Source organism: Schistocerca nitens, chromosome 4 (assembly GCF_023898315.1).
Source record: "Schistocerca nitens isolate TAMUIC-IGC-003100 chromosome 4, iqSchNite1.1, whole genome shotgun sequence".
NCBI lineage: Eukaryota > Metazoa > Arthropoda > Insecta > Orthoptera > Acrididae > Schistocerca > Schistocerca nitens.
Genome location: NC_064617.1, coordinates 343,684,772 through 343,756,860, shown reverse-complemented (window position 1 = coordinate 343,756,860; position 72,089 = coordinate 343,684,772). Strand labels below are relative to the sequence as shown.

At 43.8% G+C, this 72,089-nt stretch overlaps 1 pseudogene; it reads right to left on the bottom strand.

Annotated features, from left to right (window-relative positions):
* Positions 1-20,267: 20,267 nt before the first annotated feature.
* LOC126252301 (uncharacterized) lies at positions 20,268-65,097 on the bottom strand (annotated as a pseudogene).
* Between the last annotated feature and the right edge of the window lie 6,992 nt (positions 65,098-72,089).

The window sequence follows — 72,089 nt, the reverse complement described above, 5'->3', positions numbered from 1 at the left end:
ATTTATTTGCCTCTGACGTTTTTAATATTCAACGACGAATGGAGAAACTTAATAGAAGAATTTTGAAAGGGGGCCACAAAATGTTTTATAAGAAGACTAATATAACGTTTACCGAACACGTTAAAAATCAGATACACTTACGCACAAAAAAGCAAGTTGATATTGATACCATGAATTCTCTTCATATCCATTAGTTTACCATTCTGCTTAAAAGGCTCCAATTTCCGGTAAGGTTGGCATATACGAGTGTAAGATTATTTTAAAAAAAGGCAAAAATTCTAAGGCTGCGGAATAAACTTAAAGAATCGTTTTTCTCGCACTGTCTACCGTACGTAAGCAGTTCCGCTACTGGACAACCACAAAACTTATTCGTCTTTACACCCGAAAGCAAGATGCCAAAAGTAGTTCATAACAATCTACATGAAAACACTGTCGGAAGTCAATGTAATTTCGTACACGAACACACAATCGGTGGGTATTTAAATCATCACAGCTGTAATTCTTTGTGACAGGTAGGACGGCCACCAGAGTGCATTACTTTTGTTCGTGTTTCATGTTGTTACCAGGCCTGGCAGGGTACATACGAGTAAGTGGCGTGAACAGCGTCAGATGTTGGGTAATCCCTGTGAACGATTCGGAGTTGCCGCATGCACATGTGAGGCAGGATTATTAGCACTGGCGAGTTTGAAAGGTCCTCATTGTTGGCCTCAGTGTTGGTCTGTATGGGAAAGTGAGGGCAGGCTTACTCGTTGAGGTTACGATCGACCGCGTCTGACCACCACAAGGGAGGATCGCCGTATTGCGCACGAAGCACATCATGACCACTTCACATCTGCATCTGCCATCCGAGAACTGGTAATGGGCTCCCTGTATTCGGTTTCATTCAGCACCATTGATCGGAAACTAGCAGCAGCAGGACTAGCGAGTTACTGTCCCGTGTGTAGGCTTCCGTCAACACAGTGACACAAACGGTTGCGTCTGCAGTGTGTCGTGAGTGGGAAGCATAGACTGCTGATGACTGGTGTCGCATTGGGATCAAAGCTGAATCGAGATTCCGCACTTCCCCGGATGACCACCGTCGGCATGGCGGCGAGCTGGGGAAAGGTCCTATTCTTTCATTTTTTTTGGACAGGCAGACTGGTGTTTCTCATCGCGTCACGGTGTGGGAAGAAATTGGATAGGGATTCAAGCCGCGGCTGGTAGTGAGTAATGGAATTCTGACGGCGGAATGGTACGTCGCGGACGTTCTGTGTCCTAATACCTTACCTGTCAGGCGGCAGTACTGTGATGCCATTTTTAACAGGACATTGCTCGCCTACACATGGCACGTGACTCTACGAGCTGATGAAAATTAGCAGACGAGCAGATCAGTTCGCGATAGGACAAATGAGAGACCAGTCGGGCGTAAATTCCATTCAGACCGAGAGAGGTGGAGCAGTGATTAGCACACTGGACCCGCATTCGGGAGTTCGACGGTTCACACCCGCGTCCGGCCATCCTAAATTAGGTTTTCCATGATCTCCCTAAATCGCTTATGACAAATGTCGGGATATTTCCTTTGAAAGGGCACGGCCGATTTCTTTCCCCATCCTTCCCTAACCCGAGCTTGTGCTCCATCTCTTGTTGTTGTTGTTGTGGTCTTCAGTCCTGAGACTGGTTCGATGCAGCTCTCCATGCTACTCTATCCTGTGCAAGCTTCTTCATCTCCCAGTACCTACTGCAACCTACATCCTTCTGAATCTGCTTAGTGTATTCATATCTTAGTCTCCCTCTACGATTTTTACCCTCCACGCTGCCCTCCAATACTAAATTTGTGATCCCTTGATGCCTCAGAACATGACCTACCAACCGGTCCCTTCTTCTCGTCAAGATGTGCCACAAACTCCTCTTCTCCCCAATTCTGTTCAATACCTCCTCATTAGTTATGTGATCTACCCACCTAATCTTCAGCATTCTTCTTTAGCACCACATTTCGAAAGATTCTATTCTCCTCCTGTCCGAACTATTTATCGTCCATGTTTCACTTCCATACATGGCTACACTCCATACAAATACTTTCAGAAACGACTTCCTGACACTTAAATCTATACTCGATGTTAACAAATTTCTCTTCTTCAGAAACGATTTCCTTGCCATTGTCAGTCTACATTTTATATCCTCTCTACTTCGACCATCATCAGTTATTTTACCCCCTAAATAGCAAAACTCCTTTACTACTTTAAGTGTCTCATTTCCTAATCTAATTCCCTCAGCATCACCCGATTTAATTTGACTACATTCCATTATCCTCGTTTTGCTTTTGTTGATGTTCATCTTATATCCTCCTTTCAAGACACAGTCCATTCCGTTCAACTGCTCTTCCAAGTCCTTTGCTGTCTCTGACAGAATTACAAAAAATGGTTCAAATGGCTCTGAGCACTATAGGACTTAACTGCTGAGGTCATTAGTCCCCTAGAACTTAGAACTAGTTAAACCTAACTAACCTAAGGACATCACAAACATCCATGCCCGAGGCAGGATTCGAACCTGCGACCGTAGCGGTCGCGCGGTTCCAGACTGCAGCGCCTTTAACCGCACGGCCACTTCGGCCGGCGACAGAATTACAATGTCATCGGCGAACCTCAAAGTTTTTACTTCTTCTCCATGAATTTTAATACCTACTCCGAATTTTTCTTTTGTTTCCTTTACTGCTTGCTCAATATACAGATTGAATAACATTGGGGGGAGGCTACAACCCTGTCTCACTCCTTTCCCAACCACTGCTTCCCTTTCATGCCCCTCGACTCTTATAACTGCCATCTGGTTCCTGTACAAATTGTAAATAGCCTTTTGCTCCCTGTATTTTACCCCTGCCACCTTCAGAATTTGAAAGAGAGTATTCCAGTTAACATTGTCAAAAGCTTTCTCTAAGTCTACAAATGCTAGAAACGTAGGTTTGCCCTTCCTCTAAGATAAGTCGTAAGGTTAGTATTGCCTCACGTGTTCCAACATTTCTACGGAATCCAAACTGATCTTCGCCGAGGTCGGCTTCTACCAGTTTTTTCCATTCGTCTGTAAAGAATTCGCGTTAGTATTTTGCAGCTGTGACTTATTAAACTGATAGTTCGGTAATTTTCACATCTGTCAACACCTGCTTTCTTTGGGATTGGAATTATTATATTCTTCTTGAAGTCTGAGGGTATTTCGCCTGTCTCATACATCTTGCTCACCAGATGGTAGAGTTTTGTCAGGACTGGTTCTCCCAAGGCCGTCAGTAGTTCTAATGGAATGTTGTCTACTCCCGGGGCCTTGTTTCGACTCAGGTCTTTCAGTGCTCTGTCAAACTCTTCACGCAGTATCGTATCTCCCATTTCATCTTCATCTACATCCTCTTCCATTTCCATAATATTGTCCTCAAGTACATCGCCCTTGTATAAACCCTCTATATACTCCTTCCACCTTTCTGCCTTCCCTTCTTTGCTTAGAACTGGGTTGCCATCTGAGCTCTTGATATTCATACAAGTGGTTCTCTTATCTCCAAAGGTCTCTTTAATTTTCCTGTAGGCAGTATCTATCTTACCCCTAGTGAGATAAGCCTCTACATCCTTACATCTGTCCTCTAGCCATCCCTGCTTAGCCATTTTGCACTTCCTGTCGATCTCATTATTGAGACGTTTGTATTCCTTTTTGCCTGTTTCATTTACTGCATTTTTATATTTTCTCCTTTCATCAATTAAATTCAATATTTCTTCTGTTACCCAAGGGTTTCTACTAGCCCTCGTCTTTTTACCTACTTGATCGTCTGCTGCTTTCACTACTTCATCCCTCAGAGCTACCCATTCTTCTTCTACTGTATTTCTTTCGCCCATTCCTGTCAATTGTTGCCTTATGCTCTCCCTGAAACTCTCTACAACCTCTGGTTCTTTCAGTTTATCCAGGTCCCATCTCCTTAAATTCCCACCTTTTTGCAGTTTCTTCAGTTTCAATCTGCAATCTGCAGTCCATCTGTTATGACTTCGTTATTCACGAGACGATAAACGATAACATCCTCCTCGCTCCAACTCCATCTGTTGCCAGTATCCAGTACGTATCAAGGACCAGTTACAACATTTCTGGGGTTGCTAGCCGCAGGAGAGAATACACTGAGGTGACAAAAGTCATTGGATATCTCCTAATATCGAGTCAGACCTCCTCTTGTCTTGCTTACTGCATGCAGCAACACGAAACGGCGTGCAGTAAACAAGTCGTTGGAACTCCCCTGCAGAAATAATGAACCTTGTTGCCTCTCTAATCGTCTATAATTGCGAAACTGCATCGGACGATAACTCCAGCGCCATCCACAAACAGTATTAACCGTCCCTGTATTGACCGACTAAGCGCAACAGACATGGAGCTCCATCCCACAAACTGACATCAGGCACCTGCACAACACAGCGCATGCACGTTTGCGTGCTTGTATTCAACATTCTGGCAGTTATATACGTTATTAATGTACCAGCGTTTCACATTCGCAATGGATTATCTCACGCTTATATTAAACTTTGTTGTTTTAAAGGCTCACTTAAATACACTACTGGCCATTAAAATTGCTACACCAAGAAGAAATGCAGATGATAAACGGATATTCATTGGACAAATATATTATACTAGAACTGACATGTGATTACATTTTCAGGCAATTTGGGTGCATAGATCCTGAGAAATCAGTACCCAGAACAACCACCTCTCGCCGTAATAACGGCCTTGATACGCCTGGGCATCCAGTCAAACAGAGCTTGGATTGCGTATTCAGGTACAGCTGCCCATGCAGCTTCAACACGATACCACAGTTCATCAAGAGTAGTGACTGGCGTATTGTGACGAGCCAGTTGGTCAGCCACCATTGACCAGATGTTTTCAATTGGTGAGAGATTTGGAGAATGTGCTGGCCAGGGCAGCAGTCGAACATTTTCTGTATCCAGAAAGGCCCGTACAGGACCTGCAACATGGGGTCGTGCATTATCCTGCTGAAATGTAGGGTTTCGCAGAGAACGAATTAAGGGTAGAGCCATGGGTCGTAACACATCTGAAATGTAAGGTCCACTGTTCAAAGCGCCGTCAATGTGAACAAGAGGCGACCGAGACGTGTAACCAATGGCACCCCATACCATCACGCCGGGTGATACGCCAGTATGGCGACGGCGAATACACGCTTCCAATGTGCGCCCACCGCGAAGTCGCCAAACACCATCACGATGCTGTAAACAGAACCTAGATTCATCCGAAAAAATGACGTTTTGCCATCCGTGCACCCAGGTTCGTCGTTGAGCACACCATCGCAGACGCTCCTGTCTGTGATGTAGCATCAAGGGTAACCGCAGCCATGGTCCGAGCTGATACTCCGTCTTGCTGCAAACGTCGTTGAACTGTTCGTGCAGATGGTTGTTGTCTCGCAGACGTCCCCATCTGTTGACTCAGGGATCGAGACGTGGCTGCACGATCCGTTACAGCCATGCGGATAAGATGCCTGTCATCAGGACTGCTAGTGATACGAGGCCGTTGGGATCCAGCACGGCGTTCCGTATTACTCTCCTGAACCCACCGATTCCATTTTCTGCTAACAGTCATTGGATCTCGACCAACGCGAGCTGCAATGCCGCGATACGATGAACCGCAATCGTGATAAGCTACAATCCGACCTTTATCAAAGTCGCAAACGTGATGGTACGCATTTCTCCTCCTTACACGAGGCATCACAACAACGTTTCACCATGCAACGCCGGTCAACTGCTGTTTGTTTATGAGAAATCGGTTGCAAACTTTCCTCATGTCAGTACGTTGTAGGTGTCGCCACCGCCGCCAACTTTGTTTGATTGTTCTGAAAAGCTAATCATTTGCATATCACAGCATCTTCTTCCTGTCGGTTAAATTGCTCGTTTGTAGCACGTCATCTTCGTGGTGTAGCAATTTTTATGGCCTGTAGTGTAAGTTACCTAGACAACTGTGCCATGGTCAACTTGAGGAATGAACGTAGTAGTCTTCATTATAACGCGTTACGTCACGTTCTTCTACAGTATACTGCGGATAGCGCTGTGCAACGCACGTAGGGGCTACTCCCAATCAGGTCTGCGCTTCAGAGTCTTCCATTACCCTTACCAGCCTTGGCGCGGTATTTGCGTGGATTCGCACTATCAGTTAGGCGAACAGAGGTTGGTTAATCGTCATTAAGAAACACAATTCTCAAGCAGAACATTTACAGTCTAGCGTGGCACCGAGATGGAGTTCACGCTGCATTCCGCCTCATGCCATATGAATTACTGATTTCATGAGCTAATGTAACCTCGATTCAGTCAACTTCAAAAAAGACGACGTGGTAGGAAACTTTTATTTTATCTGCACATAATTCGTTTCCTGAGCTAATTCGTTTCCTGGGCTTAATATTGCCTCGAATTGTTTGCCAGAGGAGAGCGTAGACGCCAAAGCATTGAGAATCGACGTGACCAACTTAATGGCGTATTCTCCCAGTCATTGTGAAGCTTCTAGAGGCGCTGGCGGTGGAAGACTGCCGCCTGCTCCTCATTTCCTGTGAGAACACTCGTTTCTTGCAGGAATGACACCGTCCATATTTCCGGGCGGGGGAGGGTCGCAATGTAGATCGAAACTTGTTTAAATCCGACAAGTTCACCTTTTTAGAGTTGCAGGAGAGGACGTGAGGCAAGGTGCAGGATTTAACTTTATGTAGCTCCATAGGCACAGATAGAAAAAATGCTAGTAAAAATAATAGTTAGTCCTCACTGAATCGAGGTTATAAGTAGTGGCAGCTTCCGGTTATCGGAGAGAGGGCGTTGGGGCGGATCGCTCCACGGAAGTCTCTGTGAGTGCTCGATAAAACCATCAAAGTTGCTGAAAAAGATATTGCGAGTTTAAAGACGACAAGAGCTACAGAGGAGCTACCAGATTCTCATTCATGCTGTATTACTCCGAGAGCAGCTTTAGCCTGAGCGATTCAGCCCAGCAGCAGCTGTAATGCCACCCTTTGGTGTTAGCGATGGTAACATCGCTGGGCAGCTTGCCTCACGTAAGTCTCCGCCTTGCTTTGGTGTCTTCCTGCTAGTTAATTAAATCGCTGACGGCTGCTCTGCGACGATAAATAACGCTAGAGTTTGCTCTAACATTTGGAGAGATTTTGTGAGTCTTTAAGTAACATATAAGATTCGCTTGGTAGGATTATGATCTGGTTGTCTCTGCTTTGGTGTCAAGCACAGTTCTTGTTGAGAAGAGGGCTTTGTGCTCTTATTGTTTTAAAAAGCCACCGTGCTTCAGAGTAAGTGGTTCCCTCACGAAAGTTAATTGGCTCATCCGCCGGAATCTGTCCCTAACGAAGGCAAATACTTTCCCTTTCTTTCACTTTGTTATGGAGAGAGTACATCGCCTGACTGTACTTTTTGAGAACTGTAAGCGGGTAGTTGTTTCTGAATTCCATCCCTCCAGTCAGGAGGCTGATAGGCGGTGCCAACGCAAGAGCTTTTAAGTGCAGATTCATTAGCATGCTATCTGGGCGTAAGCAAAAAGGTGTGGTTAGGTAACTAAGTCACTCGGCCTACCGTAAGGACGATACACGCTATGGAGCAACAGTGTAAACGGCGTATCCGAAATGAAGAGGTACTCATTAGGTGTGAACCGTGCTGTAAGGGATGAGGCCAATCAGTCTGTAACGCTTTGTTGCACTACCTCATACATAATTCCAGGTGGCGAAAAACTCAGTCACCGGTTTTCGTCTGACAAGTGGCGGTGCCGTCTTGACGGGTATGTGAGTGCACATAATTCATGCATTTGGACTACGGGAAACGCACAGCAGCTACATGACTTTTCTCGTGGGTGTTCAAAGATTAAAACAACCTTATGACGAAATGAATAAGTCACAAAATCTGTTGAAAGTGGCGTCCATTATGCGATCACACAACTGAATTGGAACATTTGTACATGAATTGCAAAAAATCATCGTTCGATCCCTTTCTGCAGTTCGACAATATTGTGAGCAGGAGGTTTTAAGCAGCATTCTGAAGATATCCCCAGAAGAAAATGTCGTGGAGCTGAAGTGCTTTTCCCGCAGTCCAAATGCATGAATTATGTGCACTCACATATCCATCAAGGCTGCATCACACATCCATCAACGCAGCACCATTTCTTGTCAGAGAAAAACCAATAATCGCGTTTTCCGTCATCAGGAATTACGGACGACGCGAAACACTGATAGAAAGCTACACGAGTTTCATTACCTTCAAGCTACAACTTTTGAACAGCACCAATTCTGTACTGTTGCGTTTTCGAACACTTGTCACATACGCACTATCAGTGGAGAAATCAGGGTGGCTAGATAGGCGTCGCTCGGTTTTCTTGGAACTCAAACGACACGCATACTGCACGCTGAACAACTTCTCCGATGTTGCAACTTCGGTCTATTACAGTTGGCTGCATTTCCTGTCTTCTGGATCTTGCCTTCTAGCCGCCTTATGATGAACTTATTTGGGCCATCCTTACCATACTCTCTGTGGGGACAGTCTGAGCCCCGCTATAGCTGACACATCTAATGTACTGGATGAAAATGTATAATTGGTTTTGGAATGCGTAAAGAAGGAGTGAACGAGGATCATATCTTCAGTAATAAAGAAATATTCTTCCATAAGGTTGTATCTCTTCTTCTACAACGTGCATTATTCGCATTTATTCACACACTGCCGTTTTCATTTTTTTTTTCCTGTACCAGCAATCATAATTACCCTGTCACACAACACATTCGTCTTTACCTAGATAAAATATTGTTAAAAGTAATACGACTATGCGCTTTTACTACTGTCAGTACTGAAAAACATCAGGCAGAATGCTTTAGCCTTTAAGGACACAGCGTCTCGCATAATCTGTAACTTATGACACAAGAAATAAATGTTTGGTGAACAAATGTCTTACAGTTAGGCTAATGAGAGATGCGACCGGTACAAAAATACAGGAAATGATATCGGAGACGCAGCGAGGTTATAAACAATCGTAGTACTCAAATACAGATGGCTTTCGGGATGCATGTTGCTTTTTCTCGATTTTCGTCTGTTGTTCTTTCGTAGAAACACTAAGGGTGAACAGCAAGACGCTACTCTATTTCAGATTAGAAACGGGCGGCCAATTAAAGAAGAAAAACAGATTATACAGGCTACTTCACTCTCGTTAGTTGTATTTAGTTTTTGCATATAGAGGATATTATTTGAGGGGCGAAAATTAGACCTACAAGCAACTACAGGCATTATTTATCTGCGTCATATATGCTGTAAGTGGCTGTAGTGGGAGAGTGTGAGGCAGAGATTGCATCCTTGTTGCAAACTTTCTGGGGTCAAGACAACATTAAAAAAAAAAAAAGGTCCAAAACCAAGGTCACTGAGGTGACTAAATCTAAGGATGAGGTGTAAAGGTGCTGTCATGGCTACACACAAACTCAACCACCGTTCTTAATAGAGGAGGAACAAGATGAAGACGTCAACGTGTAAACTTTTTCTGTACAGAAACGAAACGGGGTGTATTGGATTAGAGGAGGCACATGCAATAATGAGTTACAGCAAGACAGGAGGACGAACAAGATTCTATCCGTTACATTGGACGTAGAAGCCTGATGACGATAAGGAGACTGTATAGATGATACTCATACTGGAAAACAGCAAAGAGTTTCAGAATTTTGGCCCACCAGTAAATGAATACCAAACAGAAGACCACATTATCTAATGTGAATATATTGTCACCACAGAAATTAGAAACGACCGTAGTAATGCAACCACAGGGATAACTAGGGATTAATAAAAGAAGAAAGTAAAACCACAGCAACACACATTAAAGAAGGAAACAATAAATTCAGAAGTAATTGTAATGAATCAAAATTTTAAAAAATCTAGAGAAAAATCCAAGCAGTAAATATTACTGTAACAAAAGCTTACAAAGACAACACTGTAGTGATGATGGACGTAAAAGGATACATAGAAAAAAACCAGAGGAATCCATCATCAAAAACAAAATAAAAATGTTAAAATCAGACTCAATAAACAGATTTCAAGCCCATGTTAAAAACACAGAGACATAGAGCATCCAGTTTTAGACAGGGAGAAACAAACGTACACAACAAAATAGCAAGGAAAAAGCATGAGATGACACCCAAAATTCCACAAGACAGTGATCCCCATTCAGTCAATAGTTAATTTCAAAGCGGCTCCCACATATCTACTAGATAAACACATGTGATCACAGCACTATAAACTTGAAAATGATATGACAATAAGAACTGCCACTCAGCTAACAGAAGTACAAAAGTCCAATGCACAGAAACACTGCTTTCCTCTGGTGCAGAACGCATGTATGCTTTTGTGAATGAGACCATTACGTTAAATGAAGAAAACCTGAAAATACACAACCAGCTATGTCCTGAACACGTAGATGAAACAACAGAATTATTATACGTAATAACACAACTAAACTATTTTGAAGTCAACCTAGAGTACTACAAGTTTACCCATAGGTTCATCTACTTCACGAACACTAGCCAACATCTTCACGAATGTAGAAAAACTAATATTTAATAACTGAGAAAAGCACATCATTTTCTTCAGGTACAGGCACATGGACGACTTCATATGCATCTCAGAACAAAATAAAACAATTACACAAGATACAAACACTCTAAACAAGAATATACAGTTTACAATAGGAAAAGAACAAGAAAACACACTCAACTTTCTAGATATCACCATAAGAAAAGACAAACAGAACCATACCTTTCGCACATACAGAAATATCACAACAGACAGAGCAATAAATGCAACCGCAAACCACCCACAGAAAACAAAGAAGTTGCAGTCAGACACATACTAGACGACTCAACAAGTGTCTCCCAAACACTTCTGATTACCAAAAATACCTAGCCACTATAAAACAGGTACTGTAAAAATAGATTCAAAGAAGCGCAAACAGATAACAGTAAAATAAAATCGTAAAAGAAGAAACAAACAAACTACACTAAAACATGCAAGTAGCACAGTCACAATAAACTGACCTACAATTACCTACCATCATAAACTCATGTATAAAATAGATACTATATAATAAAACAGGGGAAAAACATTACCTACAATTCAGTGAAGAAACACGTCCCAAAACTGAAGCCAAAACCAGACGGATACCAACAATCTGGTATCTTCGAGCTCATTTCCAGGGAAATGGGCAAAATCTACATCAGGTTAGTTGGCAGAAGGTTTGAAACAGGATGTAAAGAGCACGACAGGCAATGAAAATACAGTACTGACCACTCAGCCATTGTAGACCAGCTTAAATGAGAGTATCCTAGAATAATCAACATAGAAAATGATTAAAATCACGAAAAACAGACAGCTCCTCGCCTTCCGAGAAATCTTCCATATACAAAAAGCCCTAACACATAATAAACGTCCGCAGCTCGTGGTCGTGCGGTAGCGTTCTCGCTTCCCCCGCCCGGGTTCCCGGGTTCGATTCCCGGCGGGGTCAGGGATTTTCTCTGCCTCGTGATGACTGAGTGTTGTCTGATGTCCTTAGGTTGGTTAGGTTTAAGTAGTTCTAAGTTCTAGGGGACTGATGACTTTAGATGTTAAGTCCCATAGTGCTCAGAGCCATTTGAACATAATAAACGCCGCGCGGAGTGGCCGCGCGGTTTGAGGCGTCATGTCACGGACTGCGCGGCCACTTCCGCCGGAGGTTCGAGTCCTCCCTCGGGCATGGGTGTGTGTGTGTTGTTCTTAGCATCAGTCACTTTAAGTTACTTTAAGTAGGGTGTAAGTCTAGGGACCGATGACCTAAGCAGTTTGGTCCCTTAGGAATTCACACACATTTGAACACACATAATAAAAAGTTGCTTAATGACGAGATAAATATTGTAATCCACACACTGCGTAAAGCCACGGAATGAATCACATAAAAACTTCTCGTTTTCCACCTTTTCACTTTCTCTGCTCTACCTCTCTACTCTTCCCCTTAATTTCACCCATTCCTCCACACCCTTCTTCCCCCCATCTCATTACCATTGCTCTACTTTTCATTCACTAATCACTCACCTCTGTTCCTGCTCTGCCTCCTGCCCTTGTTCGACACCCCACCCCACCTACTTAACATTTAGATCTTCAAATCCATCACTCCTCTTTCATTTCACTTACACGTTGAATGAATACATAATAACATAATTAAACGACATAATTCAAATATGAGGAATCACAGAGGAAGAGGACATTTTAGATCAGAGGAAAGCCAAAACTCGCAATTAAGTTGGCATGCACCACCCACACAAAGACACACAGACACTTTTAGCCAGAAGGATGCAAACAACAGCGTAGTATTGCAGCATAGCATTATGTTTCGTGGAACGAAATGTGTAGCTGAAATACTGCAGTGCCAAACAAAGGAACGGTTCAAATGGCTCTGAGCACTATGGGACTCAACATCTGAGGTCATCAGTCCCCTCGAACTACTTAAACCTAAGTAACCTAAGGACATCACACACATTCATGCCCCAGGCAGTATTCGAACCTACGACCGTAGCGGTAGCGCGGTTCCAAACTGAAGCGACTAGAACCGCTCGGCCACCTCGGCCGGCAATCAAAGGAATTAGAAGCATTAGGAATAAGAGGGATAGCTAATGACTGGTTTCGATCATACCTGACAGAGTAGAGATAACACATACTTCAAATAGAATCAAACATATAGTAAAACACTTAGCAGAACCAAAATACATTAATGTAGGGGTTCCGCAAGGTAGCATGTTAGGACCAATACTGTTCCTGATATACATCAATGACTTTCCCAGTAGTGCTACTAATGGTGAAAAATCCTCTTCGCTGATGATAGCAATATTATAGTCACTGAGAAAACGAGAGAACTCCTTGCTGAGAAACCAAATGAAACTCTCAAGGAAGTTTATGATTGGTCAATAAGAAATAAAGTGACATTGAACATAAAGAAAACTAATGCCATGAATTTCAGTTTGAAGAGGAAAAATGACAATGTTAAATTAAATGTAGATGGCACCTCTATAGACTGTGTAACAAATGCAAAATTTCTAGGAATGAATATTGATTCTCAGTTGAAATGGTGTGAACACACAAAGGTACTTGCAAACAGAATGTCATCAGCATGTTATGCCCTTAGAATCCTATCACCAGTGTGTAACGTGCAGTGTCTTTTAGTTACATATTATTCATATGTACATTCAATTCTTAGCTGTAAAATTCTTTTTTGGGGACTAAATGCACAAAATATGAACACAGTTTTCGAACTCCAGAAAAGAGCCATAAGAATAATAAACAAAAATAATAGTCGAGATCATTATAAAGATCTGTTCAGAACATTGGGGATTTTAACTGCTCCATGTGAATACATTTACCAGTCAGTTGTACACATCAAAAATAACATTGGTAATTGCTGCACAAACAGCTCTGTTCATGACCATGCAACAAGAGACAGACTCAACTTACACTCACCAAGAAAAAATAAACATGAAACTCAAACAGCATTTTCTACCAAGGAATAAAACTGTACAATAAATTACCAAAAGAGATTATGGGAATTGCCAAAATACACTTATTTAAAAAGGCAGCTAAAAAGTACCTATGTAATACATTTTATACGCTGAAGGATTACTTAGCTACAACAGAGTAGGGGTTTGATAAAAAATGTTATACAAATAAATAATAATAATAATGATTATAAAATATCCAACATTCCACATAACACCTTCACTTTATGTCTTTTTCCTTTCTAGAAATACTTACCCCCAAGCTATGCATAGCACAATACTAACACCTCTTCCTCTTTCTGAGCGCAACATCTCACTCATTATGGAAGGATGCTGACTCAGTTTTTCAGGATAGCAAATGGGAAGTTGCGGTACAGAAAATGGCCCAGAGATCGCCAGTGTGTGTATGTGTGTGTGTGTGTGTGTGTGTGTGTGTGTGTGTAGTGAGTGAAGTGTTATGAAACAATGTGTGTACAGTGTGTGCATTGACTGATAGTGAGTACCGAGCGTGGTGGCGCAGTGGTTAGACACTGGACTCGCATTCGGGAGGACAACAGTTCAATCCCGCGTCCGGCCATCCTGGTTTAGGTTTTCCGTGATTTCCCTAAATCGCTCCAGGCAAATGCCGGGATGGTTCCTTTGAAAGGGTACGGCCGACTTCCTTTCCCGTCCTTCTCTAATCCGATGAGACCGATGACCTCGCTGTCTGGTCTCCTTCCCCCAAACAACCAAATGGTTCAAATGGCTCTGAGCACTATGGGACTCAACTGCTGAGGTCATTAGTCCCCTAGAACTTAGAACTAGTTAAACCGAACTAACCTAAGGACATCACAAACATCCATGCCCGAGGCAGGATTCGAACCTGCGACCGTAGCGGTCTCGCGGTTCCAGACTGCAGCGCCTTTAACCGCACGGCCACTTCGGCCGGCCCCAAGCAACCCAACCCCAACTGATAGTGAGATATGAGTGAACAATGTGGCATTACATTATTTAATAAGTTATTTGTAAAAGAAAGTATTCTATACCAGGAGTAAATCTAATGATTGTCTCTAACAAGAAGTCTGTAAATATATGTCTATACGAATTAGCTTATTTTAAATTGATCTAAATTTGTAAATACTTTGACATGTCCTATATCCTTGTAAAAAGAGATCTATGGATGAATAAAGCTACTACTACTACTAGGAATACGTTTAGAAAGTAACTGGTTTTAGATCTAGGAAGCAAACCAAATTGTAAATATGTTTCATTACAAACCACACGTGATACTTTATGTCAATGAAACTAAACGCGTTTGGTGACAAAAACACGCAGATTCTTGTAGCTGCAAAGATGGATTTAATGCATAACAATCAGGGGTATCATCAATAAAGGCGTCAGTGGTTTTTTGTTTGTGCGAGCTCCTCTTCAAAGTTTCGTTACTGCCTTTGTACGTAGTTCGGATTAGTTGGAGTGCCGAAAGTTAGACTTCATGATCTGAAATGATCCGTTACGGGACTGGTTTTCAAGGAGAGTTCCTCCTTCAGAGAGCTTTTCTCTCTGTATCTCTCCAGCTGCTGACTAATGGCAGCCAACAGCCATCAGGAAATCACGACTTACTCCGTGGGAAGAAATAATCAGCTGTCAGTTTACAGAGTTTAAAAGTGGAAGTTACCCAGTTATCATTTAGAGTTGGGAATGGAGTCTGACAGAAAGAATGTTCAGAAATTATAAACTCGATTTGTTTTGTCCTCCCGGCCTGAGTGGCTGTGCGGTTCTAGGCGCTACAGTCTGGAGCCGAGCGACCGCTACGGTCGAGGGTTCGAATCCTGCCTCGGGTATGGATGTGTGTGATGTCCTTAGGTTAGTTAGGTTTAATTAGTTCTAAGTTCTAGGCGACTGATGACCTCAGAAGTTAAGTCGCATAGTGCTCAGAGCCATTTGAACCATTTTTTTGTTTTGTCATGAATGTGGTCCTTTCTTGTTCTTGTATTGTGTTCACGGAATATAGAATATCCGATCAGCTGCTTCAAGAGTCAGATTCCAAAGCACTGTAGAAAAGGAGTCCCTTATCTTATCGTATTATTGATGTTAATGTTCCATCCACCCGCACTGCTCTCTTGAAACGAGCCGCGGGCGCTTGAATGAGTGAGATACACTTATTGCTATACCAAGTAATAACCTATCGTTAAGAATTTCCGCCCTCTTAAGACTGTCAAAGGTGTGCTTGAAGTCTGCGTAGAGGTTATGGAGCGTAATGTGGAGATAGCCTGTTATAAACAATACCAGACAAAATTTTATAGGCTACGTTCAACAGCGTAATTTCTAGTTGATTGGGACCGGTGCTTGATTTGTGGGGGTACCGCACCGGTATCTCTGACGAAAAAGAAGTCAAGCATCGGACTTCACCGTAAAGGACACATACATATACGTATACAATACATAGAACTTATAAGGTAGCTGTAACTGTAAGGTAACTGAGGATAGTGGTACATCTTGAGTAAAAAATTCACCCTTGAAATATCTCCCAGGCTGTGGTTAACCCCTGTCTCCACAATATCTGTTCTTGCAGGGACGCTAGTCCTGCAGGTTCCATAACAGAACTTGTGTGTAGTTTGGGAGGTAGGAGATGCGGTACTGTGGAAATAAAGCAGCGAGGAGAGGTCACGAGTTGTGCTTGGATAGCGCAGCCGGTAGATTACTTGGCGACAAAGGTCCTGACTTCGAGTCTCGGTCTGGTACACAGTTTTAATCCGCCCGGAAGTTTCAGTGGTACATTTTGTAGGTCGTAGCTTACACTGATATAGTTTCTTAAACTCCGCAGTTACTTATAAACTAATGGTAATCGGAATTTGAAGAATATATTAACGGAATGTTTAAACTACATCTACATGATTATTCTGCAATTCACAATGAACTGCCTGGCAGAGGGTTCATCGAACCATTCTCATGCTATTACTCTACCGAAAAATAAACACCTAAATCTTTCAGTGCGAGCTCTGACTCCTCCTATTTTATTAAAATAGGAGTACACAGTACTTTCGAATTTGGAGGAGAAAGTGGGTGACAGAAATTTCGTACAAATATCCTGCCGAAACGAAAACCGCCTTTCCTTTAATGATTGCCACTCCAACTCGCGTATCATATCCGTGACACGCCTTCCCTGTTTCGCGATAATACAAAACGAGCAGTCCTTCTTTGAACTTTTTCGACATCCTGTGTCAATTCTGTCTGATACGGATCCCATACCGCACAGGAATAGTCGAGAAGAGACAGCGTAGTGTAGGCAGTCTCTTTAGTGGACCCGTTGCATCTTCTGAGTGTTCTGCCAATAAAACACAGTCTTTGGTTTGTTTTCCGCACAACATTATCTATGTGATCGTTCTAATTTAAGTAATTCGTAATTGTAATCCCTAAGTACTGTATTTAGTTGAATTTACAGCCTTTAGAGTTGTATGATAATCGTGTAACCGAAATTTAGCGGATTCCATTTAGTCTTTCACATTTTTCATTATTTAGAGTCAACAGCCAGTTTTCGCACCGTACGGATACGATGGTTGGAACTTTAATAGTGGCAACTATATACACTCCTGGAAATGGAAAAAAGAACACATTGACACCGGTGTGTCAGACCCACCATACTTGCTCCGGACACTGCGAGAGGGCTGTACAAGCAATGATCACACGCACGGCACAGCGGACACACCAGGACCCGCGGTGTTGGCCGTCGATTGGCGCTAGCTGCGCAGCATTTGTGCACCGCCGCCGTCAGTGTCAGCCAGTTTGCCGTGGCATACGGAGCTCCATCGCAGTCTTTAACACTGGTAGCATGCCGCGACAGCGTGGACGTGAACCGTATGTGCAGTTGACGGACTTTGAGCGAGGGCGTATAGTGGGCATGCGGGAGGCCGGGTGGACGTACCGCCGAATTGCTCAACACGTGGGGCGTGAGGTCTCCACAGTACATCGATGTTGTCGCCAGTGGTCGGCGGAAGGTGCACGTGCCCGTCGACCTGGGACCGGACCGCAGCGACGCACGGATGCACGCCAAGACCGTAGGATCCTACGCAGTGCCGTAGGGGACCGCACCGCCACTTCCCAGCAAATTAGGGACACTGTTGCTCCTGGGGTATCGGCGAGGACCATTCGCAACCGTCTCCATGAAGCTGGGCTACGGTCCCGCACACCGTTAGGCCGTCTTCCGCTCACGCCCCAACATCGTGCAGCCCGCCTCCAGTGGTGTCGCGACAGGCGTGAATGGAGGGACGAATGGAGACGTGTCGTCTTCAGCGATGAGAGTCGCTTCTGCCTTGGTGCCAATGATGGTCGTATGCGTGTTTGGCGCCGTGCAGGTGAGCGCCACAATCAGGACTGCATACGACCGAGGCACACAGGGCCAACACCCGGCATCATGGTGTGGGGAGCGATCTCCTACACTGGCCGTACACCACTGGTGATCGTCGAGGGGACACTGAATAGTGCACGGTACATCCAAACCGTCATCGAACCCATCGTTCTACCATTCCTAGACCGGCAAGGGAACTTGCTGTTCCAACAGGACAATGCACGTCCGCATGTATCCCGTGCCACCCAACGTGCTCTAGAAGGTGTACGTCAACTACCCTGGCCAGCAAGATCTCCGGATCTGTCCCCCATTGAGCATGTTTGGGACTGGATGAAGCGTCGTCTCACGCGGTCTGCACGTCCAGCACGAACGCTGGTCCAACTGAGGCGCCAGGTGGAAATGGCATGGCAAGCCGTTCCACAGGACTACATCCAGCATCTCTACGATCGTCTCCATGGGAGAATAGCAGCCTGCATTGCTGCGAAAGGTGGATATACACTGTACTAGTGCCGACATTGTGCATGCTCTGTTGCCTGTGTCTATGTGCCTGTGGTTCTGTCAGTGTGATCATGTGATGTATCTGACCCCAGGAATGTGTCAATAAAGTTTCCCCTTCCTGGGACAATGAATTCACGGTGTTCTTATTTCAATTTCCAGGAGTGTATTTACAGCTCGTACAAAATAGATACGTGTTTCAAAGTTTTAGTGACCTTCAAAGTAATCACCAGTATTGTGTATAACCTGTGTATAACAGTTCGAGCGGCGCGGTCTATTGCCCGACTAATTTGGAGCAGTTCTGAAGCGAATGCCGTGAAGTGTTTCCTTCAGTTTAGAAGTCGAGTTGAACTCACGAGGGCTTAAGTCAGGGGCGTGCAGTAGGTGGTATAGCACTTAGGAGCCCCATCAGTCAAAAAAATCAGTAACAGGTTGCACTGTACATGCTTGAACATTGTCCTGCAAAATAATGGTCAGGCCCTGCAGAAAGTGTCATCACTTCTGTTTCTAAGCTGGTCGTAGGCTGTGTTCCAAAAATGAACAGCATAGAGACAGAAGTGATGCAGGACCTGACCATCATTTTGCAGGACAATGTTCAAGCACTTACAGTGTAAGCTATTACTCATTTGTTTGACTGATGGGACTGCTAAGTGCTATACCACCTACTGCCCTCCCCTGACCTAAGCCCTCGTGAGTTCCACTGGATTTCTAAACTGAAGGAAACACTTCACGGCATTCGCTTCAGAACTGCTACAAATTCGTCGGGCAATAGGTCGCGTCGCAATAGATCGCGTCGCTCGAACTGTCAACACAACTGGCACTGCTAAGAGTATCCTACGACTTCCACATCGCTGGCAACGGACTATACACAACGCTGGTGACTACTTTGAAGATCAGTAAAACTTTAAAACACGTATCTATTTTTTACGAGCTGTAAATAAATAGTTGCCACTATTAAAGTTCCGACCCTCGTATCTAAATCATATTGCAGTTGGTTTTGATCTTCTGATTACGTACGAGACGGTAAACGACAGCATCATCTGCAAATCGATTAAAACAGAAAGAAATTACAGTGGTGTAATACTAGCCTAACTGTCGCCAACCATACGGCCCTACAATGAGTGCTGAATATTGATGCTATTTCTTTTCATAGCAGGACTGCTTTGGTTGTCATCCAAGGCACCCTTGCAACACAGCAGTACGTAGACCATATTTTACGCCCCATTGTATTTCCCTTCATAGCAAACCGTCCTGGACTTACGTTTCAGCTAGATGAAGCCCGCCCACATACGGCAAGAGTTCCTACTGCGTGCCTTCGTGCTTGCCAAACCATTCCTTGGCCAGCAAGGTCCCCGGATCTTTTTTCAATTGATAGCATTTGGAGCGTTATCGGAAGGGCCCTCCAACCATCTCGGGATTTTGACGATCTAGCGCGCCAGTTGGACGATATCTCTCAGGAGGACATCCAACAATTCTGTCAACCGAGAGCCAGAGGGCCAGAGGTGGACCAATGCGTTACTGACTTTCTTGGATTGTGAAGCTCTTTCTCTGATCGTTCAATTTTCTGAAATTGTAACCATTTGTTCGCCTGTACATGTGTGTCACATCCACCGATTTCCCTCCCATTTAGATAATCCTTCTTGGTGCGTCGTTTTTTCGTATTAAAGTGTATCTGGGGTGGAAACTGTGTTCCAGCTGCGCTCCTCTCCAAGTTACGTGCAGTTTACTGACGACCTGTCTGTTCCTCAGGTAGGTGGATGTGCACTCTTGTGTCTTGGTGGGATTTGGTTTGCACTGGTTCTTACAGTACTGTTCATCTATCTCTTCCAAAGTAGCGTTAAGATATAGTTCCACCTGTTCAAAAGTCTCACTCTGGGAGAGAGGGTGAGATCATCAGCACAGATGAAACTCTGAGCGTCATTAGGTAGAGACGCGGCAGAGAGCCTCGTTAGCAACATAAGTGGCTGGGGAAGGCTGCCCTGCGGCCATCAGCGCCGATAAGAGGGTCGCGGTGCGCGGCCACGCTGGCGTGCATGGCGGCCGCGTGATGGAGTTGCAGACCTGGCTGGCGGAGCCGACCTGCGGCCTGCAGCCCGTGCTCTGCTCCGTCTCGCGGGTCACGGCCAGCGCTCTTATCGCTGGACGAGGCGACAGCCGCTATGGTGCAAGGCAGGCAGGCGGCGGCGACAAGCACCGTCTCGACGTTTCTGCAGACATCTCGGAGAACTCTCTACTTTACCTCAAACACTTCCAGTTACCTACCTACCGAGGCACAGCTCTCCTAATCTAAAGACCCTTCCTCCCCACTACCGTGATAGATTATTGATCGGTCATTCGAGAATAGACCACTGAGAGGCTCTAGAATTCAACAAGTTGTTTGTGTCCTTGAGAAGTACTTGGAAGGAGAGACAGCATTGGTAGTATATTTTTGTTTATTATCGCAAAATCGATTTTCGGTCACTTAGTGACCATCTTCAGTGCTGTAATATATAATTTAAATTAGTAAGCACTGGTGTCAATAAGCTTACGGCGATCACATAGACTCAATCACATAGACTCATAGAGTCTATGTGATCGCCGTAAGCTTATTGACACCAGTGCTTACTAATTTAAGTTATATATTACAGCACTGAAGATGGTCACTAAGTGACCGAAAATCGATTTTGCGATAATAAACAAAAATATACGACCAATGCTGTCTCTCCTTCCAAGTATACCTATTATCTGGTCGTAGTGCACAGGACACTATGGAGTCGCCAATCAATCCTTGAGAAGTGATGCCTAATATTCCAATACCACACCCGAGGTATGTGCAGACGGAACGGGGATTTATTTTCCTTAAAAGCAAAACGAGGATAATGGAATGTAGTCGAATTAAGTCGGATGATGCTGAGGGAATTAGATTAGGAAATGAGACACTTAAAGTAGTAAAGGAGTTTTGCTATTTGGGTAGCAAAATAACTGATGATGGTCGAAGTAGAGAGGATATAAAATGTAGACTGGCAATGGCAAGAAAAGCGTTTCTGAAGAAGAAAAATTTGTTAACATCGAATATAGATTTAAATGTCAGGAAGTCGTTTCTGAAAGTATTTGTATGGAGTGTAGCCATGTATGGAAGTGAAACATGGACGATAAATAGCTCGGACAAGAAGAGAATAGAAGCTTTCGAAATGTGGTGCTACAGAAGAATGCTGAAGATTAGATGGGTAGATCACATAACTAATGAGGAGGTATTGAATAGAATTGGGGAGAAGAGTAGCATGTGGCACAACTTGACTAGAAGAAGGGATCGGTTGGTAGGACATGTTCTGAGGCATCAAGGGATCACCAATTTAGTATTGGAGGGAAGCGTGGAGGGTAAAAATCGTAGAGGGAGACCAAGACATGAATACACTAAGCAGATTCAGAAGGATGTAGGTTGCAGTAGGTACTGGGAGATGAAGAAGCTTGCACAGAATAGAGTAGCATGGAGAGCTGCATCAAACCAGTCTCAGGACTGAAGACCACAACAACAACAAGTTAACTGTGAAAAAATTAAACTGATGTATGTAAAAATTTAAACGCTTTACGACGCTGCTTCTGTTGGGTGGAAAAGGAGGTGAGGCTTCATATACCCGCCCACACACACAACGCCACCCCCCCGTCCAAAAAAACAGACTGCAGTCGAAGCGTTTATATTTTTTACGTATTTACGTACACAAAGGCTGTTCAATAAGCAATGCAACACACTTGTTCTGAGAGCAGGTTAGTTTTATTCAGGATTCCAATACGGCATTTTAATCCCCACTCTTTTGTCTACAAAACCCTATTTTTCAACATGATCTCCGTACAAGGCAATTGTCTTACGCCACCTTACTGGGAAGGCCTGTATGCCTTGATGGTGCCACTCCAGTGGTCGACGTCGGAGCCTTCGTCTTGCTGCATCAATAACTTCCCTAACATCAACGTAATGCTTCCCGTGGAGTACATCCTTCATTGGGACAAAAAGACGGAAATCAGAACTTGCGACATCCGGGCTGTAGGATGGATGAGGAAGAACAGTCCAGTGAAGCTTTGTGAGCCCCTCTCGGGTGCTCAGACTTGCGTGAGGCGTCGCGTTGTCATGGAAGAGGAGAAGTTCGTTTGCATTTTTGTGGCGACAAACACGCTGAAGTCGTTTCTCCGATACACTTCAGAGATGTGTATCTTGAAGTTTTCCCGGCGTATTGATTGGTCCATCATATTTCGGGCTTGCAGCCGGATCACGTTGAAATCTTGGCACGATATTTCGGCTAACAAACATGCAGCCATCTTCAGGTGAGTACGAGACTGAAGATTACTGGTGCGCGTCGTTCTATATATACCGAAAATTGGCGCGGCGGCGCCTGCGCAGTGGAGACGGCTAATACCGCGCCCCCTATCTAATTTGGCGCGCTCTGCAGCAGAAGCGGGCCGCGCAAGCGTAGTGGTGTACCTACATTTGCGCTATCTGTCGTAAAGCGCCATCGCGCAGCTGAGGCGCGGTAGCCGAAAGTAAAATCAATTTTCGTCAGCCGTCGCACTAGATGCAGACCCATGTCTCTGTGAAGCGATTAAAGAAATTACAGGATCCCATGCTTTATCCATCTGAAAGCCGCCGTCTCGATTAATAAGATCTTTTGCCAATCGTATCTCCACGGACTCCTTGATAATGGATTCCCAAAAAGATCTAGTTGTCGCTAAAATTTTTGTTCCACAATAATCCATGGAGTGTCCCGTCGAAATACAATGTTCTGCTATGGCTGATTTGTTGGGCTGTAGTAGACGTGTGTGGCGCTCATGCTCCACGCATCTTTCCCGTACTGTGCGAGTAGTTTGGCCAATGTAGGATTTGCCACATTGACAAGGGATCTTATAAATACCCGCCTTCCTCAGACCCAGATCGTCCTTCACAGAGCCAAGCAAAGCTGATATTTTCGTAGGTGGCCGGAAAATCACTTTAACACAATGATTCTTTAAAATCCTTCCTATTTTAGAGGAGAGGTTACCCACATACGGAAGAAACGCCCTGGACCTGACCACCTCTTTGTCTTCTCCTTCTTGTTTCTCTTTACATTTCTTCTTTGTTACAGCTGTGCGGATTTGGCGTGTGGAATATCCATTCTCCCTGAATACGGATTGCAAATGTTCTAATTCTTTAGGAAGGCTGTCCTTATCAGATACCACATGTGCCCGGTGCACCAGAGTACGCAGCAAACCCATGGTTTGTGCAGGGTGGTGGCAGCTTGTCGCCTGCAAATACAGATCTGTGTGTGTGGGCTTCCGGTAGACGGAGTGCCCCAAAGATCCATCGGTTCTACGATTGACAAGGACATCCAGAAACGGCAGACATCTATCTTTTTCGACCTCCATGGTAAACTGAATATTCTTGTGAATGGAATTCAGATGTTTTAAGAATCCTGCCAGTTTTTCTTCTCCATGGGGCCAAACTACAAACGTGTCATCCACGTAACGCCAGAAGACTTTCGGTTTAAATTCAGTCGACTCGAGTGCCTTCTCCTCAAAGTCTTCCATAAAAAGGTTTGCTACCAGAGGGGACAAAGGACTGCCCATGGCAACACCGTCAACTTGTTCAAAATATTCATTATTGAATAAGAAATAAGTTGAGGACAGGCAATGATGAAATAATGCTGTTATGTCGGCTTTGAACCTTCTGCTAATGAGTACCAGTGAATCCATCAGTGGAACCTTAGTAAATAAAGAGACGACATCAAAACTCACTAATAAGTCAGAATTGTGGAGTTGGAGCGACTTCAGTCTACTAATAAAATCGGCGGAATTACGAATGTGATGTGGACACTTGCCCACATAAGGTCTCAGTAACGAAGACAGATGTTGTGCTAAGTCATAGGTTGGCGCACCGATATTACTAACAATAGGGCGTAATGGTAGTCCCTCTTTATGAATTTTCGGAAGACCATAAAGCCTCGGTGGAACAGAGCTATGCGGTTTCAGTCTTTTAATGACTTCAGGTGGAAGCGTAGAAGAGTTTAACAAAACTGTCGTTTTTCTTTCTACTCTGCTCGTCGGATCCTTGTCGATCTTCCGATATGTGGATTCACCAAGGAGGCTATAAATCTTCTCGTTGTAGATGTTTCGTGGCAAAAGTACCGTCGCATTGCCCTTGTCCGCTCGGAGAACCACAGTGTGGGGATCTTCACGTAGTTTGCGAAGTGCAGCCCTTTCGCTAGAAGAAATGTTGTTCTTCAGAGGAGTCGCTTTCTTAAGTGCACGGCATGTTTCACGCCTGATTTCTTCAGCTGCGTCGCTGGGAAGGGGTCTAACAGCTTCTTCAATAGCAGTTATGAAATCCGCAAAAGGTGGAGTCTTAGGGGTAGGAGCGAAGTTAAGTCCTTTTCCGAGTACAGACAGCGTCGCATTGTCCAAAACTCTATCCGTGAAATTAACCACGGAGCGTCGAAAAGTGCCTTCTTGCGGCGATGCTGTCGATAGACGTGCAAACTTCGATGACTGCCTAGAAGATGACTTGTTGTGAGCCCAATCCGCTTTGGCCCAAGTGACTCCGTCAACCCACTCCCAGGTGAAAGAAGGAAGACTGGATGCTATTTCCAAATGAAGGTGATACAGTTGTCTTGAAATCAGATCCAGTTCACGGCGAGTGAAGCAAATCCTCTCCTTTACTAGAGCCAGGCTAGCCTTCCGAGTTATATTCCTGGCGGCGGCGGTCTTGATGAAATGCGTCACTTTAGCAAACTTAGGGATAAAGCCATTGTCCCGACACTTCAATAAAAAACACAGAGAGCTAAGTAATCTTGCTCGTTTGTTGCGTAACTTATCCAAGCTCTGGACGTGTGCTACCATCTCCTCCCCGTAAAGGTGTCGGATGTGTATCTTGAAGTTTTCCCGGCGTATTGATTGGTCCATCATATTTCGGGCTTGCAGCCGGATCACGTTGAAATCTTGGCACGATATTTCGGCTAACAAACATGCAGCCGTCTTCAGGTGAGTACGAGACTGAAGATTACTGGTGCGCGTCGTTCTATATATACCGAAAATTGGCGCGGCGGCGCCTGCGCAGTGGAGACGGCTAATACCGCGCCCCCTATCTAATTTGGCGCGCTCTGCAGCAGAAGCGGGCCGCGCAAGCGTAGTGGTGTACCTACATTTGCGCTATCTGTCGTAAAGCGCCATCGCGCAGCTGAGGCGCGGTAGCCGAAAGTAAAATCAATTTTCGTCAGCCGTCGCACTAGATGCAGACCCATGTCTCTGTGAAGCGATTAAAGAAATTACAGGATCCCATGCTTTATCCATCTGAAAGCCGCCGTCTCAATTAATAAGATCTTTTGCCAATCGTATCTCCACGGACTCCTTGATAATGGATTCCCAAAAAGATCTAGTTGTCGCTAAAATTTTTGTTCCACAATAATCCATGGAGTGTCCCGTCGAAATACAATGTTCTGCTATGGCTGATTTGTTGGGCTGTAGTAGACGTGTGTGGCGCTCATGCTCCACGCATCTTTCCCGTACTGTGCGAGTAGTTTGGCCAATGTAGGATTTGCCACATTGACAAGGGATCTTATAAATACCCGCCTTCCTCAGACCCAGATCGTCCTTCACAGAGCCAAGCAAAGCCGATATTTTCGTAGGTGGCCGGAAAATCACTTTAACACAATGCTTCTTTAAAATCCTTCCTATTTTAGAGGAGAGGTTACCCACATACGGAAGAAACGCCCTGGACCTGACCACCTCTTTGTCTTCTCCTTCTTGTTTCTCTTTACATTTCTTCTTTGTTACAGCTGTGCGGATTTGGCGTGTGGAATATCCATTCTCCCTGAAGACGGATTGCAAATGTTCTAATTCTTTAGGAAGGCTGTCCTTATCAGATACCACATGTGCCCGGTGCACCAGAGTACGCAGCAAACCCATGGTTTGTGCAGGGTGGTGGCAGCTTGTCGCCTGCAAATACAGATCTGTGTGTGTGGGCTTCCGGTAGACGGAGTGCCCCAAAGATCCATCGGTTCTACGATTGACAAGGACATCCAGAAACGGCAGACATCTATCTTTTTCGACCTCCATGGTAAACTGAATATTCTTGTGAATGGAATTCAGATGTTTTAAGAATCCTGCCAGTTTTTCTTCTCCATGGGGCCAAACTACAAACGTGTCATCCACGTAACGCCAGAAGACTTTCGGTTTAAATTCAGTCGACTCGAGTGCCTTCTCCTCAAAGTCTTCCATAAAAAGGTTTGCTACCAGAGGGGACAAAGGACTGCCCATGGCAACACCGTCAACTTGTTCAAAATATTCATTATTGAATAAGAAATAAGTTGAGGACAGGCAATGATGAAATAATGCTGTTATGTCGGCTTTGAACCTTCTGCTAATGAGTACCAGTGAATCCATCAGTGGAACCTTAGTAAATAAAGAGACGACATCAAAACTCACTAATAAGTCAGAATTGTGGAGTTGGAGCGACTTCAGTCTACTAATAAAATCGGCGGAATTACGAATGTGATGTGGACACTTGCCCACATAAGGTCTCAGTAACGAAGACAGATGTTGTGCTAAGTCATAGGTTGGCGCACCGATATTACTAACAATAGGGCGTAATGGTAGTCCCTCTTTATGAATTTTCGGAAGACCATAAAGCCTCGGTGGAACAGAGCTATGCGGTTTCAGTCTTTTAATGACTTCAGGTGGAAGCGTAGAAGAGTTTAACAAAACTGTCGTTTTTCTTTCTACTCTGCTCGTCGGATCCTTGTCGATCTTCCGATATGTGGATTCACCAAGGAGGCTATAAATCTTCTCGTTGTAGATGTTTCGTGGCAAAAGTACCGTCGCATTGCCCTTGTCCGCTCGGAGAACCACAGTGTGGGGATCTTCACGTAGTTTGCGAAGTGCAGCCCTTTCGCTAGAAGAAATGTTGTTCTTCAGAGGAGTCGCTTTCTTAAGTGCACGGCATGTTTCACGCCTGATTTCTTCAGCTGCGTCGCTGGGAAGGGGTCTAACAGCTTCTTCAATAGCAGTTATGAAATCCGCAAAAGGTGGAGTCTTAGGGGTAGGAGCGAAGTTAAGTCCTTTTCCGAGTACAGACAGCGTCGCATTGTCCAAAACTCTATCCGTGAAATTAACCACGGAGCGTCGAAAAGTGCCTTCTTGCGGCGATGCTGTCGATAGACGTGCAAACTTCGATGACTGCCTAGAAGATGACTTGTTGTGAGCCCAATCCGCTTTGGCCCAAGTGACTCCGTCAACCCACTCCCAGGTGAAAGAAGGAAGACTGGATGCTATTTCCAAATGAAGGTGATACAGTTGTCTTGAAATCAGATCCAGTTCACGGCGAGTGAAGCAAATCCTCTCCTTTACTAGAGCCAGGCTAGCCTTCCGAGTTATATTCCTGGCGGCGGCGGTCTTGATGAAATGCGTCACTTTAGCAAACTTAGGGATAAAGCCATTGTCCCGACACTTCAATAAAAAACACAGAGAGCTAAGTAATCTTGCTCGTTTGTTGCGTAACTTATCCAAGCTCTGGACGTGTGCTACCATCTCCTCCCCGTAAAGGTGTCGGATGTGTATCTTGAAGTTTTCCCGGCGTATTGATTGGTCCATCATATTTCGGGCTTGCAGCCGGATCACGTTGAAATCTTGGCACGATATTTCGGCTAACAAACATGCAGCCGTCTTCAGGTGAGTACGAGACTGAAGATTACTGGTGCGCGTCGTTCTATATATACCGAAAATTGGCGCGGCGGCGCCTGCGCAGTGGAGACGGCTAATACCGCGCCCCCTATCTAATTTGGCGCGCTCTGCAGCAGAAGCGGGCCGCGCAAGCGTAGTGGTGTACCTACATTTGCGCTATCTGTCGTAAAGCGCCATCGCGCAGCTGAGGCGCGGTAGCCGAAAGTAAAATCAATTTTCGTCAGCCGTCGCACTAGATGCAGACCCATGTCTCTGTGAAGCGATTAAAGAAATTACAGGATCCCATGCTTTATCCATCTGAAAGCCGCCGTCTCAATTAATAAGATCTTTTGCCAATCGTATCTCCACGGACTCCTTGATAATGGATTCCCAAAAAGATCTAGTTGTCGCTAAAATTTTTGTTCCACAATAATCCATGGAGTGTCCCGTCGAAATACAATGTTCTGCTATGGCTGATTTGTTGGGCTGTAGTAGACGTGTGTGGCGCTCATGCTCCACGCATCTTTCCCGTACTGTGCGAGTAGTTTGGCCAATGTAGGATTTGCCACATTGACAAGGGATCTTATAAATACCCGCCTTCCTCAGACCCAGATCGTCCTTCACAGAGCCAAGCAAAGCCGATATTTTCGTAGGTGGCCGGAAAATCACTTTAACACAATGCTTCTTTAAAATCCTTCCTATTTTAGAGGAGAGGTTACCCACATACGGAAGAAACGCCCTGGACCTGACCACCTCTTTGTCTTCTCCTTCTTGTTTCTCTTTACATTTCTTCTTTGTTACAGCTGTGCGGATTTGGCGTGTGGAATATCCATTCTCCCTGAAGACGGATTGCAAATGTTCTAATTCTTTAGGAAGGCTGTCCTTATCAGATACCACATGTGCCCGGTGCACCAGAGTACGCAGCAAACCCATGGTTTGTGCAGGGTGGTGGCAGCTTGTCGCCTGCAAATACAGATCTGTGTGTGTGGGCTTCCGGTAGACGGAGTGCCCCAAAGATCCATCGGTTCTACGATTGACAAGGACATCCAGAAACGGCAGACATCTATCTTTTTCGACCTCCATGGTAAACTGAATATTCTTGTGAATGGAATTCAGATGTTTTAAGAATCCTGCCAGTTTTTCTTCTCCATGGGGCCAAACTACAAACGTGTCATCCACGTAACGCCAGAAGACTTTCGGTTTAAATTCAGTCATGCATGTTTGTTAGCCGAAATATCGTGCCAAGATTTCAACGTGATCCGGCTGCAAGCCCGAAATATGATGGACCACTTCAGAGATGATTGTTATGACATCAAATAGAATAAAATTACAATTAAATCAATACCATTAGCTGCTGTCGGGCGTTGATATACATCAACGGGGACAGTTGAAAATGTGTGCCTCGATCGGGAATCGAACCCGAGATCACCTGCTAACATGGCAGACGCTCTATCCATCTGAGCCACTGAGGGCACAGAGGATAGTGCGACTGCAATGACTTATCACCGGCACGCTCCTCGTGAGACCCACATTCTCAACTTATAGTCCACACACTACATTCGTAGTGCCCCTGCCATTATACCCATTACTCGCTGCAGACAATCCACCTAGTCCCGTAAGAGTTCAGGCAATTCGTGTCCATCCGCACTGAAGAAGGTCATCAGCCGGTTAGCCTTAACGATGTAAAGATGGCATATGTTCTTTCGGACAGAAAGGAGATCCCGGGTTCGAGTCCCGGTCGGGGCACACATTTTGAACTGTCCCCGTTGATGTATATCAACGCCCGTCACCAGCTAGTGGAATTGATTTAATTGTATTTTCATTCTAGAGAGCAGCACGGTCACCAAAGGCATCTGTTCTTTCGGACATGTCTGTCCGAAAGAACAGATGGCATCTTCATATGAAACAGAATAACGCATTCATAATCCCAGAAGACTGTCGCCATAACTATACGGTGCAGGGTGCGGCTTTGAACTTTTTCTCCGCAGGAGAGATGATGTGACTTAATTCCATGGACTCCAGTTTTGTTCCCGGTTCGAAGTGGGGTTCAATCGCGGGTGCGCAGACAAAATATGTCACGGTCAGCCTCATAATGTGCAAGCAGTTCCGCACAGGTGGTCCTTCGTTGCTCTTTATGGTCTTCTGTTAGTTGGCGAGGAACGCAGCGGGCACAAACATTTCATAACCCCAACTGGTGGGCGAGTGTGTAAGCAGCACCAACAAAGACGTCCAGTTGAGAAGCGAAATGTTTAATTGTGATCCGTTGATCGCCCCGAGTAAGAGTGTCTGCACGTTCCAACACTGCAAGAGTCACAGCTGTGTGTGAACGGACGTCACGCGGGGGGGGGGGGGGGGGGGGCGGACAGGTTTGCGATGATGACAGACGCCTCGCCCAACGACTCACCTTGCTTTTGTTCACTGTCAGGTCTCTGTGGACAACTGCAAGTGCCTTTAAATATCTGCGACGCTCTGATTTTCCGCCAAAAGAAACTCATTGTCATCTCTCTGCTGGGAAAGCACCTTCATTACAGATGGCATTTTGAAGGCTACATATGGCGCCGCAATCTTCAAGCTTCATGAAAGTATAGGGGCTGAGGCGGGAATATTCCAATATGTCCCACAACAGATACCGCATTTTTTCAACCGAAATTGGCCGAGAAAAAACTGTTGCTTACTTACTGAATGCACCTAGTACAAAAATCCAGATTTCACAGCCAACTTCTGAAGAATAAATGAGTCTGTAAACTAAGAGTCTCGGAAATGGAAAGGAATACCAGAACTTACGAGAAACATGCATCTACATCTACATCCATACTCCGCAAGCCACCTGACGGTGTGTGGCGGAGGGTACCTTGAGTACCTCTATCGGTTTTCCCTTCTATTCCAGTCTCGTATTGTTCGTGGAAAGAAAGATTGTCGGTATGCCTGTGTGTAGGCTCTAATCTCTCTGATTTTATCCTCATGGTCTCTTCGCGAAATATACGTAGGAGGGAGCATTATACTGTTTGACTCTTCGGTGAAAGTATGTTCTCGAAACTTCAACAAAAGCCCGTACCGAGCTACTGAGCGTCTCTCTTGCAGTCTTCCACTGGAGCTATCTATCATCTCCGTAGCGCTTTCGCGATTACTAAATGAGCCTGTAACGAAGCGCGCTGCCCTCCGTTGGATCTTCTCTCTCTCTCTCTCTCCTATCAACCCCATCTGGTAAGGCCCACACCGGTGAGCAGTATTCAAGAAGTGGGCGAACAAGTGTACTGTAAACTACTTCCTTTGTTTTCGGACTGCATTTCCTTAGGATTCTTCCAATGAATCTCAGTCTGGCATCTGCTTTACCGCCGGCCGCGGTGGTCTAGCGGTTCTAGGCGCGCAGTCCGGAACCGCGCGACTGCTACGGTCGCAGGTTCGATCCTGCCTCGGGCATGGATGTGTGTGATGTCCTTAGGTTAGTTAGGTTTAAGTAGTTCTAAGTTCTAGGGGACTGATGACCACAGATGTTAAGTCCCATAGTGCTCAGAACCATTTGAACCATTTTTGAACCATCTGCTTTACCGATGATTAATTTTATATGGTCATTCCATTTTAGATCACTCCTAATGCCTACTCCCAAATAATTTATGGAATTAACTGCTTCCAGTTGCTGACCTGCTATATTGTAGCTAAATGATAAAGGATCTTTCTTTTTATGTATTCGCAGCACATTACACTTGTCTTCATTGAGATTCAATTGCCATTCCGTGCACCATGTGTCAATTCGTTGCAGATCCTCCTGCAGTTCAGTACAATTTTCCATTGTTGCAACCTCTCGATATATTACAGCATCATCCGCAAAAGCCTCAGTGAACTTCCGATGTTATCCACAAGGTCACTTATATATTTTTTGAACAGCAACGGTCCTACGACACTCCCCTGCAGCACACCTGAAATCACTCTTACTTCGGAAGACTTCTCTCCATTGAGAATGACATGCTGCGTTCTGTTATCTAGGAACTCTTCAATCCAATCACACAATTGGTCTCATATTCCATATGCTCTTACTTTGTTCATTAAACGACTGTGGGGAACTGTATCGAACGCCTTGCGGAAGTCAAGAAACACGGCATCTACCTGTGAACCCGTGTCTATGGCCCTCTGAGTCTCGTGGACGAATAGCGCTAGCTGGGTTTCACACGATCGTCTTTTTCGAAACCCATGCTGATTCCTACAGAGTATATTTCTAGTCTCCAGAAAAGTCATTATACTCTAACTTAATACGTGTTCAAAATTCTACAACTGATCGACGTTAGAGATATAGGTGTATAGTTCTGCACATCTTTTCGACGCCCCTTCTTGAAAACGGGGATGAACTGCGCTCTTTTCCAATCTTTTGGAACGCTACGCTCTTCTAGAGACATACGGTACACCGCTGCAAGAAGGAGGGCAAGTTCCTTCGCGTACTCTGCGTAAAATCGAACTGGTATCCCATCAGGTCCGGCGTCCTTTCCTGTTTTGAGCGATTTTAATTGTTTTTTTATCCCTCTGTCATCTATTTCGATATTTACCATTTTGTCGTCTGTGCGACAATGTAGAGAAGGAACTACAGTGCAGTCTTCCTCTGTGAAACAGCTGTGGAAAAAGACATTTAGTATTTCGGCCTTTAGTCTGTCATCCTCTGTTTCAGTACCATTTTGGTCACAGAGTGTCTGGACATTTTGTTTTGATCCACCTACCGCTTTGACATAAGACCAAAATTTATTAGGATTTTCTGCCAAGTCAGTACATAGAACTTTACTTTCGAATTCGTTGAACGCCTCTCTCATAGCCCTCGTCACACTACATTTCGCTTCGTGTAATTTTTGTTTGTCTGCAAGGCTTTGGCCATGTTTATGTTTGCTGTGAAGTTCCCTTTGCTTCTGCAGCAGTTTTCTAACTCGGTTGTTGTATCACGTAGGCTCTTTTCCATCTCTTACGATCTTGCTTGGCACATACTCATCTAATGCATATTGTACGATGGTTTTGAACTTTGTCCACTGATCCCCAACCTTATCTGTACTTGAGATAAAACTTTTGTGTTGAGCCGTCAAGTACTCTGAAATCTGCTTTTTGTCACTTTTGCTAAACAGAAAAATCTTCCTGCCTTTTTTAATATTTGTATTTACGGATGAAATCACCGATGTGTAACCGCTTTATGATCGCTGTAGCACAGAATACTTCTCAGTTTCTTGTCCGAGGGCCCGCCCGTGTGCGTAGGCTTACGACCCGACCAGTAACACTCTAGCCAGGTTAAGGGCGCACGTTCCCAGCCTGAACATATTAACAACCACAAATACGACACGGTTCGTAAGCCTGTAGGTAGGAAAAGAAGGATTGGCTGCCAGAACGTGGGTGGAGACGACTGAAAAAAACGGTATTACACCATCACTGAGACATAGGCTGTAGACCAGTGTCCACAGTCGCAGTGTTACATGAAATTCTGATAACAGCGAGTGCACTCCTCGGTTTTATAGTATGTAAATTATAACATTGTCACAGTTGTACGATTTTGTTACTATTACAGTTCCTAAAATAATTCCATGTCACTTGTGCTTCTCAGATATTCGTTTGCAAGTGTTTCAGGTGCTATATTTCTCTGGATTGCAGTTTCTTGGGTGTTATGCTAAAGAGATGTATTAAGTTAGGAATTGTTAATTACCAGTACTCGATCATCAGGCACATTTTTTTTTCTGATTGATGTCCAACGCGTTTCGGAGCTACAATTCATTTTCAAGAACTGTGCGGATATACTGGGCATTACAACTGCTTCAGTTTTTCACCTAGCAATGACAGGACGGCACAGTTATTAGAGTTAACGAGATGAACTGTATCTCAGGCTGGATTTAGCTGGAGAAATTAGAGAAATAAAGTCTAGTAACACACAGTAAAAAAACGACACACCACGAAGAAATTATCAGAATGGGAAAGAAATCAGTAGATGTGATGTATATGTAAAAAAAATTGATTACGTGCTTGCGAAACCCTCACTTGGCCTGCAATGCCGCCGGATGTCTCCCCAGATGAGAACGTTTGGAACATTATGGGCAGGGACCTCCAACCATCTCGGGATCTTGTCGATCTAACGCACAAGTTGGATAGAATTTGGCACGATATCCCTCAGGACCCAACAACTGTATCACTAAATGCCAAGCCGAATAACTGCTTGCATAGCGGCCACAGTGGACCACCGTGTTATTTCCTTGTTCAATTTGTGAAACCCTTCCTCCTGAATAAATCATCCAATTTTTCTGAAACTGTAATCATTTACTTGTTTGTGCATGTACATGACATCTAGTAATAACCGTACCATTCGAATAGTTCCTCCTCGGTGCATCGGCTCTTTATTGTTCTTTTTTTTTTCTTATTCTCAGCGTGCGTTTGACCACATGACTTTCGTCTTGTGCATTTGTCCTTACATTTTGAAACTATTCATTATGTTTATTGCAGCACTTTAAGATTCGATTTATGCTTCGTGTGATGGAATATTGGATTCACTATTAATTCCACTTAGATAAGTGGCGAAATAACATAACAAATTAAAAAATTACTTACAGGAGTGACGGTGACAGTTAACAGTTTTAGTTACAACTGTTTACACATTCAACAGGAAATTTGAGATGGTTATTTACATACAGAGTGGCTTAATAATTATTGAAATTTACTGCTTCTAACTGAGTATGTAATTTATACCTCTAGCGACTGTAACTTCACATTACTTAAGTAATGCGTAAATGAAACTGCCTGCAAAGCGACAGTGAGTACATCCTGGGGTTTATCTTGGAAGGAAGGGGGGGGGGGGGGAGGGGAATGGAGAGACGGACAGGGGGAGGGAGGGGAACAGAGAAAGAAAGGAAGGGAGAGAGAGAGAGAGAGAGAGAGAGAGAGAGACCGACCAGGTAGATGGAGATAAGGGGTGTATTTATTTTCGAGCAAGAGATAAGGAAACTGTGTTCAATAAACTGTATTTATTGTGAGACTGTTGTGTTAAGAGGCAGTCATTACCAAATACAGAAAATAATCTGTTTTATTCACTATCTGTCTGTTCATTCAGCATGTCAGTGGGTGGGAAAATCTGTTGTCTGTGTATTTCACGTGGCGCTGGAATACTGAGTTTTGTACATGGAGGTTGTCTATCACAGACTGTGATATCTTTATTAATGTCTGGAATGCTGTATTTGGCGTCATAAAGGAGAGTTTCCACTGCATATTTGGGTGCACATTTAACCGAAGAACTGGGATTCGTTCACTATATCATATGGCAAATGATCTGCCTGTACTACCTTTGTAAAAACTGGGACAGTCTGGATCGTAAACAGCTTGTAAACATCTGGTTGTTTATGTTTGTGAAGTTCGCTGCAGATGTGAAGCAGGACATGCTTTATTTTATTAGAATTGTAAGAAGCTCATTATGGTGCCACACCTTTTGAATTGATTGGAAATTTTATAAAAGTTCTGCTAATGAATGGAATATTGAAACATTTTATGGCTTTTGTATCTGTTGGCAACAAATATATTGTTTCCTTCCTATTTTCTTTATTTTTCATGCGACTAAATTGGTGAACAATTGTGGATAGTGAACATCCATTATTAAGTTATTCGTTTGATTATTGCAAATTCCATCAACAAGATCATGTTCTGCTATTTTTTGAGTGATGTAGTAGTAGTAGTAGTAGAGGGCTTTGTTGGACGCACGACAGCAAGGTCTTCAGCGCCGGCTCAGTAACATTTCAGTGATGGGATGGTGGGATGGAAGGAGTTGTTGTAAATACACTCCTGGAAATGGAAAAAAGAACACAATGACACCGGTGTGTCAGACCCACCATACTTACTCCGGACACTGCGAGAGGGCTGTACAAGCAATGATCACACGCACGGCACAGCGGACACACCAGGACCCGCGGTGTTGGCCGTCGAATGGCGCTAGCTGCGCAGCATTTGTGCACCGCCGCCGTCAGTGTCAGCCAGTTTGCCGTGGCATACGGAGCTCCATCGCAGTCTTTAACACTGGTAGCATGCCGCGACAGCGTGGACGTGAACCGTATGTGCAGTTGACGGACTTTGAGCGAGGGCGTATAGTGGGCATGCGGGAGGCCGGGTGGACGTACCGCCGAATTGCTCAACACGTGGGGCGTGAGGTCTCCACAGTACATCGATGTTGTCGCCAGTGGTCGGCGGAAGGTGCACGTGCCCGTCGACCTGGGACCGGACCGCAGCGACGCACGGATGCACGCCAAGACCGTAGGATCCTACGCAGTGCCGTAGGGGACCGCACCGCCACTTCCCAGCAAATTAGGGACACTGTTGCTCCTGGGGTATCGGCGAGGACCATTCGCAACCGTCTCCATGAAGCTGGGCTACGGTCCCGCACACCGTTAGGCCGTCTTCCGCTCACGCCCCAACATCGTGCAGCCCGCCTCCAGTGGTGTCGCGACAGGCGTGAATGGAGGGACGAATGGAGACGTGTCGTCTTCAGCGATGAGAGTCGCTTCTGCCTTGGTGCCAATGATGGTCGTATGCGTGTTTGGCGCCGTGCAGGTGAGCGCCACAATCAGGACTGCATACGACCGAGGCACACAGGGCCAACACCCGGTATCATGGTGTGGGGAGCGATCTCCTACACTGGCCGTACACCACTGGTGATCGTCGAGGGGACACTGAATAGTGCACGGTACATCCAAACCGTCATCGAACCCATCGTTCTACCATTCCTAGACCGGCAAGGGAACTTGCTGTTCCAACAGGACAATGCACGTCCGCATGTATCCCGTGCCACCCAACGTGCTCTAGAAGGTGTAAGTCAACTACCCTGGCCAGCAAGATCTCCGGATCTGTCCCCCATTGAGCATGTTTGGGACTGGATGAAGCGTCGTCTCACGCGGTCTGCACGTCCAGCACGAACGCTGGTCCAACTGAGGCGCCAGGTGGAAATGGCATGGCAAGCCGTTCCACAGGACTACATCCAGCATCTCTACGATCGTCTCCATGGGAGAACAGCAGCCTGCATTGCTGCGAAAGGTGGATATACACTGTACTAGTGCCGACATTGTGCATGCTCTGTTGCCTGTGTCTATGTGCCTGTGGTTCTGTCAGTGTGATCATGTGATGTATCTGACCCCAGGAATGTGTCAATAAAGTTTCCCCTTCCTGGGACAATGAATTCACGGTGTTCTTATTTCAATTTCCAGGAGTGTAGTTCTATTTATAGCTATTTTTTCTGTATGTCGTGAAGACGTACCTGTTGTTTTTTGTGCAAACAACTAGGTCTAAGAAATTTTATGTCTTTTCGAACTCATGTTCGATATGAATTTCATGTCGGGATGGAACTGACTGAAAGGACTATAAAACTTTTTCACAACAGTTCCCTGCAAAGTTTGATAGTGTCATCAGCGTATCCGTAATAGTAAATTGTTTTACTAATTAGTGCATGATTAGAACGAAGAATATGGTTATCTAAATGATCAATATAAATGTCAGCTAACCAGGCGAGAAAGGCATGATCCTATGGCTAACCCATCACATGTTTCATAAAATTTGTTGTTAAACTGAACGAAATTACACTACTGGCCATAAAGTTGCTACACCACGAAGATGACGTGCTATAGACGCGAAATTTAACCGACAGGAAGAAATGCTCCGGCCGAAGTGGCCGTGCGGTTAAAGGCGCTGCAGTCTGGAACCGCAAGACCGCTACGGTCGCAGGTTCGAATCCTGCCTCGGGCATGGATGTTTGTGATGTCCTTCGGTTAGTTAGGTTTAACTAGTTCTAAGTTCTAGGGGACTAATGACCTCAGCAGTTGAGTCCCATAGTGCTCAGAGCCATTTGAACCATTTTTGAAGAAGATGCTGAGATATGCAAACGATTACCTTTTCAGAGCATTCACACAAGGTTGGCGCCGGTGGCGACACCTACGACGTGCTGCCATGAGGAAAGTTTCCAACCGATTTCTCATACACAAACAGCAGTTGACCGGCGTTGCCTGGCGAAACGATGTTGTGGTGCCTTGTGTAAGAAGGAGAAATGCGTATCATCACGTTTCCGACTTTGATAATGGTCGGATTGTAACCTATCGCGATTGCGGTTTATCGTATCGCGACATTGCTGCTCGCGTTGGTCGAGATCCAATGACTGTTAGCAGAATATGGAATCGGTGGGTTCAGGAGGGTAATACGGAACGCCGTGCTGGATCCCAACGGCCTCGTATCACTAGCAGGCGAGATGAAGGCATCTTATCCGCATGGCTGTAACGGATCGTCCAGACACGTCTCGATCCCTGAGTCAACAGATGGGGACGTTTTCAAGACAACAACCATCTGCACGAACTGTTCGACGACATTTGCAGCAGCATGGACAATCAGCTCGGAGACCGTGGCTGCGGTTACCCTTGACGCTACATCACAGACAGGAGCGCCTGCGATGGTGTACTCAACGAAGAACCTGGGTGCACGAATGGCAAAACGTCATTTATTCGGATGAATCCAGGTTCTGTTTACAGCATCGTGATGGTCGCAACCGTGTTTGGTGACATCGCGGTGAACGCACATTGGAAGCGTGTATTCGTCTTAGCCATACTGATGTATCACCCAGCGTGATGGTATGGGGTGCCATTGGTTACACGTCTCGGTCACATCTTGTTCGCATTGACGTTACATTTCGGGTGTGTTACGACCCGTGGCTCCACCCTTAATTCGATCCCTGCGAAACCCTATATTTCAGCAGGATAATGCACGACCGCATGTTGCAGATCCTGTAAGGGCCTTTCTTGATACAGAAAATGTTCGACTGCTGCCCTGGCCAGCACATTCTCCAGATCTCTCACCAATTTATAACGTCTGGTCAATGGTGGCCGAGCAACTGGCTCGTCACAATACGCCAGTCACTACTCTTGATGAACTGTGATATTGTGTTGAAGCTGCATGGGCAGCTGTACCTGTACACGCCATCCAAGCTCTGTTTGACTCAATGCCCAGGCGTATCAAGGCCGTTATTACGGCCAGAGATGGTTGTTCTGGGTACTGATTTCTCAGGATCTAAGCACGCAAAATGCGTGAAAATGTAATGACATGTCAGTTCTAGTATAATATATTTGTCCAATGAATACCCGTTTATCATCTGCATTTCTTGTTGGTGTAGCAATTTTAATGGCCAGTAGTGTACATAGCATGAGTTACGAGCCGTTCTATATAAATGCTCTGTTTTTGCGAATTGATTAACTATGATATCGTGTTGAAGCTGCATGGGCAGAAGTACCTGTACACGCCATCCAAGCTCTGTTTGACTTGTAAGTAGGCTGTTTAGGTTTTTATGTTGGTAACGCCACGTAGCGCTCTATACGAAAATCACTGACTGTGCTGTGTGAAGTCTGTGGCTGGTTGGCATTGTTGGAATTGTCGCTATTGTAGTGTTGGGCAGTTGGATGTGAACAGCGCGTAGTGTTGCCAGTGTTGCCAATTTAGCGACTTTGTCGCTAGAAATGGCGACTTTTGCCTTCGTCTTAGCGACAAAAAAAACTTTTTAGTGATAAAAATTATTTAGCGACTTATCTGGCGACTTTTGGAGTACTGACGACTTTTGAAGTACAAATCAAAACTATTTTGGGCCAGTATTTTCATTAACAAAACTAAGATTTTAACTATAGGAAGGGTGCTACATTGACTTTGTTCTAGATTTACTAAATTAAATTAAGTTCTTAGCAGATCATGTAGCATTGTTCAGCATTTAGTAATCTTGAACGTGGGAATTGCCTACAGACTAAGAAAACCTTGACTATAGAACAATTCATTCTTCATTACCCACTAGCCTGTTATCGTCGATAGCGTATCGATCTATAATTCTTCAACTTTTGAACTCCCTTTATTTTTCGAATTGACAAAAAACATACGTAATATTAAGTATAATAAAATACATTTCTGTCCAGCAACCTCTAATTTTTCGAAATGTTAATTCGCAGTCAAATTATTACCACATACACAATGGTAACGCAAGAACAATTTCGTTGGGGGTATCTCAGGCGTTATTACGGTTTAAACAATGAACAATAGGACTGATATCGAGTTACCGAGCGAGTAGATTGTTTCATGACCTCTAGTTCACCTGGGTTTTAATGTATTTTCAGTGATTATAAATTGGTGAAACTTATATTGTGGTGGCTTACATAATGGGTTTACCGCAGAAGAAGAAGCAGTACGCTCAAAAATATCGGGATGCGTGGAAGGCTGAACCTGAATTCAATGGGTGGCTGAAACCAGTCGTTGGAGACTTATCCAAGGCAAGATGTCAAGTATGTGCAACAGAGTTTTATGCTAAATTGTGTGATATTAGAAAGAATTCGAAAACTATTAAGCATAAACAAAAAATTGATTTAAAAAAACACAAACCACCTAAACTGTGAAAATTGTCCCGAAAACTACAGTTAGAATAGCAAGCAGAGCGGAAGGCGCCCTTTCCTTATTTATTGCTGAACATTGTTCTATTTTAGCTGTAGATCATTAAGGAATACTGTGCAAGAAGGTGTTTTCTGGTGATGAGGGCGCTAAAACATGCCATTACATCGTACAAAGTGCCCTAACATTATAACTGAAGTTTTGGCTCCATATTTTACACAATCATTGGTTGAATATATAGGTAACCAAAAATACAGTGTACTAATAGATGAATCCACAGATGTATCAATATCTAAAATGCTAGGTATCGTTATACGGTACTATAGTGTTAACAACCAAACCATTAGATAAGCATTTATCAAACTCGCTGTAGTAGAAACTGCAGATGCAAGAAATCTGACTGCTGTTCTTCTGAATTCTTTGAATGATCTCAAACTTCCAATCGCTAATATGGTAGGAATTGACACAGATAATGCTTCTGAAATGGTTGGACTAAACAATGGGCTTTTCGAACAACTCAAGAGAGAATATGGTTTGAAGCATTTGGTATTGATCCGTTGCATTTGTCACTCTCTTCAGCTTGCAATTTCGCACGCCTCAGTGAATACCATACCTAGAAACGTAGAGTTTCTTGTACGGAAAACCTACAATTCGATCTCCATTTCACCCAAAAGACAAGAGGAATATAAAAAGGTTTATGAGACAATAAATTGTGGAAAACAGCCACTAAAAACTTTGAAGGTCTGTGCAACACGTTGGCTTTCAATTGAACCAGCAATACGAAGAATTCTGGATCAGTGGGAAGAACTAAAGCTACATTTTTCACTTGCCATGGTTCAAGACAATTGTTACCCTGCTGATCTTTTGTACAAGATGTATTGTGACGACTCAAATCATCTTCACATGTTTTACCTTAAACATGATTTAAAAGACGTACAAATAGCAATAAAAGCTTATGAAGGAGAAGACAATGCAATGACCCCACTAAATTACTAGATACACTTATATTTCTCATGCAGTCACTCGAACAAAACATTGTTTTTCCAACTGTTGCTTTGTTGACAACACCAGTTCCAAGCGAATGTATGTACGCAAATCCGAACATTGGTTTTATGTTTGAACAGAAATTGTCTGAGTCAAATTTGTCTGAAGAAAATAAAGTTTATTTGAAGAAGAGATGAATTCAATTTTGTCTGAAACTCATAAAAGAAATTCAACAAAGACTGCCAAGTAACGTTACGATACTGAAAAAAATGTCGATGTTGAATGTTGAAGAAACACTAAAAGTGAATAAAAATAGTGCTGTAGCGGATGTAGTCAAAGAATTGGGTTTTAGTGGCGATTTCATAGACGGTATGCTGCAAGAATGGCATAATATCAACTTCATTGGGTGGATTAACACTATTAACACTGTTCGATTTTGGAGTGAGGTTTTGCTGTATAAAAATGCCGCAGGGGAGAATCCTTTTTCTTTGATTTCACAGCTAGCAATGACTGTTCTATGCCTACCGCATTCAAATGCAGAAGTGGAAAGAATATTCAGTTCTATGAACATTATAAAAACTAAACAACGTAACAGATTATCGTTAAAGACAATTAATGCTTTGATCATATTGAGAGACCAGCTGAAGAAACAAAATAATATAAGTTATAATATAATAATAATAAAACATACCGTCAGACATATTGGAGCTTTTTGGAACGAACAAAAGTTACTCTTTTGCGACAAAACCAGTCGAACTGCAACATCACCTTTTGAGCGACTTCAGCCCTCTACATCAACTACAGTTCTGTCAGAGCATGAAACAGAAGAGTTATTCGATCTTCTGAGTGACGACGATGAATAGCTCACATACCGGTATGTATATATTTTGTAACCTAATTTGAGTTCTTGCTTTCTTTTGTTACAAATATAGTTGTATATTTCTAGAATATTTGACTACTGTGATTGAAACAAAAATTTATGTGCTGCGTCAATTGTGATAACATGTTTAATTAAACGTTAGCGTATTTTATTTGTATGTTGTTGCAAGCGATGCGTCATTTAATTAAGACAATATAGCAATTACGTATGAGACAATTTTTATTAATATTTTATTACCCCCCACTGGCTTATTGCACCATTCACAGCACGAAATTTTCAGTACACCCCTAGTAAAATTAGTTTTAGCGACTTTATAGCGACTTTTGATATTGAATCTAGCGACTCGGGTTTTTTAGAGTTGGCAACACTGAGGTTGCGCAGTTGGAGGTGAGCCGTCAGCAATGGTGGATGTGGGGAGTGAGATGGCGGAGTTTTGAGAGTGGATGATCTGGACGTGTGTCCATCAGAGAGAGTAAATTTATAAGACTGGATGTCATGAACTGATATATATATATATATATATATATATATATATATATATATATATATATATATATATATATATATATATATTATGACTTTTGAACACTATTAAGGTAAATACATTGTTTGTTCTCTATCAAAATCTTTCATTTGCTAACTATGCCTATCAGTAGTTAGTGCCTTCAGTAGTTAGAATCTTTTATTTAGCTGGCAGTATTGGCGCTCGCTGTATTGCGTTAGTTCAAATAACGAAGATTTTTGTGAGGTAAGTGATTCATGAAAGGTATAGATTATTGTCAGTCAGGGCCATTCTTTTGTAGGGATTATTGAAAGTCAGATTGCGTTGCGCTAAAAATATTGTGTGTCATCTTACTGATGATCAGAATAAGTAAAGAGAGAAATGTCTGAGCACGTTCAGTTTTGCTCAGCTGTTTGAAAATCAAATAACGTAAGGGGTTTACCAGCACAGTAATTCATTAATTTTTCTAAGGGGACGTTTCAGACTCAATGCCCAGGCGTATCAAGGCCGTTATTACGGTCAGAGGTGGTTGTTTTGGGTACTGATTTCTCAGGATCTATGCACCCAAATTGCGTGAAAACGTAATGACATGTCAGTTCTAGTATAATATCTTTGTCCAATGAATACCCGTTTATCATCTGCATTTCTTCTTGGTGTAGCAATTTTAATAGCCAGTAGTATGTTTCAACACAAGTTCAATTAGGTCCATAAGCTCTTTAATTTCGGTTGCTGCAATTGGGTTAAATTTATTTAAATTTTTCTTAATGATGTCTAATGTTGGCTGTATAGGGACGCTGCCACACAGATTATTCATGTGTTATAGAAAAAAGAAGACTATACTGAAAGACGCATTTATAAAAAAAAAACTTCGGATAAGGCATAATGATTATTTGTGTTAACATAATTATAAAAATTACAGATCTAGTCCCACATAACTTATTGGACGTCATATTGACAGCGAATGGAAGGAATTATCAAACCACGCAGAATATATTAAGGACAGCAAAGATCATGACAAATATGAAAAAGATAATCAGTTCATTAGTAAGCAGCGATGTGAGGCTACAATAAGCTAAAGACTCGATTCCTTTACCGAATAATTTCATTAAAAGCACATGAGAAATACTGTATAGTAAATTAAGCGCACTAATCTAAAAAACTTTGTTTTTTAATGTTCACGAGGAATAGTTTAGGAGGTGGTAGTTTAGACTAATTCTAGTAAGAAGTCCATACAGCAGGCGTCCAGTGTTCATTGGTTACAGACACGTAGCTCTTAGAATCTAACCCAAAAATTACTCACAAAAGGTGTTATACAAAGTCTTTATTTTCATAAATTTTGCCTCTGACTACGTTCTACTAACTGAATATGTCTTCTGTTTCATCCATACTCTGTCCATTTTCAAGTTCAGGTGAAGTATGACTGCTAGTCACTGCACCAGTCTCACTCAGGTTAGAGAAAACACGAATAAACACTCCTGAATAGGGTACTCCACAGTTAGGAAATAATCTACAGTATTTTGTACAAGTAGCAGCAGTATTTCCAAACTTATCTCTGTAACCAAGCTATATCTCGGGACCAATAATAACTGGACACATGTTATGGGGAATTTTTTTATTTAAATTACTCTACATGGCCATCTCCTAAAATATTTAATATTTCTGCTGTATATTGTAACAGCTGTTTTGCAGCATCGCTGGCTGTCTACCGCAAACAGTTTCCCCTTGTGTCTTTACCTGTACAAATATCTGTGGCACGGACGGCCAAGAATACAATAAACGAGCAATGCTCTTGCTCATGCGCCATAGCTCTCTCGGTTGGCTGTCCATTTCCACCACCGCCGCGCCATGCTCTCTGAACGTGAGGAATGGTAAGAGGGGGGAAAAGGCGAAAGTGTCACATTTCAATAGCAACATATGTTGACCGAAATATTTTATCACGTTTCCAACTTCATATGGAAATTCTTCCCGAAAGCCTCCTGGACAGTTTTAACGCCAAAGAATTTGTCTTTTAACTGGGGATTACACTGCGAATCAGCCTGCTCCATCTGCACATGCAAAGGTGTGCTTTCAGCTGAAGCTGCAGTCGGTCTCGCATCTGCTCGAAAACAGGCGTGAGATTGGTAGTGTCGTCCAAACGTTTAGAAAGCTGTCATTGTAATTCTTTCAAGGCCATAATGAATTCATCAGACCTCGTATTTTCTTTAAAGCCAGTTAGTTTTGGGAAGCGGACGGTGGTTTAGTCCGAATTTGTCCCTTCCGCAGCTTATATCTTTTTTCAAAATCGACATAATTATTTCTCGTCTGCAAACAGAAGAGAATATAATATTCTCATTTTCTACTCTCAGACCTATACTTCATTTCCTCCTCCAGTTTTAAGGGCATTACCAATATACTTCTATATTTTGAACAACGTAGGGGAGATGCAACAAATTTGTCTCAAAAAATGGTTCAAATGGCTCTGAGCACTATGGGACTTAACATCTGAGGTCATCAGTCCCCTAGAACTTAGAACTACTTAAACCTAACTAACATAAGGACATCACACACATCCATGCCCGAGGCAGGATTCGAACCTGCGACCGTAGCGGTCTCGCCGGTTCCAGACTGAAGTGCCTAGAACCGCTCGGCCAATACAGCCGGCAAATTTGTCTCAATTCAGTGTTAATTGTAAGCTCATGCGACAGACTGTTACCTATTTTCAATCTACTTTTATGATGCTTATTAAACTGTTAAGCTTTTTACATTGGTGACTGAAATTTTGAAGATAGCAGAGAAAAAAAAAAAAACAGGGAGTGGAAAGTTATTTATAGAAAGCAAACTGCAGTTATAGGAAATGAAGGACACTGTAACGAACGAATCATGAAAGATCGCCAAGCAAACAAGTATGAATATTACCTGTAAGCACAGTACAACTCGCTTTTGTCAGTCCATTAAGGGGTCACACACACTGAGAAACCACTGATTCCACGCTCACTGATAGCAAATTGGAGGTAAAAATCGACGCAGTCGTGTTCCATCTGTAAGAAAACAGTCCCAAACGCCGTATGCAGGATGAACGTTAGTAAAACCTACAAACTGTTGGGACAGATTCTTGACTGGAAATAGAGGAAAAAAAGTCCTATGAACACGTGTCCGGAAATGCATCGTTGCAACGGTAGGTGGCGCTGACGAATGAAAGTTCTTCTGACACGTGCCGTGTGTTTCTTGTGTGTTGCAGGCTGTGTGAGTGATGCAGCTATGGCCCGGTATTCATGTCGGCAAGAAGCCAGTATGGTGTCTGTGTACGCCCAAACAGATGAAATCGGTCTAGGGGCAGCACGGCTATGGTATACCAAAATACCAAAACAAGTACCCTCAAAGACACCAATGACATCACACAACATTTCAAGCACATTTTGGGCGTTTGTGTGATCATGAGTCCTTTCAGACAGACGAACGTGCAGGGAAGCGGCGGACTGTGCGTACACCGGATTTGGAGGACCTTCTACACGATATTGAGACGAACCCTAGTTCAAACTCCAGGCAAGCGGCCTGGCAACATGGTGTAAGCCAAAGTAATATTATGTGTATGCTGCATGTGAAGGCAAGCATTGCATCCCATGGAGTCCACTCTGAACATTTGTTGCGACGTGGATGCGATGCAGCTTTGAAGTGTGTTACCTTTCATTTTCTGACACATGTTAGTAGGACATTTTTTCTTCCATTTATAGCCAGGAATCTGTCCCTGAGGTTTGTCGGTTTTGTTAATGTTCATCCTGCATAGTGGCTCACCCTCCATAGTGGCCCTCAAACGCCAAGCATGACAGAATTTTGCAGAGTTCGAGTGTTCTAGGGAACGACAGCAGCTCCGGATGAACGAGCCTACAGCAGATACTATGTAGTGAGCAGTAAGACTCACTTAACTATGTGCACTAGGAAGTACTTGGTAAAGCTTGCCTGTACGTACCTACGGGCCAGGATTACTGGTTTCCACTGTACATTTGTCTGCATGAACCAACGTCTCTTTCAGTGTGACGACTACTTCAGCTTAAGGCTTCGATTAAAGCAAGAGAACCTGACATTTTCATGGTTCTTGGCCAATAGTACCATATGTTACAGAATCTTAACAAACTTATAGGCCGAGACGGCCTTTTGTTCTGGTAACTGATTGGAGAATCTAGTAAGCCTCATCTATGCTTTTGTAAACCAGTGTCTGTGCTCTTCTGCACGCGCATTGCTAACACGCGTAGAAGCAATAAAAAGCAGACCAGAAAGCCAACCCAGAATCTCGTTCCCGCGTCGTCACCATACGTAACTCCTTTAGCCTGGTATCCAAGTCTTTCGGTAGTGTCTCCAACCACAGAGACATGAAAAGTCTCAGCGTGGCGCCAGCACTATTTAACCCCTGCACACAGCCGCTCGTGTGCCAAGAAACGGACGACTAAAAAATCCTGCGTCACCTCTGATCTGAGAGTGAGCTTCTAAAGTAAGTATGTCCGGACCACGTCAGGTTACGACACGTGAAACTGGTGTCAGATGTGGGGTATTGGCTTCGATTCCTGGCTGAGTACCTTTACGAAGTAATAAGGTGCCTTAGAGTTCGGAAGATAGGATTTTCTCTTGGGAGAACTAGTAAGCCCCTTCTTAGGAAGAACCAGCTAGATCGTTCGAAGCAGTCCAGGTACGGAGCACAGGCAGAGCAGTCCTTTATAGCATACAGCAGGAGCGAGGAAAGAAAAATAAATCGAGAAGAACTCACCATCCGTTGTCGAAGAATTACGAGACCGCAGCTAGCAGTCCGCAGCAGTAAACATGACAGGATGTCTTCGCGGCAGTTACGACAACCGAGTTCGGGGGCACCCATACTTGAAGCAGTGACATGTGGGTGCCGACCGCCCCGAATGCCAGACTTAGGGCTGCACGGGACGTCAACGCAGTACTGTCGGCTAACCAAGAAACACGATGAGTGGAGCACAGCATAGTATGGACACAAGGTCTACAGCTGCGAAAAGGGTGAGAAAACACCTAATATTAATGTAAAAGATAGTAAGGCCTCGCTCAGCATATAGCCTCATTTGACGCATTTAAGTTAATCCTGAGACCTTTTCATTTACGTATACACGATTACTCTGTATTTCAGAATTGAGTGCCTGGCAGAGGATTCATCGAACCACCTTCAAGCTATTTCCCTACCGATCTACTCTCTAACATAGCGCGAGAAAAACGAACTATCAAATCTTTCCGTGATAGCTCTGATTTCTCTTATTTTATTATGATGATCATTCCTTCCTATGTAGGTGGGCGCGAACAAAATATCTTCATACTCTGACAAAGCTGGTGATTGATTTTTCTTAAGAAGATCCTGCCGCTACGAAAAACACTTTGTTTTAATGTTGTCACCCCAATTCATGTATCATATCCGTGGCACTCTCTCACCTGTTTCGCGATGATACAAACCGAGCTGCCCTTCTTTGAACTATTTCGATGTCAATTCTATCTAGTGCGGATTCCAAATCCCGCAGCAATACTCCATAAGAGGGCTGACAGGTGTGATGTAAGCAGTCTCTTTAGTAGAGCTGTTCCATTTTCTAAGTGCCAATAAATCGCAGTCTTTGGTTCGATTTTCCCACAACATTATCTATGTGATCGTTCTAATTTATGTTATTCGTAGTTGTAATCCCTAACAAGGGAAACTCCCCATCGCACCCGAGTCAGCTTTAGCGGTAAGATGACCCAGTGGATAGACGGTCAGAAACTAAACACACATCAATCATGAAAACCCGAAGAAAGTGTACTGAACTGTCAAAAAAAAATCAAAATAAAAACAGTAAACGTCCCAAGTTTAATACTGAGGGAACATGTATAGCCGTGGCGTCGTCGCCCAGTGGTTACGGTGTTGCACTATAAAACAGACTTCCTCGTGTCATTTATTTATTTATTTTTGACAACATTATGAACTGCCGGTCCGGTCATTGAAATGTTTCTCTTTCTGTAGTCGTGGCAGTTGTCATACTATATACTGGTTACAGAATGTGAATCATGTGGTAAGAATACGTTACCGTCCCAAGTAAACGTGATGAATAGTGAGTGCAGGCGAGATACCACATGGACGTCTCACAGAAATGAAAACAACAAATAAACGGGTGTGAACTATGTTAAAACAAAGGAATTCAAGAACCAAAACTTTCAAAACGGAACGCAACTTCAAAAACGTAAAAACATATGTTTTGACAGAACACCGAGAAACTGTGTGATTGTGAAACTGTTGCGTACATTTGTTGCATTTTATGTGACAAACTATTACGTTTTCATCATTTCACATTCATACCAACACCTAAAACAAGCAAGGAAGCATTCTCGCTCACTTTACCAGGCGTACAAATTAGGTGCGTCGGTAAGAGATTCCTGTCATATGACACACGTACTGCCACTAATGACGTGTACGACACACCAGATGTGTTTCCCGGTGGAGGACTCGGTTGACTTGTCAAGGAAAATGGCTCTGAGCGCTATGGGACTTAACATCTGAGGTCATCAGTCCCCTAGAACTTAGAACTACTTAAACCTAACCAACCTAAGGACATAACACACATCCATGCCCGAGGCTGGATTCGAACCTGCGACCGTAGCGATCGCACGGTTCCAGACTGAAACGCCTAGAACCGCTCGGCCACTCGGTTGACTTGTCGCTTTGTCATCAAACGTCTGCGGTTCCATTCGAAAGCCACTTTCTTTCAGCTACTAATAGAGTAGTTGTACAGAGTCAACTGTCATTATAGGTTCCTTTCTTACATTTCGCTGTTGCAAACGGGCGTCATACCACGACACAGACACAAATTTGAATACAGCGAGCTTCGGAAAAAAAAAAGAATTAGCTCTAGGAAAGGTTTGAACACGGCTCACCCACTTGGCAGTCCAACACAGGTACCACTTAAACCACAATGCCGTTGTTCTTACAGCCTGCTCTATATCACACTTATTTTCTTGGACCGTTCACTGTTTCTATTTTTTTTCACAGTTCAGTACATCTTCTTCCTGTTTTCATGATCCATCTGTGTTCAGTTTTTGACGGGCTGTTCGCTGGACTAAAAATGGTTCAAATGGCTCTGAGCACTATGGGACTCAACTGCTGAGGTCATTAGTCCCCTAGAACTTAGAACTAATTAAACCTAACTAACCTAAGGACATCACAAACATCCATGCCCGAGGCAGGATTCGAACCTGCGACCGTAGCGGTCTTGCGGTTCCAGACTACAGCGCCTTTAACCGCACGGCCACTTCGGCCGGCCTGTTCGCTGGACTCTCATACCACTAAATCTGAGGAGGATGCAATGAAGAGTTTCCCTTTTAAACATTTATGTGAATTTACGGCCTTTATATTTGCGTGTTTTATCTTATAACCGAAATTTAGCGGATACCGTTTAGTACTCATGTGGATGAATTCACACTTATCATTATTTAGAGTCAACTGCCACTTTCCGCACCATTCAGATATAGTGCCTAGAACGTTTTGCAATTAATTTGAAGACCTGATGACCTTGTAAAACGGTAATGACAGAATCACCCAGTCGCACAACTGATACGATACTCCACCAGCATGCAATTTCATTTTTGATGGAAATAAAGATGAACTTGGAGAATTCGTGGACAACTATGGCCTATCATTGGAACTAACGCCAAGCCATAGTCAATGTGCTACTAAAATTTTTAAAACTAGGATTGTCGGTGCAGCTAAAAGTAAAGTACTCGTACACGATTTGACAGCAACTTGGGCAGATGTGAAAGGAATTTTATTGCAGCACTGTGAATCAAAATGGAGTACCAAGTGTGTTTATCATTCTCTAGTAAAGAGAAAAGGGCCGATGGCATGGCCCATTAGGCGAGTCGCGTTGACATGTTCATGTAGGGAGTCGAAAACGAGAGGATCAAAACGGTCATGAGAGCAAGAGGAGAGGATTTAACTTTAGCATAAACAGTAAATCTACAATTAACAAAAGAGGCATAATGTCCTCTTGCAAAGAAAAGTATGGTGAATCTAGTCGCTGGAAAGATTACTGTGAACTGCACTATAGAGAAACACGTCAGGAAAATAGACGGTGAGTTGTAGTGGAGCAAAGAAACGGGCACCCAATGCTCCACCACCGTCGAGAAGGATAGAGGAAACTCTGTGCTGAGGGTACCGTAGGGAAATTGGAAACCTGTGACCGACAGCGTGTCGTCGATGCGATCTTCAAGGACATCAGGCAAGACCCGTGATATGCCACATTTGCAAACAACCAGAACACTTAGCCCGACAGAGTAATACCGACGCTAGGCTAGCGAATACGAAGACTCAGAAACCGGGAAACGAAAGAACGGCATTAATATGCAGTCGACTCCTGCAGCATACTCAGTACATTGCAAGGGCAGTAATGATTTTTTTTTAAATATAAAATGCGTGCAGGGAAGTGTGGGAACGACAGGTTTCATAGTAAACAGTGCCTCTCGGGTTAGCGTAATAAAGGAATCAGCGTTGAAGAATACAGCAGGCAGTGACGGCGACGTAATAATAAAACTCAAGGGGGTCACTCAAGAGGTAATAGTGATGCCCGCAGCCGTGATGTTAACACTGAGGATATATGACGATGAGTGGGTTGAACACAAGTTTAATATAGTGGAGGACGAGTTACGTTAACAATATGAAGGAATTTTAGACAGTCTTCTGTGAGAGTGTAAGAGCAACCACAGATTACACAACAAAGACGCTATGGCAGACCAATATGGTTACAGACGGGGAACCGAACCAGTGAATCTTGCTGACCGGGAGAGAGTCGCAACGAGGTGAGTAGTGTTCCATGCAAAGGACGTTAGGCAGCCAAGAGAAACGGGTCGCGATGCTGGTATCAGTAAGAATCCAGATAGAATCGGACACAAAGAGCCGAGACAGAAGGCAGTCCTCCAGAACGAGGATTCAGGAGACACACACTGAGGCGACAAAACCCATGAGATAGTGATAAGCACATACGCAGATAACCGTAGTTTCACCTACACAAGATACAAAACGGCAGTCCATTCCCGTAGCTTTCATTTGCACTCAGGTAATTCATGTGAATAAGTTTCCGGCGTGATTACGGCCGTACATCGGAAATTAACAGACTTTGAAAGAGGAACGGTAGTTGGAGCTAGACACATGGGACATTCCATTTCGGAAATCGTTAGGGAATTCAGTATTTCGTGATCCACAGAATGAAGAGTGTGCCGAGAATACCAAATTTCAGACATTACCTCTTAGCACGACAACGCATGGCCGACGACCTTCACTTAACGACCGAGAGCAGCAGCGTTTGCGTAAGTTGTCATTGCTAACAGGCAAGCAACACTGCTAACAGAACGACATCGCCTGCAGCGCCTCTCCTGGGCCAGTGACAATATCGGTTGAACCCTAGACGACTGGAGAACCGTGGCCTGGTCAGATAAGTCCTAATATCAGTTGGTAGGAGCTGTTGGTGTGGCGCAGACCCCAAGAAGCCATGGACCCAAGTTATCAACAAGGTACAGTGCAAGCTGATGGTGGCTCCATAATGGAGTAGCTGTATTTGCATGGAATGGACTGGATCCTCTCGTCAAACTGAACCGATCTTTGACTGGATATGGTTATGTTTGGCTACTTGGAGACCAATTGCAGCTACTCGTGGACTTGATGTTCCCAAACAACAATGTCGTGTCACCAGGGCACAGCTGTTTGCGATTGGTTTGAAGACCATTCTGGACAATTCGAGTGAATGGTTTGGCTACCCAGTTCACCCGACATGAATCCCATTGAACATTTATTGGACAGTTCGCGCACAACATCCAGCACCGGCAATGCTTTTGCAATTATGGACAGCTATAGAGACAGCATGGTTCAGTATTTCTGCAGGGCAATTCCACCGACTTGTCGAGTCCGTGCCACGTCGAGATGCTGCACTACACAAGGAGAAAAGGAGGTCCGACTCGATATTAGGAGGTTTCCCATGACTTGTCACCTCCGTGTAAGAAGCGATAGGGCGACGCATGTAAAGAAAGCAAGGAACGAAGATGAGAAGCTGATAGAAGGTAAAGAGAGTCTTTGTAACGTTATACGAATAGAGGCATGAGGTAAAAAGATTTCAAGGCTTAATATGTAGAATACTGACCTGAGCAAAGCAATAATGGAGAAGCAGCTGTTACAAACGGGAGTTTATTTACCTGCAGCCTTGGTAACTCTGCAGAGAGGAACTTGCCTCACGAGTATCTGAATACCACGGAAGAAGAAGTTATATGGGAATGTCCCAAAGTGAAGATAGAAACAGTACCTAACGTGGGAGAAGGCATCACATACTTAGTATGGTTTAAGTGGACCAAAAGAGAAGGATGCGAATTAGCAGATTAAAGGAAACGGTGCACGTGGATCACGCAAAGGAAGAAGAAAGGACTTTGCTTATTGAATTGTGTATCGCGTATCGTGATGTATTTCACCTGCCCGAAGATACATTGATGATGGTGAGGTCCCATACTCCGAGGAGCGTAGGGGACGATTCGGGAAACCCGCACCGCCGTACTAGGCAAGGTCCTAGCAGAGGTGGTTTGCCATTGCCTACCTCCGACCGTAATGGGGATGAATGATGATAATGAAGACGACACAACAACACCCAGTCATCTCGAGGCAGGGAAAATCCCTGACCCCGCCGGGAATCGAACCCGGTAAGCAAGAACGCTACCGCAAGACCACTAACTGCGGACGAAGATACGTTAATGTACACTGAGACAGAGAATCATGTGATTAAGGTGAAACCAGAAGCGGAAGGTGCAGTTATAAATAGACGACCGTATCGACTACCAGAGGCGCAAAAGAAAGATCCTCGAAATGAGACAGGTGCGGTATTAATGGGGGATATCATTACACCGAGCACAAGTGGATGGAATTTTTCGTTGGATGCCTCAGGGAAACGAAAGTGTAGAACAGTTGAGATTACCAGAGGTTAAATGACATCTGCATTAGTTGTGTATTTCCACTACCCTCTCCTGATGAGATCTTAAATAGCTTGCGAAAACCCCAAGTGCTTCACCTCTTCAGACTATGCGAGATGTTACCAACAGATACTGTGGAATGAGAATGATAGAGATAAAACGACCTTCTCTACTCCAGAAGAGCCTTACGCATACAAAGAATTACCGATGGGAATAATACACTACTGGCCATTAAAATTGCTACACCACGAAGATGACGTGCTACAGACGCGAAATTTAACCGACAGGAAGAAGATGCTGTGATATGCAAATGATTAGCTTTTCAGAGCATTCACACAAGGTTGGCGCCGGTGGCGACACCTACAACGTGCTGACATGTGCAAAGTTTTCAACCGATTGCTCACACACAAACAGCAGTTGACCGGCGTTGCCTGGTGAAACGTTATTGTGATGCCTCGTGTAAGGAGGAGAAATGCGTACCATCACGTTTCCGACTTTGATAAAGGTCGGATTGTAGCCTATCGCGATTGCGGTTTAGCGTATCGCGACATTGCTGCTCGCGTTGGTCGAGATACAATGACTGTTAGCAGAATATGGAATCAGTGCGTTCAGGAGGGCAATACGGAACGCCGTGCTGGATCCGAACGGCCTCGTATCACTAGCAGTCGAGATGACAGGCATCTTATCCGCATGGCTGTAACGGATCGTGCAGCCACGTCTCGATCCCTGAGTCAACAGATGGGGACGTTTGCAAAACAACAACCATCTGCACGAACAGTTCGACGACGTTTGTAGCAGCATGGACTATCAGCTCGGAGACCATGGCTGCGGTTACCCTTGACGCTGCATCACAGACAGAAGCGCCTGCGATGGTGTACTCGACGACGAACCTGGGTGCACGAATGGCAAAACGTCATTTTTTCGGATGAATCCAGGTTCTGTTTACAGCATCGTGATGGTCGCATCCGTGTTTGGCGACATCGCGGTGAACGCACATTGGAAGCGTGTATTCGTCATCGCCATACTGGCGTATCACCCGGCGTGATGGTATGGGGTGCCATTGGTTACACGTCTCGGTCACCTCTTGTTCGCAGTGACGACACTTTGAACAGTGGACGTTACATTTCAGATGTGTTACGACCCTGGCTCTACCCTTCATTCGATCCCTGCGAAACCCTACATTTCAGCAGGCTAATGCAGGACCGCATGTTGCAGGTCCTGTACGGGTCTTTCTGGATACACAAAATGTTCGACTGCTACCCTGGCAAGTACATTCTCCATATCTTTCATGAATTGAAAGCGTCTGGTCAATGGTGGCCGAGCAACTGGCTCGTCACAATACGCCAGTCACTACTCTTGATGAACTGTGGTATCGTGTTGAATCTGCAAGGGCAGCTGTACCTGTACACGCCATCCAAGCTCTGTTTGACTCAATGCCCAGGTGTATCATGGCCGTTATTACGGCCAGAGGTGGTTGTTCTGGGTATTGATTTCTCAGGATCTGTGCACCCAAATTGCATGAAAATGTAATCACATGTCAGTTCTAGTGTAATATATTTGTCCAATGAATACCCGTTTATCGTTTACAGTTCTTCTTGGTGTAGCAATTTTAATGGCCAGTAGTGTAGATAGGGGAGCCACTTTTCAGAGACTCATGAACACAGCACTAACTGGACTTCAGGGACACAAAGTGTTTGTTTATTTAGATGATGTAGTCAAGTTGCAAGGTATGTCAGAAGAGCAGAATGCCAGTCTTAGAGAACCGATTGAGAGGTTTCATTTGAACCATTTAAATTTGCAGCTTCACAGGTGTGAGTCCCTACGATAAGAAATAACTTACTTAGACCACGTGATACAGAAGGATCAAAACCCAACTCACAGAAGATGAACGTGATAAAAGAGTATCCAACTCCAGTACCACGATATAGTTCATGAGTTCTAGGGATCATCTCATTTTACCGTCGATTTATCAAGAGCTTCAGCTGTATAGTGAAACCGCTACATGAACTGCAGAAGAAAGGAGCAAACTACCAGTGATCGACTCTGCAGGAAGCAGCTTTACAGGAATTGAAAGAGAAGATAGTTAGCCCCTGATCTTAAAGTACTATGATTTTACGAAGCAGTTCAAAATTTTTACAAGGGTCGCTAACAAGCAGTAATTGTGGCATTACTGAGTCAGGAGAATTAGGATAGAATTTGGCAATAGCCTTTGCATCCAGAACGTTGAACAGTGCCGGGAGCTTTTTGCCATAATGTGGGCAGTGAATCACTAGCGATCTTACATACAGCGAAAAAAGTTCATTTTATGTAACTGATCACAACCCATTGAAATACGATATTTCAATGCCGATGTTATTCTTAATTACGATGCAAGCATGTTCAAAGGAACTTTGCATCGTAATTCGGAATCACATAGGTACTGCAGTATCGTATTTATCCGCGGACACCAGGCAAGCGACTTTCAAGTAAAATGTCTCACCTATATGGGAATATACATAATGGCTGTACGAGTACACGTTGTAGATGTATGGTTGACGACATACTGAAGTTTGGTTCTGGCCGTGAGTCGTGCACGGATAGCCAAATGGTAAGACGACCGCTCGCGATAAGCAGGAAATACGGGTTCGGATCCCGGTCCGGCCCAGATTTTCATTGTTGTCATTCCATTCTATAGCTGATGGTTGTCCATATTCACAGCTGCGAGTACATTTAATGTGTTACCCTTGAAATGGCTGGCGCATGTGAGTGATCCGTCGACAAGAGTAATGAAATTCAGGATTAAACTGGCAGAATATGACCTCGAGATAATATATAAAAAGGGATAACAAAACACTGTAGCAGATGGATTGTCATGGATTCCGGAAGACCCAGCTGCAATCATTAGGACTGTGGAAGAGATCGACCAGGAAAAACAAGGCGACCAGCAACCAGTGATCAGTAAATTGAAGAAGCGAGCTATTCTGAAGCAGTTTCGTAATTCACCGATAGATGGACACCAAGGAATCAGCTGTTCATATGACCGTATTAAAAGGAATAGGTCATGGAAAGATATGAAGAAGGACGTAGGAGAGTACATTCAAAGTTGCCAGAGTTGTCAGAAGAGCAAGATTATGCAAATAAAGTGAAGATTCCCTAATTGCTGGCCGAAAAACCCAACCAGGTATTCGCTTGTTATTATATCGACGTAGCAGACCGCTTCAGATACATCCAACGTTTCGGGATTCCCTCACGAAATTTGTCGTAGCGAAGCCTATAGCACAACAAGATGCTGACACAATAGCGTGAGTCTTAGTACAGAGAATAATTTGCAGCTATGGAGTACTGTCAGTGTTATTCAGTTATCAAGGAACATACGTCTAAGTGACATTTTAAAGAGAGTTTGTAGTGTACTGAAGATCGGGAAGATTCAGTCTTGTGCATATCATCCACAAACGAAAGGGGCGCGTGAGAAGACACATCGAAAGATAACAGACTATCAACGCCGTTATGTGAGAACGAAGCAGGAGAACTGGGATGAATGGAAGCATTTTGCCACTTTTGTATGAAACACTACACCGCATTCATCAACTGAGTTCACTCCATTTGAGTTATTTTTGGGAGAATATGCTTAGTCCCGAGATCCTACAGCGGGACCGGCCGAAGTACAGTACAACTACGACAGTTAGTTAACGGAACTGAAGGAAGAGATGTGCCAGATGCATCAGATGGCAAGGAGTTTTCGTGACGAATTTAAGGAGAAGAATAAGGATTATTATGATCCTAGTGAAAACCAAAAGGAATGCAAAGCAGGAGACAAGATAATATTAAATGATGAAAGTGTGAGAAGAGGGCAATCAAAGAAGTTAACAAGCCCATGGAGAGGATCTTTTGTGTTGTAAGGACTCTTGAACCAAATGTAGTACGGGTACTCCAGTTAACGATTTAGTTGATAACACTGAACATGAACACATTAAAGCAGTCCATGTAACTTTAGACATGTGATGTTGTGATAAAGTAGTTTATTTGTTCTGAAATATGAGGAGAAAAAATAGGCTAAATTCCATCTTAAAGAGAATCTTGGGTATGGGAAGTCAAAAGTTAGAGGTGAGGGGTCCTCGGACCCCAATCACTTTGTCTCCATTAGCCAAATCCTGGCAGCAGTAGTAAATAGGAAGAAAGGACAGAGAAAGAAACATTAAGTTAGAAGCTTAGATGCCCAGATAAGGAAAACCTCTCTAACTTTACAGATGGTCCCAACTACGATGCTGCTTGGAGCCCTTTTGATGAGTATGTGGACAACAGCGACTTCAGTCCCCTATAAGCCATGCACCTACCGGACAAAGGAGTTCCACACCATCCCAGTTGTATACTGCGATGCGGAAGGAAAAGTGCAGATCACCAGCATCACTCGTAAAATAGTAAGATACTTCAGTTTAGGGAAGTTAGAAGAAAAACGATTTTCACTGGCGCAAACAGCTATAACTCATTGGGACAAGTGGTCTCGGATAGCAGAGCTGGGTGCTAAAGGAGGATATTCCATAGGGGAAGTGGTGGAATGGCGGAAAGACAAGTTACGAGAATCACAGGCAGCTCGTAAGTCATCAACACAGCATAAGCGAGGACTCCCTATGGCTGGCCAGTAAACTTCGTATGACTGGCCAGTAAACGTTTATTCAGTGCGTTAAACGAACAGGACGCCGAGTACTTTGAGACCAGAACAAAGCAAGTTGAAGAGGAACAGAAAAAACTATTGCATCTGATCCAGGAAGCACTAACGACTGAGAAATCCGCGATAGCCGAGTTTAACAACACAGAAGAGAGCTGGCAAAGGTGCACCGACTTGGAGGAAAGTAAGAAACAAGTGTCTAAATTTCGGAACGAAACAGACCAGAGATTGGAGTGGCTAACCTTAGAGACAGTATTTAATGAGCAGATGATACAATTGATTACAGTATTCCAAGAATTAAGAGGAGAACACGAAGGGTTATCGGCAGCTATCACGAATGCACAGAAAGGCATATTAGTACCTCCTATCGTCAACCCCGCACAGGTGATAGAATACTTTCAGTTAATCAGGGATGATCCCATCTCGAAAATGAGTTTCCTTGAGGCCTGCAAAACAGTTGTCAACTCTGGCTATCAGTTCTTCGTTTGAAATGAATCTTAGTCCATCAAGAAAAATTTTCAGTTTTGGGAAGAGATGGATGTCTGACGGAGCAATATCAGGTGAATAAGGCGGATGTGACAATAATTCATACCTTAATTCGTGTAATTTTGCCTTGGTGACGGCACATGTGTGCGGGCGCGCGTCAAGAGTCGCGGCTCACATCTTGCAGATAATTTTTTTCATTTCTAATTCTTCAGTTAAAATGTGATATACCCTTTCAGATGACGTCTAGCAAGCGTGAGAAATTTCATGCACTTTCAATCGGCGATCCTCCACGACCATTTTGTGCACTTTTGCAATGATTTCTGGAGTAGTGAGACATCTTGGCCGACCCCTGCGCGGATCATCATCTAAGGTCTTCCGACCAAATTTAAATTCATTTGTCGACTTGGCAACAGTTGAATATGACAGTCCCCAAGTGTATTCTGGAATTCGGCATGAATGTCCTTTGCTTTCATACCTTTCTTTGCGAAGTACTTAATCACTGCTCGAATTTCGATTTTTCCCATCTTCGCAAATCAATACGCGGGAACAACAACAGAACCACGTCACCGCCACAGCTCTCTTCCAAGAGCACTGACGTGGCACGTGTTTACAGGCAACAGTCCAATGAATATCAAGTGAACAACTCATTGCGCTAGCGCTGACCTCTCGTGGTGATTCCAAGGACTTTTCAAACCACCCTCATATATTGGAAAGTGCTATTGATATGCGGATTCACAGAATGCGTTGGTAGGCAGGGGCTTATTTTGTTAGCCAATAAAACAAATAGGCTTTAATAATACTTAGAAAGCATAGTTTTGTGCAAACATACAGTTTTTAAAATGGAATAATGCTATTGAGATTAACAAACTAAAAGTAGGGTAAATCAGAATGGCATTGGTGTTTCTTGCAAGAGTCTAGCCTGAGTCTTTTACGAGATATCGTATTGTCCAAAGAATCCACACCGACACTGTTTGTGCCATTCAACCTGTGTCGTTGCTAGGTACGATGTTATCATGTTTGTTTACAATATGCTTATATGTTCCTTGAGTGCGCTGCTACCTGATAGTCAGTCAGTGTGTAACGGTCCAAGCAGCAGGTCGTCAGTGGACGATGAGATTTACCAATGCAGAAAAAGCCGACATGCTCGTGGTGTATGGAAAGTATAGGTAAAATGCAGTTCGTTCTTGTACAGTATATGTTGCAACATATCACAAGAGACGTCAACCATCTCCGCAATTATTTATCAACCTCTTCAATCAATTACATGAAAGAGGAGTGTAACACCTAGACAACGCAACAGAAGTGACGACACAAGGGCGGGGATTAATATTCTTGCTGCTGTAGCTGTTGATCAGCACGTTAGCTCCTGCGCAATCGCACGAGGAGATGGCATGAGTGAGGCAAGTGTCCTACACATTCTCCATCGACATAGGTTCCATCTCTACCGCATTTCTCTCCATCAAGAACTGCATGGAAACTATTACGAGACTTGTGTTAACTTCTGTGCAAGAGCATTAGCACAGGATACTCCAGATGTATCATCTATCTTGTTTAATGATGAAGCCACATTTATCAATCATGGCCAGGTAAACCACCGAAACATGCGCTATTGGTCTATTGACAATCCCCGTTGGCTTCATCAGGTGGAACGTCAGCGTCCATGGAGTGCAAACGGGTGGTGTCGGATAGCGAACCATCAACTGATAGGCCCGTTTTCATAGACGGAACTCTGAACGCGCACAGGTGTCGCAGCCTCCTAACAGACCATCTGTAGAATTTTTCCTGTGGGGAAACCTGAAAGACGTTGTCTACAAGGACATACCAACTACACTCGACGAACTTCAACAACGCATTACTGCAGCCAGCTCGGACACCTCCGCTGAAATGCCAGCACGTGTGCAGCAGTCGTTCCACACCAGACTGGAAGCGCCTATTGCCGCTGCCGGTGGTCATTCTGAACACAATCTATGATGGTGAATTGTTTCGTTACTGGTCAGAATCCACATAAATAGTGTATGCACTTGTATGCTACCAGAGATACTGTACAAGTCTCAGTGCGGGAACTTCTCAAGGACAATGCGCCTTATATGAAAAACGTATGTTTTGGGGGGTGTCCGGATACTTTTGATCACACAGTGTAACACTTATTCCTCCATAGTTACTCCTATCTCTTTTATTTTCTTTTTTATCTATTTGAGTGTTAACCGAAATACTAATTTCAGATGTGGACGAGCGGTTCTAGGCGCTTCAGTCCGGAACCGCGGTGCTGCTACGGTCGCAGGTTCGAATCCTGCCCTGGGCATGAGTGTGTGTGATGTCCTTAGGTTAGTTAGGTTTAAGTAGTTCTAAGTCTAGGGAACTGGTGACCACATATGTTAAGTCCCGTAGTGCTTGGAGCGATTTGAACTAATTCCAGAAGCGGCTGTACTTTTGCTTTGTTTACGTGAACGTAGCTTTGTTTTATTTATGTAAGACTATCTTCCTTGGAGTCACAACAGACGCATAAAACGCAACAGTATGGATGCAGGCACACCAGATACACATTGGAGGGACGAGAACTTTACAAGTATTCCAGGTGCGCGCTTGAACCGTACGGTGCCCCAAGTGGCCTACCAGCTGGGCTACATTACGCTTGATTTCTTTTTGGCTCTTTGATGACTGTCTGATTTCTTTTGATTGGCTAGAACAGAGTCCTCGGCCCCCTGAAGTTCTCGATCCTGCCATCACTACAAACACAGTAAAGTTATTACACGGGTTTCTAGTTCGGCAAACAGATAATAACAAATAATGTGGATTTACTAGAAAAAATAGATACCGTTTTCATGAATCTACGATTAATTTACATGACCAAAAATGATCTGATGAAATCCACAAGACCAACTAAAGCATACAGTGAGGCCCCTTTCCAGATCGCTCCTAAATTCAGTAAACAATTTACTAAATAATGGCTAATCTCTCCTGTAATACACGCTCACATAACCACAGTTAAACACTATTCTAATAAAATACAAAATATCAGTAGATAAAACTAGGCTGACAAGCACTGAATAGATAATATACCAGAGAAGTAGCGTACAGAATAATTTTAACAGTAAGCTTGGACACTCTCTGAACTGAGGCACCCAACCAAGTAATGTGGTAAGTAGGAATCAAAATCCAAATTACAATCCACGTTCCTCACAAATATCGAATACGTGTCCACAAAATCGGCTAGACACAAGCTGGCAGAAAAATACAAACGAGCACTTACACTCACAACAGAATGCTGGAGGAAGGACTACAGATACCAGCTAGGTCCGGAAGGAACCAGGATGCATGAGTCACACGTCAAAAAATGGTTCAAATGGCTCTGAGCACTATGGGACTTAACATCTGAGGTCATCAGTCCCCTAGAACCTACAACTACTTAAACCTAACTAACCTAAGGACATCACACACATCCATGCCCGAGGCAGGATTCGACCGTAGCGGTCACGCGGTTCCAGACTGTAGCGCCTAGAACCACACGGCCAGTCACACGTCAGTTAAGTATAAAATTACTGCCCATTACAGAAAAGGGCTGACTACAAACTCCACAAAATAGGCACGCAATGGTTCCCTGAGCAAGATCGCTTCCTCCAACTGTCAAGTATTTGACAGTTAGCTCCAACCGGCATGTTGGCGCCAATAACACTCCACAAGCTACTGCCGGCGTCCAGCAGAGCACTCACACGTCCTGGGTTAAACCAGACCTCCAACCGTCCACACTGCCGCTAGAAAGCCCCTCTCCTCCAGCTTGTTGTGCGTGCCCCTAATCCCCGCCCATCGCTGCTCACATGCTTCTTGGGGGTCGGCGTCCTCACATTTCCCACAGACAAGGCAGAGCCCTACACAGGGCAGATACTATCAATAACAGCGCCAAGCTTGTCACGCACGCACGCGCAATGAAACTCTAGACATGCTACACATAGGCAGAATGGAATAGGTTCCTTGTCCCTGTTACATGAATTTTTTTAAAGTTTACAATTAAATCAATGCCTTTAGGGATTCCATCGGCTGGATTTTCCCATGTATGGGAATGATCTCATAGCCTCTTTGCCATTTTGTAGGGCCACCCATATAACAAACATGACTTAGTACTTCTTTCCCTGATTGGGCCAGCCCTCAGCTGGTTGCATACCATTACTAACTGCCCCAGTTTGAAGACTGTATGTTCTGTATTCTGATCATGTATCTGCACCCTCTGTTCCTCTTTCTTTTGGCTATGTTCCAGTGCACATTTAATTTTTCTTACTAGTCAATATTTTGGGGTGGGGGGCGGGTGTAGGTACTCCAGTAACTGTTCCTATTGATGTGATTAGCGTGCTGCAAGTCGTCAACTACATCAGTAGACTATCCCGTGAATGAATAGATAAGGCTGTTTAGTATGTCCGCAAACTGAGGAAGAAACTCGTCCCATCTGGTGTGTTTAGTATGGCAGCGAATCCTCCCCAGTTTCCCTACTTCAAACGACTACTTCTCTACAGGGATCTCTGTGGTGTGATAAAAGTTAACACTGTGAATTTTAATTTCTAGTTGCTGCAGTTCTCTTTTTCAAGTTGTTCAGTCAGCAACAGAGGGCACATGTCAACAAAGTAGCCTTGTTCAAATGAGGAACGGTTGTTTCTCATTAGTTTCCATCTTGTGGTTTTTAATTAAGGAAGTAATGACTAAAGCAAACAACTCGATATTTGGGTACAGTGACTCCTGTACCTGGGATGTTATCAACATTTGTCTATAGGTTCGCTTCCATAGTTGAGTGGTCAGCGCAGCTGAGTGCAGTGTGAGGAACCGGGGTTCGATTCCTGATATTGCAAAGATTTTTCCGTGGTGGGAAGACTGCTAGCTGTGCACTTAGCCTCGTGAGACCAACTGAGGAGCTACTCGTACGATTAGAAATTCTAGTGTTAGTATATCTGACAACGATCAGGGGAGCAGTGTGCCGACGACATGCCCCTTCAAACTGCATCCAATGACGCCGTTCGCCAATCATGACATGGTGATCAGTCGGTCCGAATTGGCCCACTGGGCCTAAAACATGCAACTTTTCCTACATTACCTAACAATTATTTAAGGAAAAACTCTTGATATTTTAGATGATACGATGAGTCAAAATATTGTGACTACTACCCACTGTAAATCCCTTCTGATGACTTTTCAGGTACGTGACGCTGTACGTAAAGTGTATAAGTGAAGCAGAGACGATATGGACCACGAATAGGGAAATTTACTGACAAGAACCACTTTGACAAAGGGCTGGTTGTTATAGTCCGCCATCTGGGAACGAGCATCTCAGAAACGGTAAGCTGGTCGGTTGTTCCCATGCTATTGTCCACATCTATATCTATCTACATACGAAGCCTGTCTAAAAAAGTATCCGACCTTTGGCCAGAAAAAATATTTCGGTTACCTGACGGGGTTGGGACCCTTATCCCTTTCAAAGTAGGCCCCTTGTGCTTGCACACATTTAGCTCATCGATCCTTCCACTGCTGGAAACGCCTCTGGAAGTCTTCTTTTGGAATGGTGTTCAGCTCCATCGTCGTGTTCCGCATTATCTCTTCTCTACTCCCAAAACGGGATCCTTTCAGTGTTATCTTCAATTTTGGAAACAACCAGAAGTCGCAAGGAGCCGTTCCTGGAGAGTATGGAGGTTGGCGAACGGCTGTAATTCCACGTTTGGCCAAGAAATTTTGGATCAAGTGGGATGAATGTGCAGGGGCGTTGTCGTGTTGCAGTTGCCAGTTTTTCGCTGTCCACACGTCTGGTCTTTTGCGCCGAACTGCTTCACGGAGTCGCCGGAGAACATTTTGATAAGTGCTCCTTTGTCACTGTTTGTCCTTCTGGTGCGTATTCGTGATGCACAATTCCACGGACATCAAAGAAGACAGTCGGCATCACCTTGATTTTGCTTCGCACCTGCCACACTTTCTTCGGCCTCGGAGACTTGGGATGCTTCCATTGCGACGACTGTCTTTTTGTTTCTGTGTCCTACCCGGACACCCATGACTCATCTCCAGTTATCACGCTGTTCAGAAACCCAGGATCAGTGTCAGTGGTGTCCAGAAGGTTCTATGCAATGTCAAAACGGAGGTCTTTTTGTTCCGGCTTCAACAACTTGGGCACGAATTTCGCAGCCACTCGGTGTATGTTCAAATCATCACGCAAAATTGTATGTGCAGAATCTTTATTCACTCCAACCTCTTGTGCAATCTCCTGCACGGTCAAACGACGATCTGCCATCACCAAAGTTTGCACCATATCAACAACAGCTGCACTCTGAGCAGTGTGGGGCCTGCCAGAACACTGGTCACTCTCCGTTGATGTGCAGCCGTTTTTGAATCGGTTGAACCACTCCTTAATTTTTGTTATACCCATCGCATGTTCACCAACCACATGCCGAATCTTACGAGTTGTTTCGCTTTGAGAATCACCAAGCTTTTGACAAAATTTGATGCAGTATCGTTGCTCAACACGTTCAGTCATCTTGAGAGAATCGGTAATCCGACGAACATGTTGTGTAGCACCTCACTCAGCGACCAACAGGCAGCGGCTGACACGCTGGAAGGCGGGGATAAAATTCACGCATGTGCGTGAAGGTCTCTTCCTTTACTGTATATAGTGGTGTGGCGCTATCGTCTCTATTTTGGGCGGTAAAATCAAAGGTCGGATACTTTTTAGACAGACCTCGCAGATACTCCTCAATCCACCGTACGGTGTGTGGTGGAAGGTACCCTGTACCACTACTTGTCATTTCCCCTCCTGTTCCACTCGCAAATAGGACAAGGGAGAAACGACTGTCTGTACGCCTCCGTATGAGCCCTAATTTCTCGTTTCTTATATTCGTAGTCCTTATGCACTATGTATGTTGGCGGCAATAGTATGTCCCGCAGTCAACTTCAAATGCGTGTTTTCTCCATAGTGTTTTTCGAAAAGATCGTCGCCTTCCCTCCAGGGATTCCCATGTGAGTTCCTGAAGCATCTTCGTAACACTTAACATGTTTTTCGAACCTGCCGGTAGCAAATCTAGCAGTCTCCCTCTGAATTGCTTCGGTATCTTCCTTCAGTCCGATCTGGTACAGATCTCAAACACTCGAGCAGTGCTCAAAAATACGTCGCACCAGCGTCCAATAAGCCGTCTCCTTTACAGCTGAACCACTCTTTCCTAAAATTCTCCCATCAAACAGAAGTCGACCACTTGCCATCCCTATCACAATTCTCACACGCTCGTTCCATCTAATATCGCTTTGTAACATCACGCCCAGATATTTAAACGACTTCATTGTGTCAAGCAGGACACTTGTAACACTGTATCCGAACATAACAGGTTTGATCTTCCCACTCATCTGCATTAACTTACTGTCAAGAGCATCTACGGAAAGACCCACGAATCCACATCAAGATGTTGGATGTCCACGCGTCAGTACAGAACGTGGAGGGTGGTGGCTTTCCCACTCTGTAAAGCACAATAGGCGGCGATCTCTGGCGTATCTGATGGCAGGGTACAATGCTGGATCAGTAAGTGTTCTGGAGCAAACTGTTTGGCACAACTGCTGAACAATAGCTCCAACCCAGATGATCCCTATGTGCTGCCATGATGATCCCATGACATTGTCAGTTGCGATAGCAATGGGCACAGGATCATCGAGATTGGTGCACGGGTCAATGGAACAGGGAAGCAATTAGGTTGGAGCCATGAGGCCCTCGAGAATAGGGGATCCCTGGCAGCTGAAAGAAACAAATGATGAAGCATGGAAAAATTGCTAAAATATAGCAGCGAAGTGTTATTTTTTCATATTAAAACAACGAAATTGGTTTTGGAAATCATTCTAAGGTAAAATTAAATGATTGTATGGCATCATTTGCCGGTAGACAGCTTCTGGGTTTGTTCAATCACATGGTGCAAGTTCTTTTACAGTATTTGACGCCACTTGGGCAACTTATTATTATTACAGTATTATTATTACTATTATTTTCCCATAAACGGATGTGTCTGTCCCATCTTGTGTACGGAGGTCAAAGATAAATCTGCGTTAAGAGTGGAACATAAATTAATTAGGTATGTAGAAGAAAGGGGCTAGATGTGATAAATCACGAAACTGGGATCACTGCAAAATTCAGACACTTGGCTTGAATGAACAAGAAACTTGGCTTGAATGACCAACGTAATTCATTCTGTAACATAGAGATAGATAATATACTTGAAAAGAGTTGTCCTACAAAAATTAAAGCTTGTGAGTAGAATAAATGCTCATAAATCCCGAGGGACAAACAGGATCGGAATATGCTGCAGATTAGGCATCAAGTACCTTGGATGGTTAGAGGGTTAAACCAATTAAATTATGTGTAAAATCATCATAGAATTAAAATCTTTTATTTTCAAGGAGGGAAGATAAATTATTTTTTTAACATCCTGTCACTGATGAGATTATTAGAGGCAGAGCCCAGGCTCAGATAGAAGGAAGGGCAGTAAATCGAGTTGTCTTTCTTCAAAGGAACAATACCTGCATTCATTTTAGGCGATTTAGAGATATTACGAAAAATCTGTATTTGCTTGGTCGTATGGGGTTTAATTACCATTTTCCAGAACAGGACTCTATCACTGCAGAAAAACTAAATTCCTTCAGCAAAAACACAAAAACTGTTTTGAACACTTCAAAAAAGGAATCAGCAGACTGAGGAAATTCCTTTAAAGCTAATAATGAGCTGATGAAATACGGTCCGAAAATAAAGACATTTTCAACAAGTCTTTTTGTATAAGTATCAGATAAATTTACTCTGAATTACAGAAACTTTACAAAACAAGTGTAATAAATTTCAGTTCCACTTTTTACGATGATTAGTCGATGTACATAGTTTGCTAAAACTTAGCTGACAGTTTTACAAAATGGAACTTCCTGATAAGGTAATATTCGAAACAGCAGTTGAAATCGCTTCGTAAATCGATAGTGTGTGGCGGTACCAGAAAGAGAACCTGATATTGCTCCCTAGATACCAGCGATGTATCACATGTGTCACGAGGGCCGTAGTGTGCTTTTATACTGCCATCTCACTGTTAGCTGCTCGCCAGCATGGCCCAGCGATGATGAAACAAGAGCCTTACCGGCCCATTTAACCTGCACCATCGCTGCTCACCCTGCTGCTCGCTATGATCGTCGCCAAGCGATGATATCAAAATGGTTTTTGTATCGCACATTCCACGCTCCGATCCGTAGAACGCCAGTTTTCTTTCTCCTGATAATGACGTCCTCTTGAGTAGTCCCCGCCCGGAGATCCGAAAGGGGGGCTATTTTACCTCCGGAATATTTTACCCAAGAATATTTTACCCCCATGAACCATGGACCTTGCCGTTGGTGGGGAGGCTTGCCTGCCTCAGCGATACAGATGGCCGTACCATAGGTGCAACCACAACGGAGGGGTATCTGTTGAGAGGCCAGACAAACGTGTGGTTTCTGAAGAGGGGCAGCAGCCTTTTCAGTAGCTGCAGGGGCAACAGTCTGGATGCTTGACTGATCTGGCCTTGTAACACTACCCAAAACGACCTTGCTGTCCTGGTACTACGAACGGCTGAAAGCAAGGGGAAACTACAGCCGTAATTTTTCCCGAGGGCATGCAGCTTTACTGTATGGTTAAATCATGATGGCGTCTTCTTGGGTAAAATATTCCGGAGGTAAAATAGTCCCCCATTCGGATCTCCGGGCAGGGAGTACTCAAGAGGACGTCATTATCAGGAGAAAGAAAACTGGAGTTCTACGGATCGGAGCCTGGAATGTCAGATCACTTAATCGGGCAGGTAGGTTAGAAAATTTGAAAAGGGAAATGGATAGGTTAAAGTTAGATATAATGGGAATTAGTGAAGTTCGGTGGCAGGAGGAACAAGACTTTTGGTCAGGTGAATACAGGGTTATAAATACGAAATCAAATAGGGGTAATGCAGGAGTAGGTTTAATACTGAATAAAAAATAGGAGTGCGGGTAAGCTACTACAAATAGCATAGTGAACGCATTATTGTGGCCAAGATAGACACGAAGCCCATGCCTACTACGGTAGTTCAAGTTTATATGCCAACTGGCTCTGCAGATGATGAAGAAATTGATGAAATGTATGATGAGATAAAAGAAATTATTCAGGTAGTGAAGGGAGACGAAAATTTAATAGTCATGGGTGACTGGAATTCGAGAGTAGGAAAAGGAAGAGAAGGAAACATAGTGGGTGAATATGGATTGGGGGAGAGAAATGAAAGAGGAAACTGTCTGGTAGAATTTTGCACAGAGCATAACTTAATCATAGCTAACACTTGTTTCAAGAATCATGAAAGAAGGTTTTATACATGGAAGAACCCTGGAGATACTAAAAGGTATCAGATAGATTATATAATGGTAAGACAGAGATTTAGGAACCAGGTTTCAAATTGTAAGACATTTCCAGGGGCAGATGTGGACTCTGACCACAATATATTGGTTGTGAACTGTAGATTAAAACTGAAGAAACTACAAAAAGGTGGGAATTTAAGGAGATGGGACCTGATAAACTGAAAGAACCAGAGGTTGTACAGAGTTTCAGGGAGAGCATAAGGGAACAATTGACAGGAATGGGGGAAAGAAATACAGTAGAAGAAGAATGGGTAGCTCTGAGGGATAAAGTAGTGAAGGCAGCAGAGGATCATGTAGGTAAAAAGACAAGGGCTAGTAGAAATCCTTGGGTAACAGAAGAAATATTGAATTTACTTGATGAAAGGAGAAAATATAAAAATGCAGTAAATGAAGCAGGCAAAAAGGAATACAAACGTCTCAAAAATGAGATCGATAGGAAGTGCAAAATGGCTAAGCAGGGATGGATAGAGGACAAATGTAAGGATGTAGAGGCTTGTCTCACTAGGGGTAAGATAGATACAGCCTACAGGAAAATTAAAGAGACCTTTGGAGAAAAGAGAACCACTTGTATGAATATCAAGAGCTCAGATGAAAATCCAGTTCTAAGCAAAGAAGGGAAAGCAGAAAGGTGGAAGGAGTATATAGAGGGTCTACACAACGGCGATGTACTTGAGGACGATATTATGGAAATGGAAGAGGATGTAGATGAAGATGAAACTGAAGATACGATACTGCGTGAAGAGTTTGACAGAGCACTGAAAGACCTGAGTCGAAACAAGGCCCCGGGAGTAGACAACATTCCATTAGAGCTACTGACGGCCTTGGGAGAGCCAGTCCTGACAAAACTCTACCATCTGGTAAGCAAGATGTATGAGACAGGCGAAATACCCTCAGACTTCAAGAAGGATATAATAATTCCAATCCCAAAGAAAGCAGGTGTTGACAGATGTGAAAATTACCGAACTATCAGTTTAATAAGTCACTGCTGCAAAATACTAACGCGAATTCTTTACAGACGAATGGAAAAACTGGCAGAAGCCGACCTCGGGGAAGATCAGTTTGGATTCCGCAGAAGTGTTGGAACACGTGAGGCAATACTGACCCTACGACTTATCTTAGAAAATAGATTAAGGAAAGGAAAACCTACGTTTCTAGCATTTGTAGACTTAGAGAAAGCTTTCGACAATGTTGACTGGAATACTCTCTTTCAAATTCTGTAGGTGGCAGGGGTAAAATACAGGAAGAGAAAGGCTATTTACAATTTGTACAGAAACCAGATGGCAGTTATAAGAGTCGAGAGGCATGAAAGGGAAGCAGCGGTTGGGAAGGGAGTGAGACAGGATTGTAGCCTGTCCCCGATGTTATTCAATCTGTATATTTAGCAAGCAGTAAAGGCAACAAAAGAAAAATTCGGAGTAGGTATCATAATCCATGGAGAAGAAATAAAAACGTTGGTGTTCGCCGACGACATTGTAATTCTGTCAGAGACAGCAAAGGACTTAGAAGAGCAGTTGCACAGAATGAACAGTGTCTTGAAAGGAGGGTATAAGATGAACATCAACAAAAGCAAAACAAGGATAATGGAATGCTGTCGAATTAAGTCGAGTGATGCTGAGGGAATTGGATTAGGAAATGAGACACTTAAAGTGGTAAAGGAGTTTTGCTATTTGGGGAGCAAAATAACTGATGATGGTCGAAGTAGAGAAGCGTTTCTGAAGAAGAGAAATTTGTTAATATCGAGTATAGATTTAAGTGTCAGGAAGTCGTTTCTGAAAGTATTTGTATGGAGTGTAGCCATGTATGGAAGTGAAACATGGACGATAAATAGTCTGGACAAGAAGAGAATAGAAGCTTTCGAAATGTGGTGCTACAGAAGAATGCTGAAGATTAAAGAGGTAGATCACATAACTAATGAGGAGGTATTGAACAGAATTGGGGAGAAGAGGAGTTTGTAGCACAACTTGACAAGAAGAAGGGACCGGTTGGTAGGACATGTTTTGAGGCATCAAGGGATCACAAATTTAGCATTGGCGGACAGCGTTGAGGGTAAAAATCGTAGAGGGAGACCAAGAGATGAATACACTAAGCAGATTCAGAAGGATGTAGGTTGCAGTAAGTACTGGGAGATGAAGAAGCTTGCACTGGATAGAGTAGCATGGAGAGCTGCATCAAACCAGTCTCTGGACTGAAGACAACAACAACAACAACAACATCGCACTATGACCATTGTCACATGTCCCGAAACGTGAGCCATGATAGGCTGCTTCAAAGTCACTCCACCACTGCCGTGGTTGACTCTGCTAGCACTCTGTTATCTGTGTGAACAGCTGCAGGGTAATCATTCCCAGCGAGCGGTGAAGCAGCAACGTAATTGTAAAACGCTCCAGGCGAGCAGCGAAGTGCTATGTGCCAGCAGGAAACAGCTAAGTGCTAGCAGCGAGGCTACAGAATAAACGTAACCTTAATGAACTCATCGTCGACAGAACTACTTGATGCGCCATATCAAGGTGTAAGAGGTCATGTACAAGTGATACTTACTTCTTACCATCAAGCAATGACATTAGTCTGAGGTCAATTGTGCACAGTATCATTTTGCCGTCATAGCTGGCAGTGCGAAGAATCAACATGCTAGCAGGTTAAATTACAGCGATCTCTACAAATTATGGGATGTACCAGGAAGGCGATAAGCCAAGAACATGTGGTTGCATTGAACTGCAGTTGAAAATATGAACTGTGCTAGCACAAAGACTGTATCATTGACACACCTTGTTTAGTTATGCATAAGGAGAAACAACAGATTCACATCGCATTTCATTCGCTTAACAAGATATGATTTATAAAGCAGCCAGTTTTTTGACAAAA